Source organism: Nicotiana tabacum, chromosome 21 (assembly GCF_000715075.1).
Source record: "Nicotiana tabacum cultivar K326 chromosome 21, ASM71507v2, whole genome shotgun sequence".
Lineage (NCBI taxonomy): Eukaryota > Viridiplantae > Streptophyta > Magnoliopsida > Solanales > Solanaceae > Nicotiana > Nicotiana tabacum.
This window is the reverse complement of record NC_134100.1, coordinates 47,269,146-47,341,234: the sequence shown is the minus strand read 5'-3', so window position 1 is coordinate 47,341,234 and position 72,089 is coordinate 47,269,146. Positions and strand designations below refer to the sequence as shown.

At 37.4% G+C, this 72,089-nt stretch overlaps 1 protein-coding gene across 4 annotated transcripts; it reads left to right on the top strand.

Annotated features, from left to right (window-relative positions):
* Positions 1-16,897: 16,897 nt before the first annotated feature.
* On the top strand, positions 16,898-35,845 carry LOC107812538 (cell division cycle protein 27 homolog B-like). 4 transcript variants are annotated; one of them, XM_075241475.1, is made up of 16 exons: positions 16,898-17,199; positions 17,951-18,023; positions 18,163-18,266; positions 18,401-18,447; positions 19,436-19,533; positions 21,061-21,359; positions 24,636-24,791; positions 25,882-26,098; positions 30,724-30,938; positions 31,032-31,097; positions 32,218-32,337; positions 32,463-32,539; positions 33,270-33,389; positions 33,525-33,744; positions 33,829-34,110; positions 35,621-35,845. In XM_075241475.1, exons 1-16 carry the CDS (start codon positions 17,095-17,097, stop codon positions 35,675-35,677), a joined length of 2,256 nt encoding a protein of 751 aa, XP_075097576.1. In that variant the 5' UTR covers positions 16,898-17,094; the 3' UTR covers positions 35,678-35,845.
* Positions 35,846-72,089: the final 36,244 nt, after the last annotated feature.

Genomic DNA, 72,089 nt, shown 5'->3' with positions numbered 1-72,089 from the left:
ACCGTCCGAGGACAAAGATGATAGTGAAGAGTATTCCTTCTTGTCGAATGCTGCTGATGCTGATGATACCGATGATGATGAGGCCGAGAGCTCTACACGATAGTGATGAGCCTTTTCCCGCAGTCTGATGCAGACCTCAAGTAGACCCTCAAACCACTCTTATTTTATTCGGATACTATGCAGTGAGGACACTGCAGTGTTTTTAGTTGGGGTGGCTTTAGGGAGTATACTTTATTTATACATTGATGCTTAACTTGTGCCCTTTCCGGGCTTATGCTTTTGTATGGATATTGTGTGCTCTTGCCGAGCTTGCTTTACTATTGTTTATCATGTGCCTTTGCCGGGCGTAGTTTGTGATTGGTGATGTCTTTGCGGATTAGTCGCTTTTGTTATTCTATTTTATTTTTATTTATTTTCTTTAGTAGTTTTTAGTTTATGTTATTTTACTAGTTGCTTTTGTTATTTTATTTTCTTTAGTAGGTTTTAGTTTATATTATTTTTAGTAGTTTTTAGTTTATATTATTTTTATCTCTTTAGTAGTAATATACTTTTTAATAAATTTCCTTAGGTTTTCTTTATGCTACAGTTCTTTCCCGATGAATATTTTTGTGTTGAACCGGGTGACTTTTCCCTATGATGGATATCGTGACAACTTTCTTAAGGGAATTAGTCTTGTTTTATTATGTGGAGACTTTTGGATTGTTTGGTCTCTTGTATGTGAAGTGTGAATTAAGAATACCCCTCCGAATTTTGGTTATAAATTGAAAAGGTAAGTTACATGGGGAAGAATAATTTTTGTGATAATTTTTGGGTTCATTTTGTGACTCTTTGCCCACTAGTTGGCATGATATTGCTCTAATTGTTCTTATTATAAGTGAAATTGATCTGTCTTGATTAGTTCATGTGCCATGTGTGTTAGTTTTTGTTAAAAATAATTCTTGTGTTTACTTTTATCATCTACAACTTGCTCGGTTGGTCTTTTAATGCTAATGTTAATTATGTTTGGTTGGAATGATGACCTTAGGCATTCTTTGTGATCTTTGAAAAAAACCTATTTAGCCTGTCGAGCCTACCATTGCATAAATATTATCAGTAGTTAACCTTATTTGAGCCTTTAAACTTTCATTTGACTTCTACATGATAAACCTTTACCCTTTTGTGAAATAATTCCCTCTTTTGAACTCATCCCTCCTTGAGTGTTGAGAATGAGGCTAAAAGCCTAAGTTGGGTGTATTGGTGTCAATTGGAAAATGGTGAAGATGTACATTGTGTGTAGAAGCATATACCTCAAAGTTGTTTATATGAAAATACTCAAGCTCCAAAAGAAAAGCAAAAGAAAAATATATGTATAAAAAAATGGAGTCTTGAGAAAATTAGAGAGGTACTTTAAGGTGGTTTTATATTGGTAACTAGAGGTCAATAAGGGTTGTGTGGTTTAAAAAGAAGCAAAGTGCAAAAAGAAAGACAAATGTGAGTAGTGTTCAAGGAGGGTGTAGTCACTTGTATCCCAGATGCTTATCCTACTCTTCCCTAAGCCTATATTACAAGCTTAAAAAGTCCTTATGGGATCTCCAACCGAATGTTCTTAAATTGGCGGCGAATTAAAATAAGGGCAAGCTTATGGCATGATATTTGTAACACCTGAAATTCTTTGTTGAGAGTGAGTGTATTTGTGCATTTGTTCCTTGTGTTGTTATTATAAATATGGTAATTTTGGGACTTTCTTTCCTATGAGGTCACATGGATTATGATGGATTGGTGACATTGATAGATTCCAAATTTAGTAAATTGAGCATATGTAGTAGACTAGTGTTTTTGAGTCACTTCTTGAGGCTTGGTTATTGTCACTTGATTATTTTGAAACTCCATTGCATCCGTGAGATTGTTTTTAAATGGTTGAGTTATTTGGTTGAAGTTCACATGCTTGAGCCCAATTATTAGTACCAACCAAAGCCATAAGTGTGGTGCTTAATTGGAAAATATTATTTGGAAATGATAGCGATGCTAATTGTGCTTTAAATGGTAGAGCCTCATTAAAATTTTGGTTTTGATTTACTTGAGGACAAGCAAAAGCTTTAAGTTGGGGGTGTTGATGGGTGGTGATTTTACCATTTATTTTAGTATTTTTTCTTTAGTTTTTGTATCCGTTAATTATAATATGAGGTTGTTTATGGTGTGTATTGCTAGATTTTCCGGTAAATGATGTCATGAAAAGAGTTGAAGTCAATTGAAGTGGAATTGAGTAAAAAAAGGTTAAAGAAGTGCAAATTCCTTCAGTGATTCCGCATTTGCGGAACACTGTTCGCTTCTCCGAGCTCTCATCTGCGAGTAAGAGGCCGCATCTGAAGAAATGCCAATCTTCTGCTGGGATCGTATCTGCGGTGGGTTATCTGCATCTACGGAGGCGCTTCTACGCAAAAGGTTCGCATATGCGTATGAGCTTCTACGCCTCATGGTCCGTTTCTGCGGAATAGCTATCTTCCACCAAATGTCACTTCTGCGAGCAGGTATCCGCATCTGCGGAACCGCACCTGCGAGGATTCTTCTGCAGGTGCGGCCAACGGGCTTCAGACTTGGACAACTTAGGCATTTCACATTTTCTCCATTCAAAACTCACAAACACACGACCTAGCTTATTAGAAACACATCTTTGGCTTATTTTCAGTCTCTTTGACTAGAGAAGACAAGTTTGGGACTAGGGTTCTTGCACACACACTTGGGTCTTGAAGATTTGAAGCTTTTGATTGAGAATTTCTTACCCATTTATATTCATTTCTTCATTTCCTTGCTTTGTATTGAATATCTAAGTGTGTAGTATTTTTTCCAAAACTTGAATCTTGTTTATGGGAATATTCATATTTAAAGTGTGGATTAAATATCTTGTTGTGCTTATGTATTGAACGTTTTTTATTTATTATGAAGTGAGTTATTGTTTCTTTAATTATTTTTGTTCTTTAATATTTCCAAAGGGATTAGCTAACCCTAGGACTCGCCCATTAACTTCGAATTAATCTTGAAAAAGGTAATTTGGGGTTGAAAAAGATTAATTAACAAGAACTTGAGGCATTAATACTCACTTTATAGATTCTACCTATGGATAAGATTGAACTATTTGTAGCCATATTCGGGTGTACTTAATCTCTTAATTATTTTAGGGATAATTCAATTAGGAAGTCGTGTTAGTCTTCGAAATAAGCTAATATAGAATTATTATCCGAGGCTAATTAACATAAACTCGCTCGTATTTATAAATTCGTGAAATACATTGGATCGTTACTTGAGTGTAATTTTCCGTGTATCCATGCTTGTAGCCATTAATCATTTTACTCGCTTTCTAGGTTAGTTTATATTTTCGCAATTAGTTATAAATATTTTCTCAAAATCTTTTTAAGTGTTTGGCTTAGCATAATAAGCGATAATTCTCTTACGTTGCCTAATCGCCTACATATTGTTCTCTGTGGGATTCGACCTCGACTCATAGTTAGGTATATTATATTGCATGCGACCGTATGCTATTACTTTTTAATAGTGGATTTGGACGTCATCAAGCAACAAGACGAGCTTTATAATGCTCAAGTGACCCATCCGATTTTTGTTTAACTCGAAAAACCTAGCGACAACCAATAATATTGGGCATTATATGGTGGAGGCACTAAATCCCAAGTATGACTGGACATGAGAGCATTATAATCTTCAGACATCGCACGTCTCCAATGAGGACATTTAATAGCTTCTGTAAAATAAGATGGTTCACATGGAAGAGAAGAGATATGTGAGATTAAGGATGGGAGTATCAGTGGTTTAAGAGAACCAGTTTGCTTGCGAGTATCCATATGATGAATCTTAATAGTTGGAGTAGAGGTGATAAGTTGACACTACTAGAAATCCGGTAAAAACCGACCAAAATAATTGACCAACTTTGGTCGATAATGGCCAATAACCGTCCAAAACGCGACCATTTACGTGTGGACGGTATTTTAGAGGTCGGAAAGGAATACCGACCAAAGTTGATCGAAAATTACTGACCAACCTTGGTCGGTATGCTCTACACGACCATCTCACACTTTAATAGGATTACCCACCAAACTTGGTCGGAATATTATTTTATTAATTTAACTTAACCGACAAAGCTTGGCCGGTGTATTAAATTTATTAATTTTTTGTACCGACCAAAGTTAGTCGGTATTGAAATTTTTTAAAAAATAATTATTATAATTTAAAAAAACCGACCACCTTTGGTCAGTAAACTGGACTGGGTAGGCAGAAAACCGACCAAAGTTGGTCGGTAATGTTGAATTCTGGGAATTTGTGATGACCCAAAAGGTCATCTTATGCTTTAGAACTCGAATTTGCGCTCTTAAGCCTTACAAATCTCATTTTTACCCTTCTCGATTTGTGTGCACAGCCCGGGCAGGTTTCCGGAAAGCTTTTATGTTGAAAACTAATGAAAATAAAAAATTTTGCCTTAAAAGTTGATTTTAGTTGACTTTGGTCAACATTTTTGGTAAACTGGCCCGGATTCGTATATTGACGGTCTCGGTAGGTCCGTATCAAATTATGGGACCTGGGCGTATGCCCGGAATCGAATTTGGAGGTCCCTAGCTTGAGTTATGAATTTTTGATGAAAATTAAAAGTTTAAAAATTAATTGTTTTTAAGAATTGTTCGATGTTTGGCATTGTTAGTATCGAGTCCGTATTTTGGTTCCAGAGCCCGGTACAGTTACATTATGATATTTAAGACTTGTTTGTGAAATTTGGTGAGAAACGGAGTTGATTTGACGTGATTCGGACGTCCAGTTGAGAAGATATGAATTTTAAAGTGTTCTTGAGAATTTCATTTGATTTGGTGCTAAATTCGTATTTCTAGGTGTTATTTTGGCGATTTGATCACGCGTGCAAGTTCGTATGATGTTTTGAGACTTGTGTGCATGTTTGGTTTGGAGCCCCGAGGGTTCGGGTGAGTTTCGGATAGGCCACAGGATGTTTTGGACTTGGGAAAAATCTGGTTTCTGCAGATTCTGGTGTCTGGCATATCCTTCTTCGCATTCGCGAAGGTCCTCTCGCAAACGTGAAGAGCAAACTGGTGAGGCTGAGACTTCTTCTACGCGAACGCGAAGGCCTGGTCGCGAACGCGAAGTGATGGGGGATTTACCCTTCGCGAACGCAACCTGACCATCACGAACGCGAAGCACTTGGGGACCTGGGGTAGGGTTGGTCATGTTCTTCTACGCGAACGCGTCCACTGGGTCGCGAACATGAAGGCTAGGGGGGAGTTGCCTTACGCGAATGCGTAGGAAGACTCGCGAACGCAAAGGCCTTAGGTCGTTGTGCATCGCGATCGCGACAGGCCTCTCGCGAACGCGATGAAGGCCTGTCCAGTGGCTTAAAACAGACTCCAAACACGGGTTTGAGCCATTTCTTCAACATTTTCAAGAACCAAACGGGTAGAGGCGATTTCCAAGAGTCATTTTCTTCCCCAAAGTGTTGGTAAGTGATTCTAAACCATTTTCTTTCAATTACCCATTACATTTCTTGAATTTTTAACCAAAACTCTAGAGTTTTCATGGTAGAATTAGGGGTTAGGGTAGAAACTAGGGATTTCAGGAATTTGGGAATTTAGACCTCGATTTGAGGTCGGATTCCACAACCAATTATGTATTCGGGCTCGGGGTGAATGGGTGAATGAATTTTGGTCCGAACCTCGGGTTTTGACTAAGCGGGCCCAGGATCGATTTTCGACTTTTTGGGAAAAAATTTAGGAAATCTAGATTTATGCAATGTAATTGATTCCTTTAGCAATATTTGATACTATTGAGTCATTTTTGAATAGATACGAGTGGGTTGGAGGAGAATTCCAAATGAAAAACTGTGATTGAGAATTAAGTGGCCTTCGGAGCGAGGTAAGTGTTGTGTCTAACTTTGGCTTGAGGGAATAGGTATTGTGTGAGTATTTGCTACGTGTTTTGTTGTTGAATACGACGTATAGTTGAGGTGACGAGCATCTATACGTGTGGTCGAGTCATAGCATGCGAGTGAAATTTCATTTCTTGCAAATTTGTAGTCTTAAATCTTGCTATCCATGCTTATTGTCGTTGTTGAAATGTTGGAAGAATTGTATCCGGTTCCACAAGGTCGATAAAATTATGAATATTGATTCGAGGTTGAGATGTTAAATCGTGAAAGTAATCATTTATGAAATATTGATTTCTTGTGAAACTACTCTCTATCCGTTGTTATTGATTCTGTGAATTGTGAGGAAGAGAGTAAAAGCACGAAGGGTGATGCTGTGCATAATTTAATTATATTATGAGGAAGAGTGTAAAGCACGAAGGGTGATGCCGAGTGTAAAGCACGAAGGGTGATATCGTACATAATTTAATTATATTGTGAGGAAGAGTGTAACGCACGAAGGGTGATGCCGTGCATAATTTAATTATATTGTGAGGAAGAGTGTAAAGCATGAAGGGTGATGCCGTGCATAATTTATTTATATTGTGAGGAAGAGAGTAAAAGCATGAAGGGTGATGCCGTGCAGTCTTATTTGTTATTTGGTGAGGTTGAGAGTAAAAGCACGAAGGGTGATGCCGTGCAGTTTTCCTTGCTGTCTTGATTGCTCAATTCATTTAAGGATTTCCAATTTAATTATGTCCTTTCATTATTCTCACTCTTTATGTTGCATTCCCCCACTGTATGTTCCCCTCCCATTATTTCTGCATTATTGTTTTACTTATTGTTGTTGCCTCTAGCATGATTATACTGTTCAGGTTATATGTGAGTGTCTTGGCTTAGCCTCGTCACTACTTCACCGAGGTTAGGTACGACACTTACCAGTACATGGGGTCGGTTGTACTGATGCTGCACTCTACACTTTCTGTTCAGATTTTGATACCGGCTCAGGTTGATCGATATTTGCTACTGGTCCGCTGTCCGGAGACTCAAGGTAAATCTGTCGGCGTTCACATACCTTGAAGTCCCCGTTTATCCTTTATGTCTTACTATTTTCTTTCGTTCAGACAGTTGTGTCGGAGAAGATTATCCTTCCAATAAGGCAACTCCCAAAATATACTCTGTTTCGTCAAATTATGATTAACACCATATTCGGAGAATCAATAAGGTGGAGCCTCAATAACTTTACTGAAGTTCTGGACCCTCTCCCAAATTTCCTCACCTGAAAGTATCGGAGGTGGCGAATCATATTCCACTTTATTCTTTTTGAATGCATTTTTCATCCTTCTAAACTCATGATCATCAGGCAAGAACTGACGGTGACAATCAAACCATGATTGCTTTCGACCATGTTTCAAAGTGAATGCTTTACCATTTACCATGCAGTAAGGACAAGCTAGCTTCCCAGCAGTCATCCACCCAGACAACATTCCATACGTAGGAAATTGTTAATAGTCCACATTAAATTAGCATGCAATTTGAAACTCTGCTTGATCGATATGTCATATGTTTCAACACCATCATACCACAATTATTTTAGCTCATCAATCAAAGGTTGCAAATATACATCAATCAAACTTTTCGGATTACGTGGACCGGGGATAATGCAATTTAAAAATATATATGGACTAGTCATACACAACTCAGGTGGTAGATTATAAGATGTAAGAAAGATAGGCCAGCATGAATATGGTGTCGCAGTTATAGAAAAAGGCGTGAAGCTATCCGCACACAAACCTAACCGAATGTTCCTTGGTTCACTAGAATAATCTGGATATGTCCTATCAAAGTGCTTCCAAGCATCTCCATCTGAAGCATGACACATAACACCAGGTGGTCTTCTATTTTCAAAGTGCCATCTCATATGAGGAGTAGAAATCATCGACACATATAACCTCTTTAACCTAGGTATAAGAGGTAAATAATACATCGCCTTTACATCGACCATATTCCCGCTGGAAAGCCTCTTGAAACGAGGCTTTTCGCAAAATTTACAACTTTCTAAAGTTGCATCATCTTTATAATATAACATGCAACCATCTTCACAACAATCAATTCTCATTGACGAAAGTCCTAACTTAGAAACCAATCTCTTTGCCTTATAGAAATCACCAGGTAAGTTGATATTTGGGTCAACTAGTTCACTCATAAGGTCAATAAAAGAGCCCATGGCTGCTTGAGAAATATTCCAATCAGATTTGATACTTAGTAATCTAACTGCAACAGACAGCTCAGAGTGCGGACTTCCTTCACGTAGTGGACGACTAGCTTCCTCTAACTGTTCATAAAAACGTTTTACATCATCATTAGGAGTTTGTTCAATATTTTCATTGGGCTCACCCCCGAAGTGCATCCCAACAGCATCCGCAACCATATCCTGAATTCTAGAATCATGATTTGTATTCTCTACCGACCTACTACTTTCACCAACAACCATGTTATGAAATATTCCACGGCTACCATTGATCTCTCCATGATTAGTCCACACAAAGTAATTCACTATAAACCCCTTCCTATAAAGATGAAGCTTAACTTGCTCTGGTTTCTTAAACTTCATACAATCGCACAAGACACAAGGGCGCCTAATTACTCCTTCACTTTAGTATGGTGAAAGTGGCATTGCATGTCTAATAAAGTCATCAATCCCTTCTATAAAATCCTCCCGCAATCCCCGCCGATTAGGATAATTCCTATTGTACATCCGAGTACGATGTTTCGTCTATACAAATAAAACAAGAACAAATTAATTTATTCTACAATTATAAATTAATTAATTCTTTTTTAGTTAATTCAAGATAAAAAAAAATTCCTAATTACACCAAAAATTAAATTATAGTAAATATAATTAATTATAAACTATAAGTTCAATTCATATCCTAAGAATTTAAACATAAACTAAAAGTTCAATTCATATCCTAAGAGTTTAAACATAAACTAAAAGTTCAATTTATATCCTAAAAGTTCAATTCATATCCAAAAGGTTCAATTTATATCCTAAAAGTTTAATTCATATTCAAAAGGTTCAATTTATATCATAAAAGTTCAATTCATATCCAAAAGGTTCAATTTATATCCTAAAAGTTCAATTCATATCCAAAAAAGTTCAATTCGTATCCTAAAAGTTCAACCCATACCCTAAAAGCTCAATTCATAAGAACAAATCCTAAAAACTCAATTCAATTCATATCCTAAGAGTTTAAACATAAACTAAAAGTTCAATTCATATCCTAAGAGTTTAAACATAAACTAAAAATTCAATTCATATCCTAAGAGTTTAAACATAAACTAAAAGTTCAATTTATATCCTAAAAGTTCAATTCACAAGAACAAATCATAAAAACTCAATTCAATTCATATCCTAAGAGTTTAAACATAAACTAAAAGTTTAATTTATATCCTAAAAGTTCAATTCATATCCTAAAAGTTCAACCCATACCCTAAAGGTTCGATTCACAAGAACAAATCCTAAAAACTAAATTCAATTCAAAGTTAATAATTCAATTCTAATTAAACTATTCAAAACAATACAAACTTAAACATTCAATTTATACCACATGTAATCAATTCAATTAAAACAAGACCTAAACCCTAGATTTCAATAAAATGCAAAGTTAAATAATCAATTAAAACACTAATTAACTAATTCATAACTAATTAACAAAACATTCAATTTACACACAAAATAAATAAGTTGTAATTCAAACCTAGAATTTTTAGGAGGTGGAGAAGGAGGGGCAGCAGCTGGGCAGTGGTAGCAGCGGCAGCGGCGACAGCTGGGCAGTGGCAACGCGGGGTGGGGAATATGATTTGTGTGAGGGAAATAGAGAAGGAGAGGGAAAGGTATTGAGTGAGGAGTATGAAAAATTTGGAGAAGAGAGGTAAGAGAAATGGAGGGAATCACGTATATTTCAGATCTAATTTTAGAATTACCGACCAAAGTTGGTCCGTAATTTTGGTCGGTATATTAAATGTTGACCGTTTGACTATAAACCGACCAACTTTGGTCAGTTATTTTTTATAAATAAAAAAAAAAATTGTGTTTTTATTTCTTAAAATATTATAAACTATAAAAACAATTATTATAAACTATAAGCATTTATTTTATTTAACTATACAATTATTATAAATAATTATAAACTATAAGCATAATCTTTATAAATAATTATATTAACTAATTACTTTTAATAAATTATAATAGCATCTATCTAAGTAAATTTTCTAAGTTATAATTAAGTATATGAGTAATTTTACAGACACAAACACACACACACACACACATACACTATATTGTAATTGATGAGCAATCGCATACATTACTACGTACGAAAAATTTATCAATTGATAAACCAATATTATTCTATTTTAAATATGTTTAGTCGTTACTTTGACCTATTAACTCGTTTACTTAATGCTAATAACTTCTTTCATTTCTTTTATTTGTGATCCATATATATATACATGTCAAAGATGTATAGTATTAATTCTTCTATTTTTCATTCGTTCATCACTAATAATGCATGACATAGATTAATCGATATAGGTCGAGACGTTTTGTTTTTAATATTAATCGATATGGGTCAAAAACGTTTTGTTTTTAATATTCATCGATGCATCTAAGTAAGTTATAAGTCGATGAATCAATTTACAAATAGATATATTTGATGATGATAAATTATATATACTAATTAGATTATTGCTTCTTCACAAGTCTATCCCCAAAAGAACCCGAACCCGTGGTCCTAGCGCTTCGTGTTCTTATATATATACTTCTTTTGTTTCTTTAATTTGTGATCCATATATATATATATACATGTCAAAGATGTTTAGTATTAATTCTTCTATTTTTCATTCATTCATCACTAATAATGCATGACATAGATTAATCGATATAGGTCGAAACGTTTTGTTTTTAATATTAATCGATATAGGTAAAAACATTTTATTTTAATATTCATCGATGCATCTAAGTAAGTTATAAGTTGATGAATCAATTTATAAATAGACATATTTGATGATGATCAATTATATATACTAATTAGATTATTGCTTCTTCACAAGTCTATCCCCAAAAGAACCCAACCATATGGTCCAAGCGCTTCGTGTTCTTATATATATACTGCTACACCTATATATATATACACACACACACACACACTTTATTGTACTACTTTAACTATATATAGCTTGTTATAGTATGTCAGTGTATTCATTATTTGTATTACAAAATAAAGTGTTAACGGATTACATTTATATTATTTAGATAGTAAATATTAAAGTGATTCAAATTAAAAGTTTGACCATGTTTGACCTATTAACTCGTTTACTTAATGCTAATAACTTCTTTTGTTTCTTTAATTTGTGATCCATATATATATATATACATGTCAAAGATGTTTAGTATTAATTCTTCTATTTTTCATTCATTCATCACTAATAATGCATGACATAGATTAATCGATATAGGTCGAGACGTTTTGTTTTTACTATTAGTCGATATAGGTCAAACGTTTTATTTTTAATATTCATCGATGCATCTAAGTAAGTTATAAGTCGATGAATCAATTTACAAATAGATATATTTGATGATAAATTATATATACTAATTAGGATCTTCACAAGTCTATCCCTAAAAGAACCCGACCCTATGGTCCTAGCGCTTCGTATTCTTATATATATGCTGCTACACCTATATATATATACACACACACACACACACTTTATTGTACTACTTTAACTATATATAGCTTGTTATAGTATGTCAGTGTATTCATTATTTGTATTACAAAATAAAGTGTTAACGGATTACATTTATATTATTTAGATAGTAAATATTAAAGTGATTCAAAAGTTTGACCAATGTTGACCTAATAACCGACCAACTTTGGTCGGTTATTTTCCAGAAAAAAAAAATATACCGACCAAAGTTGGCGGTAAATGCTTCTTTGGTCGGTTATTTTAACTTTGGTCAGTAAACTTAAATATAAATTTTATAAAATATTTTAAATAATAATATAATTATTAAAATTTAAAAATTTGGGTCCACATTACCGATCAAAATTTGTCGGTAATCAAAAGGTTGCTTTGACTAAGCAAGTTTGACCAGCTCGGTCAAATTTTTGACCAATTTACCGACCAACTTTGATCGGTATGTAATTTTAAAAAAATATAAAATATTTTTTTTATAGTTTCTGTCCATGTTGGACGGTTTTTTGGTCGCTTTTTTTGACCGACCAACGTTGGTCATTATGACTTGGTCGGTTTTAGCGGATTTCTAGTAGTGTGAGTTGAAGTACTGGGAGAATGTTGCGGGCTTGGAGGTGCAGGTTGTTGGATAGGAGCGGGTAGTAAATTTTCAGAAATTCTAAGTGTAGTATGGATAGGAGGAATCAATGAAGTTGGTAGAAGAGCTGGGATTTGAGTAAAATTAGGATTGTATGGTTGGTTGGCTAAGGATAAAGATTCTGTAGATGCACTAGTTTGAATTTGACTTGTAGAAGGAAGATGCTGGTTACTAGGAGATTGAGTAAATGATTGAGAAGAATCTGCAATGGGGGTGTAGTTAGGGGTCATATGATTTGAATTGAGATTAGAAGATAAGGATAATAAAGAATATAGTTGAGAAATATTAGGCACTAATGTGGAATACAATGTAAAAGCTAAAAACTTTGTAGGCAAAGAAAGATCAATTTTATTTATTTGAAGGGAGATACGGAGGATGAACTAGAAAGTTTTGAAGTTAGATATGGATAAGGAAAACAATCTTCATCAAATCGTACATGCCGTGAAATAAAAACTTTATTACTTGAAGGATCAAAACACCAAAAACCTTTGTAATTAGATGGATAAACAAGAAAAACACAATGTTTGGAACGAGGACTTAATTTATTTTGATAATAGTCATCTAAATTAGAATAACAAGAACAACCAAAAATACATAAATGATCATACGTAGGTGACTTACCAAATAGAAGTTCAAATGGAGTTTTATAATTAATTACAGAAGAAGGTAGAATATTGAGGAGATGAACAGTAGTGTGGAGTGCTTCTACCCAAAATTGAGAGGGAAGGGATGCTTGGAAAAGAAGAGAGCGTATCATATTAAGAATAGTGTGATGCATACGCTCAGCCTTGCCATTTTGTTGGTGCTTATGTGGGCAAGAAATTCGGAGAGAAATACCATTGACATTAAGAAAAGAGAAAAAATCACCAAGTTTAACATATTCTGCAGCCCCATCACATTGTAGTATTTTAATCTTAGAAGAAAATTGAGTTAGAACATAGGCATAAATTTTTCTGAACATTGTGAAAGCTTCACTTTTGCGTTTAATAGGAAAAACCCAAGAGAACTTAGTGAAATCATCATGAAAGAGTATGTAATAGCGAAAACCAGTAAATGGGGGATAGGAAAAGTCCAAATATCACTATGTATCAATTCAAATGGAAAAAAAGTAAAAGAACTTGAATTCATGAAAGGTAATTTATGGTGCTTGCCAAGTTGACAAGCATTACATAAGAAATTTAAACGCTTCAATGAAGAAGTACAAGGTAATTTATTTTCTCGAACTAAACTTGCTAAAATTAAAGTGCTTGGATGTCCTAAACGGTGATGCCAAAGAGTTGGAGAAGCACAAATTGCAGCAAAAGCAGTAGAAGTAGCACCATCACCAAAGGAAGACGATAGAGAGTAGAGAGGTCCAGTATTATTGCACCTCAGAAGTGTTTTTTTCGTCTTGAAGTCCTTGATAAAAAAAAACCGAAATCATCAAATTCAATAGAACAATTATTGTTCTTAACAAATTTTCGAACACTAAGTAGATTAGTATATAGATTTGGAACAATTAAGACATCTTTTAGAGAAAAATTTGAAGAGGGAGTTGAAAGATTACCATGACCTGTGTATGAGATTGGAAGTTGGACGCCATTACCTACGATTACACAATCATTACCATTATACGGATCAACTAAAGATAGATTGGTAGCACTGGGTGTCATATATGACGAGCACCGGTATCAACAGACCAATGACCATCATTTGATGAAGAGTATGATGCAGCTGCAGGATGAGGTTGAGTGATTGAAAAAAGAGCTCTTTGGTTAAGAGAAGGACACTCACAGACAGAGTGATTTGGTTGGAAACAAAGTTGACTTTGAATGGAAGTGTAGTCAGGGAATGACGAAAATTGTTGCGGTGGTGGGCCTAAAATAGAGGAAGGACGAGGTCGAGGGTTGAATTGATGAGGCATGGCAACAAAAGGCTTTGAGTATCCATGATCATGACGGCCTCTAACTCGTCCGCCATTAGAGTTACGACCTCCATTGTAATTTTTACCACGACCTCGACCATGAGAAGTAGAAAATTATTGTTTTGCAACAAAGGCTATGGTTGATTGGTATGAAGGAGGAGTAGAGATACTCGCCCTTTTTAAGGCATCTGCAAATAGATTTGAGGCGATGGACATATTCCTTAATGGAGAGATCGCCCTTTTTAAGATTATGAAACTGAACTTTAAGTTGGAGAGTACGAGAGGAAACTTGATTGTATGGTTGGTTGGCTAAGGATAAAGATTCTGTAGATGCACTAGTTTGAATTTGACTTGTAGAAGGAAGATGCTGGTTACTAGGAGATTGAGTAAAGGATTGAGAAGAATCTGCAATGGGGGTGTGGTTAGGGGTCATAGGATTTGAATTGAGATTAGAAGATAAGGATAATGAAGAATATGGTTGAGAAATATTAGGCACTAATGTGGAATACAATGTAAAAGCTGAAAACTTTGTAGGCAAAGAAAGATCAATTTTGTTTATTCGAAGGGAGATACGGAGGATGAACTAGAAAGTTTTGAAGTTAGATATGGATAAGGAAAACAATCTTTATCAAATTGTACATGCCGTGAAATAAAAACTTTATTACTTGAAGGATCAAAACACCAAAAACCTTTGTAATTAGATGGATAAACAAGAAAAACACAATGTTTGGAACGAGGACTTAATTTATTTTGACAATAGTCATCTAAATTAGAATAACAAGAACAACCAAAATTACGTAAATGATCATACGTAGGTGATTTACCAAATAGAAGTTCAAATGGAGTTTTATAATTAATTACAGAAGAAGGTAGAATATTGAGGAGATGAACAATAGTGTGGAGTGCTTCTACCCAAAATTGAGAGGGAAGGGATGCTTGGAAAAGAAGAGAGCGTATCATATTAAGAATAGTGTGATGCATACGCTCAGCCTTGCCATTTTGTTGGTGCCTATGTGGGCAAGAAATTCGGAGAGAAATACCATTGTCATTAAGAAAAGAGCAAAAATCACCAAGTTTAACATATTCTGCAGCCCCATCACAATGTAGTATTTTAATCTTAGAAGAAAATTGAGTTAGAACATAGGCATAAAATTTTCTGAACATTGTGAAAGCTTCACTTTTGCGTTTAATAGGAAAAACCCAAGAGAACTTAGTGAAATCATCATGAAAGAGTATGTAATAGCGAAAACCAGTAAATGGGGAATAGGAGAAGTCCGAATATCACTATGTATCAATTCAAATGGAAAAGAAGTAAAAGAACTTGAATTCATGAAAGGTAATTTATGGTGCTTGCCAAGTTGACAAGCATTACATAAGAAATTTAAATACTTCAATGAAGAAGTACAAGGTAATTTATTTTCTCGAACTAAACTTGCTAAAATTAAAGTGCTTGGATGTCCTAAACGGTGATGCCAAAGAGTTGGAGAAGCACAAATTGCAGCAAAAGCAGTAGAAGTAGCACCATCACCAAAGGAAGACAATAGAGAGTAGAGAGGTCCAGTATTATTGCACCTCAGAAGTGTTTTTTTCGTCTTGAAGTCCTTGATAAAAAAAAACCGAAATCATCAAATTCAATAGAACAATTATTGTCCTTGACAAATTTCCGAATGATAAAACTGTAAACTCCATAACCTTTGAATACGGGTAAAAAGAGTTCTCTCCATAGCATGTAGTTGGTGCAATCAAGAATAGTGGGAACACGATTTTTGATGTTAGAGAGAGATATTGCAGATTGGGATGAAACTAGAAGAGAGGAAGAGGCAGCCATAACACTAGAGATTGAAGAACTGGATTGAGATGAATATGATGACATGAAGCTGGAAAAGAGAAGAACGTACAGAAGGAACCTAATCAATCTGATACCATGTAACAAAATGAGATTCTCATTAATCATATAAAAGTTTACATGAGTTATATATAGATTATACATGGGTATGTAAAGTCTATTCTATCCTTACAAGAGATTGGTACAAATTAATAAACTTATCAAAAAATACATAACAAAAAAGTTATTCGATTACTATATAAATCCCTTTAATTTAATAGAGATTTTATTCATTAAAATCTAGACAATATCCCAATGTGATGATGCCAAGTGTAACAACAAAAATTAACAAGTATCAAATTTAATAATGTAATAATACTAAACATTGAATAATATAATTAAAAAAATATAGAACAAAAAGTTATTCAATGACTATATAAGTCCCATTAATTTAATAGAGATTTTATTATTGGGTATATCCTTTTGACAAATAAGATGACAATTAAAATTTATTAAATTAATACGATCTAATATGTTCAAACAAGTCCAGTCATAATTTAATTTAATTAATATTTTTATACGACTACTAGTTTGTCCCTAATAATTAGAACTCCCTAGTTTACTTGCATTCAAACGAAGTCGTTTATGTGTGTCAGGGGTTAAGAGTCCGTTTGGATGAGCTTATTTTAAGTGACTTTTAAGCCAAAATAGCTTTTAAGCCATAAGTTAGGAATTCTAGCTTTTGGCTTTTGCCATTTTAGCTTAAAAATAAGTACTTAAAATCACTTTTTTAATCTATCCAAATACTTCAAAATGGATTAAAAGTTATTTTGACTTAAAACCCTTAAAATAAGCCAATAGAAACAGGCTCAAAATCTTGTCAATGTTCAAAAGGTGCTCAAGTTTTCGATCGCTTGTATGCAACATTTGTGCCTCCCACCTGTTTGAAAAATTGAATCTCACACACAAACACACACTGCAGTGTAGCAACACATACTCTCTCTCTCAAAATAAATGTATACAAAAACCTGAGCTTTAGGAATCGCTGTCTCCTTCTGAATTGGAACCCAAAATTATCAATGGAAAGCATACTAATAGAGTGTGTGCAGAACAGCCTGCGGCATTTTATGCACCGCAACGCCATTTTCATGTGCGAACGCCTCTGTGCCGAGTTCCCCTCTGAGGTAGGTATCTCCACTCTTTTTCACCCACCCGCTCTCTTTTCTCTTCAGTTCATCGGGTCGGAGAAATCTCTTACTCCACTATTTTGAGGTTTTGAATGAGTTTAGGTTGGTTTCTAGAAATGCCGTGATTAGGTTTTGGGACTTTTTTCCTTATTTCCTTGTTGCTCTACTGTAATTAGCGCGCGTGTGTTTCTCTCTCTCTCTTTTTTTTTCCTTAAATTTATTTGGGTTCTATTTGAAGTGTTTGGGGAAAAGGGTTTAGTAACGTAGTAGAGTAGTGGATGACACAATATCCAAACTTTCTTTTTCTTTCTTACCGATTGATATCAAACAATTAGCTTCTTGAATATTTAAGCAGGGGTGAGAATATTATGCTTAGAATTACTGAAAAGCTACAGGCACTATGCTTACCACTCTTTGTATATAGCAAAGATACTTATGGTTTTTGGAGTTTCAATCAAAATGAAAAAATTCTCTTCTCATTTTAGAGGTTCATCAATGTCTTGTTTTGTGAAATAAAATGGAGTGGTAAGCTTCTCTAATAGTTTGCTGGTTTGGAACTAGACTAGTATTATCCCAGTTCCAAGCCTTTTCAATGTTCTCCGCACTGATGATTTTAATTACTACTGGTCCCTAAATAGACACATTATTCACATTTGGGATGTCCTTCTGTTGAAATCTCTTAATGTTGTCTATGAAAGCTGTTCATAATACTTCGCTTGTTTAATATAATATGCTATGTTGAGTGCAGACAAATATGCAGCTTTTAGCTGGGTGCTACCTGCAGAACCAACAGGCTTATGCTGCATACCATGTTTTAAAAGGTATATGTGGTATTTTTTTATTTTTACATAATTCAATGAACATGCCTCTGTGTTACTTGTTAGTTGAGTATTATCTTTGGATTTCTGACTTTGTCCTTGGGATTATGCTCATAATCATCATTATTATATGAAGGGACAGGTATGGCTCAATCCCGCTACTTGTTTGCACTATCATGCTTTCAGATGGGTCTTCTCAATGAAGCCGAGACAGCACTTTGCCCCCCTAATGAACCAGCTGCAGAGGTAGAGTTATAAAAACCATTGTTCCAAATATCTATCCACTTTGCAGATTTTATAGTGTTGTAGCCTCCAGTTAATTTATTCTTGTTAGCCATTGACATGCTTCTTCAATTTATAGCTAAATGATTGTTGTGCAGGTTCCAAATGGTGCAGCTGGGCATTACCTTCTTGGGCTTATTTACAGGTTCACATTTTTAATTTGTCTTTTTTAAGAGGATTAACTTCTAGCCTTGCTTCTTCATTCTGAAACTGCATTGATGTATCTGGAAAGTATGAAGTTAATACTTCTCACTGCAACAATGGATTTTGGTAGTGTTCCACTTGTCATCATCATGTTTAGTACACATGAAAGCTTCTTCATGCTGATAAAATTCATTGATCCTGTATTTTCCTTTTGCTGTAAAGAAATGAATGGTATAGAAACTGCATAATCAAATATTTTAACTATGCCAAACTTCATTAACTTCAAAATTTTTGATCCTTCTGTGCTACTGTGATAATTAACATTGTATTCAAGTGTACTATGATGGAGAAGGATGGTATGGCATAAGAACAGCATCTTTTCCTTTTACTAGTAAAGACTGGTACAGAAACTGCATCCTTAAATATGTGAACTACGCCAAACTTTATTAACGCTAAGAATGTTGATTCTTCTATTCTAATGTGAAAATTAGCACTTTATTGAAGTGCAGAAAGGGTTATACATATCAATACAATCCTTCCGTCCCTGTTTCTTCAATTTCTTTTTTTTTTTCCTATTAGATTCAGTGTTTGGAACTTGGTCATTATACTTGTGGAGGAATTTTTTCACCACAATGCATTCAAGTTTCTTCAAAAACCAAACTGAAGATTGATATTCTTATAAATGACCTTGGACTTTGCTGAATACTGCCTCATAACCACCTATTTTGTAGATGATAACACTTTCTTCATTTTCTTAATTTAATAAACTTGTTCTCAAATTTTGGTGTGTTGTCGTAAATGATGTCTCTTGAGTTATTTCTTAAGGTTGTTGAACATATTTCTCTGTTTCTTTTTTTCCCTTAACTTTTTGTTAATTAACAATTGATGGAGAATAAGACGAGTTATGATAGCGGTGATCTGTTGTTGTGCATAGCCGCATATGGATTGCACTCCTCCAAGGTACTCTCTTAACTGGGTAATTATTTCAGGTATACAGATAGAAGAAATAGTTCCATCCAGCATTTCAATCAGGCTTTGTTGTTGGATCCATTGCTATGGGCTGCATATGAAGAGTTGTGTATATTAGGTTTGTGCTAGAATAATTTGAACAAATATTTAAGTTCTATTTGGAATATTTGGCTGTGTTTTAATATTTGTTTTGGAACAACTTTAACAATCAATGCTGCCTCCAGAATAAAAGTAATACAGTGCTGGATGTGCGGTGGCGCACGTGATGGGTTCAAATCCTGACTTGTGCACTTGGTCTGGTATTTAAGTGGAGAAGAGTAGATGATTGGACCACCCACCCACAGAGTTTTAAAGCTGGAAAAGTTAATTTCTCGGTTATACAAATAACAACTTTAATGATCAATTCTGAGTGATTTAATTTTGTGACTACCTGTAGACCTCGTTCTATCAATTTCTTAAGCTAGAATTTCGGATACAGTTTGTGATTGAACGAACAGTCTTAAAACCTTTTTGGTTGTTGAACTATGTTTGTTTTAACCATGAACAGGCAATGAGAATATGTGACCATAAAGAATAAGTAAAATTCCCTTATACTTGTAGTAAGTATAAGTACTGTTAGAGACTTGGAGTTGAGTCTTCATTGTTCGAACAGCTAAATTCGTAGTTTGACATTGTCAAACATTGGACAAATATCATGTGTCTTGGTTTGCCGCTTATATTTAGGTGTAACCATTGGATAGGTCATAAATTGGATAATATCTTTTTTATGTAATTGGCGAAAAAACCCTGACAAGTTCTTTCAAGAATGATCATGAATAGATAACGTCCTAGGGATTGACTTAAAAAAGCTTTGAATTACTTTTACAGTGTTAGTAATAATGACTCTTTTAACGAAAATTTTCATATTAGATATGCATGTCATTTTAAATTTAAGGTTCAAACTAGCCTAGCATATTTTGGACCAACTACGCAAGTTAGAAAAATGCAAATACTATTTTTGGTCTTAGAAGGGCTGAAAGAGGAATTGTAGGGATTACAGTTTACCTCCACAAAAATTATTAGATATTCCAACTAGATGAAACTTAACCTACGTCCTGTTAGCCCTAGCATTACCTTATAATTTTACTGTAATTGACACATGACACATTTGACACATTTTTTCAATCAGAAAAAGAATTATTAACTGATAGTGATTGGGAATATGTAGATAACATTGTTTTGTTTTAGAGTGATTTTACAATTTGATACAATCATATGAAGTCACCAGAGATTTTGTTTTGAAAGTCGGAAACATTTCCATCATCTTTTAAAGTAATTGGAAACAAATGAAGTGTTTTCAGCTAATTGTTATAGTTTCTAACATTTTCTGCAGAATTTTGGGATATTTCTCTTGTTTGCCGTCATTGTGAACTTGCGTGGTTGGAAAACTTACCTATAAAGAAAATGAACTAGACCGGTGTATTGTTTTTGAAAACTTTTGCATAAATTTCCATTGACTTAAGAATGATTGAACATGCGATTTATTTGTTTTTCAAATAAATGCTCAGTAAGGCTTCATATTTCGGACTATTTTCTACTTGAGGAAAGTTGTCGTTGATTACCATTCTAATTATATTTTGCGTCCTTATGTTGCATGATATACCAGGTGCTGCTGAAGAAGCAGCTGCAGTTTTCGGGGAAGCATCTTCTCTCTGCATTCAGAAGCAACACTTGTACCAAGGAACCCAGTCCCAAACATTTGAAGCAGCTACTGATGATCAGAATGTAGTTTTTGCAAGGAATATTGTCTCGGACGACATCAGTCCTAGGCAATCAAGACATACCCACAGCAATAATCTTCGAGAAATTTCTGGAAATTATACTGGAGCAGCTGCTACCCAGAATATAGGTGGGGGTTCTACTAACATGTCATTCTACAGCACTCCCTCACCGATGGCTACACAGGTAATTCGATATGCTGACCTATGCTGCTCGGACTCTCCAAAAAAGTGCTGCCACACTCGTGTCGGATCCTCCAAATATGCACTAAATTTGGAGGATCCGGCATACACCCACCAACATTTTTGAAGAGTCCGAGCAACATAGATGCTGACTCTTTAATTGTATTTATGTTAATTGAAAGGTAGAACACAATTTTAAACGGTGCCAATTGTTTTCATTTGGGGGTTATTGTAATAGAGCTTAAAATTGGTTTCACCTAAATCAGAAGTGGCACTTTTTGATAAAACAATTTGGGGAGATGTTATCATACTCAAGTCCTTTTATACGTGAAGATAGCTTAGAGTGCCACAGAAATAGGATAACAGCTTATCCGTTTGTTAATCTTAGGGATAGCTTCTATTTACTCCACAAAAGCAGGTGACTGTCTTACTTTTTAAGATTATGCTGCTGCTGGCATGGGTTGCATTCTGTCTGCAATCATAAAGCTATTTTATGGTTATCCAGTTCTGTATTTGTTCCAGATAACTATTCCACACTGTTTATGAAAATGCGGTTGTCAGTGCTTTACCACCATTATTGTTAGTTTGGCTGTTCAGTGACAAATTTTCTTTTGCTTCTTTTCTACATGGGCAATCAGGAACTGGTTTCTTCTGGCGCTAACTTAAGAAAAGGGTCATTTGTTTTTGCCAGCTATGGCTCTGTGTTTGCAGTGGAGATGCTTAATTTTTGTATGTTTCTTTAAAGATAAAATAACTTTTTTTCCCTTAAACTAAAATGATTCCAGTCTACAACCAGACATTGACTGATTCTGTATGTAATTTTTGAAGAAAAAAGAAAAGTTAAAAGTATTACTTTTTGTGATTCATTAACTGAGATGATGATAGAAAATATAATATGCTTATCTTAGTTATTTGATTGACTACATAAAGAGGTAAACATTAGAAAATCAACTAATACAGTTGAAAGAGAATGATTCAACAGTATTTATTCATTTGCTTTAATAAAATGAGGAAGTAAAACTATTTTGTCCAAGGGCATTTATTCATTTGATTTAATAAAATGAGGAACTAAAACTATTTTAAGCTTCTGACCTTTTGGAATCAACAATTCGGGATTTTGTCGTAAGCTTTCTCTAGGTCAATAAACACCATGTGAAAGTCCCTCTTCTTTTCCTTATACTGCTCCATTAGTATCCTAATAAGGTGAATGGCTTCCGTAGTCAATCGCCCCGGCATGAATCCGAACTGATTCTCGAAAATAGACACACTTCTTCTCACCCTTACTTCCACCACCCTCTCCCAAACTTTCATAGTGGCTTAGCAGCTGATATCCCTATAGTTGTTGTAATTTTGGATATCACCCTTATTCTTGTACATTAGAATTATCGTACTCCACCTCCATTCTCCAGGCATCTTTGTCGTCTTAAAAATGACATTAAACAACCTAGTAAGCTACTCCAAGCCTGCTCTGTCCGCGCTCTTCCAAAATTCCACAGGAATCGCGTCTGGCTCGGTCGCTCTATCCCTGCTCATCTTACACATAGCCCCCACAATCTCTTCAACATTGATACTCCTGCAATACCCAAAATCTCAATGATTCTCGGAGTGCTCCAAGTCCCCCAGCACAATGTTCCTATCCCCTCTTCGTTCAAAAGTCCATGAAAGTACGTCTGCCATCTTCGTATAATATGTGCGTCATCCTCCAATACATTGCCATCCTCGTCTTTGATGCACCTCACTTGGTCTTGGTCACGGTCCTTTCTCTCCCTTACCTTCGTTGGCGTACAACCTCTTGTCCCCCGCCTTTGGCCCCAAGTTCTTCATACAAACGTTCAAACGCTGCAGTCTTAGCCTTCGCAACGACTAACTTTTTCTCCTTCTTAGCCTTCTTATATCCTTCCCTATTTGTACTCCTTTCCTCCTTGTCTTTGCTCTCCATTAGCTTCAAATACACCGCTTTCTTGACTTTCACTTTTCCTTGAACTTGTCCATTCCACCACCAATCTCCTTTGTGTCTACTAGGGTAACCCTTCGAGACTCGTAGCACCTCTCTAGCAGCTTTCCGAATACAATTCGCTGTCGAGGTCCACATATTACTCGCGTCCCCATTACTCCTCCAGGCCCCCATTTCCTGCAACTTCTCTCCCAACTGTTGGGCTACATCCTTAGTCAAGGCTCCCCACTTGATATTTGGTTGACCATACACTGCCCTTGTCGTCATCCTCTTAATCTCCAAATGTATAACCAACAGCCTATGTTGGGTCGCGATGTTCTCGCTTGGAATAACCTTGCAATCCGAGCATAGACCTCTATCACACCTTCTGAAGATGAGGTAATCAATCTGGGTCTTGGCCACTATACTTTGGAAGGTGAACAAATGCTCCTCTCTTTTATGAAAACACGAGTTAGTTATAATCAAATCAAAAGCTTTACCAAAGTCCAACATCGAAGTTCCTCCTTCGTTTGACTTCAAAACCGAAGCCGCCATGCACTTCGTCATATCCCCTAGAAGCCCTAATATGCCCATTGAAATCTCCACCTATGAATAGCTTGTCGTTAAGAGGAACATCTCGCACAACCTCGTCCAAATCCTTCTTGAAGTGCCTTTTGATCTCCTCGTCCAAGCCCCCTTGAGGTGCGTAAGCACTAATAACGTGAACAGTACGTCCTCCAACAACTAACTTAATAGCCATCAGCCTGTCGTTCACCCGCCTAACATCTACCTCTAGCTCCCTGAGTTCCCTATCAACTAATATTCCTACCCCGTTCTTGTCCCTCACGCCTTCTGAGTACCAAAGTTTAAACCCCTCTACATCCCGAATCTTAGTACCCACCCATCTAGTCTCCTGGACACAAGCTATATTGATCTTCCTCCTCTGGAGAATCTTCACTAACTCATTAGATTTCCCCGTCAATGACCCTACGTTCCAGGACCCTACTCTCAACCTAGAGGCACCATTACCACCCTTGTCTTCCATCCCCTGTCCCACCCGAGGACATAACCTTACTCTACCATTGTTCACCACTGCCACTATAGGAATATTAAGCAAGCACTACCACAGTACAAGCAAAGAGTCAGAAAGAAAAGAATAATGACTAGAGCTTAGTCAAGATAAAAGAATACAGAGACAATTAATGTTCTTTACTAGAGCAACTAGTTCGACTAACGCTAAAGAAAGCGGCAGGGAACAATTGGACATTCTTATATACTCTTTGGAAACACCGGCATTTCTGTTCAGTATGATTTTTAGAAAGATTGTTAAATACAGCTTCTTTGCAGTTGTCAGGAGTGGTTCCACCTCCAGTTTGTAGAAATTTTCAGCAAAACGGGAATAATGCATCTGTGGCTGGTGCTGATAGTTCTCCACGATCAACTGTCAATTCAACCATTCAGGCCCCTCGGAGAAAGTTTGTTGACGAGGGGAAGTTAAGAAAGGTCTGCAAATACATAGGTTTCAGTCATCTAGACTATTTTAATATTACTTTTTTTCTCTGTATAGTTGCTACAAGATATAGTTAGCTTTTTGATTATTCCGTTGAAGTAATGTCATACTTCCTCATATGCCATAGCATGATTTCCAGCATGTCTGTCAATCAAGAGGCCTATATATGACTCTTCACAAAACAATTATATTCTACTATATAAGAAGAGCCGTAGGAACAGGTGAAGCAAGGAGGTCTTTGTTGACATCCCTGCTTTCACAAGGGACATTTTGGTCATTTCCATGGTTGGATAAAGGATTTCTTGGTAATTTCGTGGCTATTCTCCTGGGCGGTCGCCGCTTTCAATTTTGCTTTATCCTTTAGCTGCTGTTCTCTTTTTCACCTGGATTAGTTTAGCTTTTTCTCTGTGAATTTCGGACGTGTCCACTGGTTTGAAAGATCTTTTGGTATTTTGCTTGGTTTTCCTGTCGGGTTTATCCGAAGAACACAACGTTTGCTAATCAGGGGTTATAGCGATTGCTGCTTTCAGAATTTCAAGGTAATTATTATATGTCGATGGTGTTTGTTGTTACCAAATCGATAAAAAGATACAGTGAATTCTCATGTAAGAATAAAAGTTTTACAAAGTAAAAGCTTTTATTTTTTTGGTAATAACCATATAAGTATTACTATTTTTCTCTTCTGTCGTAATTTGGAAGCAAACTTTCAGTCTGTGAAGCTTTTGGTGCAAGCTGCTGTCTTTCCTTTTCCAATTTTCCACCTGTAGAAGTCAGTTGTTAGATGCTAGGGGTTTTTGGTATGGCTTAAGGCTCCTTCCTCTTATTTTGTTTTATTTACTTATTTTTGTTTAAAAAGAGGGAAAAAATTAATTATAATTTAAGTACAATGTTGATTATATTCATCTTTGTAGCGTTCATCTCCTTTATTTCAGTTTTAAGCACTAACACATTTTACAGTTCTGGTGTTTTGTTTGGTGGATCCATCTGAGCTGGAGGATTGTGCACCTTGAATACGCAACTTATCTCCTTTGATTTCCATTCCCCATTTTTTGGATCTGAGTTCGCTATCTCTTATATTTCCAGATATCTGGGAGGTTATTTTCTGATTCTGTCCCTCGACGAAATTCAAGGCTTTCTGGGGAATCTACTGGAAACACAAATTCAAATGTATCAGCTGCTTCTGGAAATGGCACCAATAACACTTCCAAATATTATGGTAGTTCGAAGCTTAGCTCAATGACTTTACGTTCCATGACAAGTCGAAAGGCACAATCTTGGGCTACCGAAGCCTATGGCGAAGGTGATTGATATTTTTGCCTGCTCTTTTGGCAATTCTGTTCATTGTATTTTCAGTCTAGGGATTGTACACCTTGTTGGTGGACACTTATCATAAATATTTCAGATGAATCTTAAGATTTGATATGTATAATTGCTTGAAGTTGAAGTATTATTACAAAACTTTTGACTGTAACCAGTGAACACCAATGCATGGAGTAAAACAGATTGTTGGGGAATGTTTTCCTTTCTTTCTTATTTATTCTCCAATTGCAGAAGTTATTATTGGACTTGAACAGCAGTTGGCTGGTCATCTGCTGACATCCAAGCCTGAATGGAGCTAAATTGTAGCTTAGTCAAGTAGACTTTGGTTTTTGCTGGAAACTTTTTATCATCTTATAAAGACATATCATCTCTTCAACAACAACAACAATCCTAGTGTATTAGCGGTCACGACGGCTAAGAATGAAGCGTTTGGGCGCCTGTATGAGGAGCTGGGGAGTAAAGGTGGTGACAAGAGAATGTACAGGTTAGCTAAGGTTAGAGAAAGGAAGGCTCGAAACCTGGATCAAGTGAGGTGCATTAAAGACGAGGATGGTAAAGTATTGGTGGATGAGGCGTCTATTAGGCTTAGGTGGCAAACATATTTCCATAAACTCTTGAACGAGGATAGTGACAGGAACATCGTACTTGGTGAGTTGGAGAACTCAGAGAGCCAACGAGATTATGGTTTTTGTAGGCGCTTTAAGGTGGAGGAGGTTGAGCGGGTGATGCAGAAGATGAGTAAGGGTAAAGCGACTGGGCCGGACAAGATTCCGGTAGAATTTTGGAAGGACGCGGGCCGGGCAGGCTTGGAGTGGCTTACTGGATTGTTTAATGTCATTTTTAGGACGCAGAAGATGCCCGATGAATGGAGGTGAATCTTGATGGTCCCGGTGTACAAGAATAAAGGGGATGTTCAGAATTGCAACAACTATAGGGGTATCACGCTTTTGAGTCACACTATGAAAGTTTGGGAGCGGGTGGTGGAGAGGAGGGCGAGGAGAAGTGTGTATTTCTGAGAACCAGTTCAGATTCATCCCGGGACGGTCGACCACAGAAGCCATTCATCTTGTGAGGAGACTAGTGGAGTAGTATAGAGAGAGGAAGAAAGACTTGCATATGGTGTTCATTGACCTAGAGAAAGCCTACGACAAAGTCCTGAGGGAGGTCTTATGGAGATGTTTGGAGGTTAGTGGCATCCCAGTAGCATACACTAGGGTGATTAGAGATATGTACGATGGTGCTAAAACTCGGGTGAGGACTGTGGGAGGAGACTCGGAATACTTCCTAGTGTTGATGGGGTTACATCAGGGATCGACTCTTAGTCCATTTTTATTTGCTCTGGCGATGGATGTGTTGACGCGACAAATCCAAGGGGAGGTGCCATGGTGTATGTTATTTGCAGATGATATAGTGCTGATTGACGAGACGCGCTGTGGGGTTAACGCTAGGTTGGAGGTTTAGAGACATACCCTGGAGTCTAAAGGTTTCAAGTTGAGTAGGACGAAAACATAATACTTGGAGTACAAGTTCAGTGAGGGGACGCATGAGGCAGAAGTGGCCATGAAGCTTGATACACAAGTCATTCCTAAGAGAGATAGTTTCAAGTACCTTGGGTCTGTTATCCAAGGTAACAGAGAGATTGATGAGGATATTACACATCGTATTGGAGTGGGGTGGATGAAATGGAGGCTCGCATCTGGTATTTTGTGTGATAAGAATGTGTCATCAAGACTTAAGGGCAAGTTCTACAGAACGGTAGTTAGACCGACTATGTTGTATGGTGCTGAGTGTTGGCCAGTAAAGAAATTCCATGTCCAGAAGATGAGAGTAGCCGAAATGAGAATGTTGAGGTGGGTGTGTGGGCATACCAGGAAAGATAAGATTAGGAATGAAGTTATTAGGGATAAGGTGGGAGTGGCCCCTGTGGAAGACAAATTGCGGGAATCGAGGCTGAGATGGTTCGGGCACGTGATGAGAAGAGACATCGATGCCCCGGTTAGGAGGTGTGAGAGGTTGACCATGGCGGGTCTGAGGAAGGGTAGAGGTAGGCCAAAGAAGTATTGGGGAGATGTGATTAGGCAGAACATGTCATTGCTTCAGCTTACCAAGGACATGACCCTCGATAGGAAGGTATGGAGGTCGAAAATTAGGATTGTAGGTTGATAGGTAGTCGAGAGTTTCTCCTAATCGTACCAGTAGTATTAGTATTATTCTTACATTTTTGTGTTCCTTGACCTTTGTTATTCCATATTGTGTCATTCTTACCAGTATTGTTAGTAGTATTCTTGTATTTCTTGTTTTTAGAATCTTTGGTACACAGTGTCTTTGTTTTTTTCCTTGTGTTGTTAATGTTGGTCGCTTCTTGTTTAGTGTTTCTTTAGCCGAGGGTCTATCGGAAACATACTCTCTACCTTCACAAAGGTAGGGGTAAGGTCTGCGTACACACTACCCTCCTCAGACCCCACTTGTGAGATTATATTGGTTTTTTTTTTTTTTTTGTTGTTGTTGGGACTGGGAGGGTAGTGTGTACGCAGACCTTACCCCTACCTTGAGAAGGTAGAGAGGCTATTTCCGATAGACCCTTGGCTCAAGGAAAGATGAAAAAAGAAGCAGTAGCAAGTAGCAACAAGCAGTAACGTCAGCAAGATAGCAAGAAAACCGAAGCGAAAGAAACAACAGGTAGTAATAGGAATCTAAAAATAAGAAAATACAAAACTAACACTAATACTACTGGTATGGACAAGTAAAACGCACGGCTACCCACTAACTTTTTATCCTAATTCTCGACCTCTACGCCCTCCTATCACTAGACTTTGGTTTTTGCTTGAAACTTTTTATCATCTTATAAAGACATATAATTTCTTAACATATTTTTTCGGCCAAATAGGTGTACGACCCCTTAAACTTGGCTCCAGTTTCCATTTTGACACGTTAACTAAGCCCATTACCTATTGAACACTTCAACCTAAATCAATGTATGCCTATTAAACACAAAGCTGGCATGGCAAGAGAGCTGTATTTCACCCCCTCTTACGCGCGTGAATTTAATGGGTTTGAGATAATGTTTTTCCTTTTTTTTTTTGTTTAAATCAAAATTGACTTTTTTAAAAGTAGAAGAAGAACGACAATAAATTTTATTACCGGAATTAATGGAGATCGCCGGAATTAATAAATTTTATTGCCGGAATAAATTTTATTAAGGTTTTAACATTTACACACCAATCACGAAATCAGTAATAGACAGAACACGAACGAATCTCCGATACTACAACGATGGAAGACCAGAACAGATGGATTGCACATTTCAGATGAAGCTGCCAAGGACATTCAATCCTATATCATCGAAGGGTATGGACAGAATTTTGCATCAAAGAATGCGTGTAAATACTTCAAGAAGGTAAAGAATGCTCAAGAGGCCCATGAAGCATAGATCTACTTGGCCTTTTAGTACACACCTTATGTGGATTCAACTTCCGATGCAACATCCAACGATGAATCCAATTAAACTTCTTCATCAAGTATACATAATTTCAGCAACTAATCTCCCTAATACTGCCTAAGAATTACTGATTTCAGCTGCGGGACAGAAAGGTTTGAACACAGTTGAGTCCATTATAATATTGCCGTCCCTCTGGTCAAAATAACCTATTTCAGGTAGGCAGTGAATGTCAGATGACACCTCATTTTTAACAGATCTAAGCTTCACTGAAGTAGTAAATAATCAAAAGCTCAAGAGGCCCATGAAGCTGATATCCGAAACCAACCCCCAACGCTTGCTGGGGTGCTGGACGATGATGCACTTAGGCTGGTGGGATTCCATGGAATGAAAAAAGAAAGGGGGTGGTTGGGAAAAAGATGACGGTGGGAGGGGGTGTTTAGAATAAATCTTTTTTGTTTTCAAAACTTCTTTTTGACTATTTGGGCCCAAATGCCACGTGTCTCCCTCTTATTTGTCATTTTTGCTAAGTCATTCATGTGTGAATTACACGCACCTTATTTTTTTTATTGGTTATGAGTAAAGTGTTCAATAGATCACTTTATATAATATTAAAGTGTTCAATAGGAAAAACGCTAAGTTAAAGTATCAAAATGGAAACTGGAGCCAAGTTTAAGGGGCCGTACACCTATTTGGCCTATTTTTTAAAACTTAAGGGATGCAGCAAACCCCACCTTGTCTCCATCTGTGCTCCGAATGGATTGCTTTTGAATAAACTTGTGCATGCTCGTATAATCTACTGGTTCATTCACAAACTTTAGGAGATTGGGTTCCTTCCTCTATTTCTTTTGACCATTTTTTCTCCTCTTTTGTATTTTGTTGAAACGAAACTCTAGTTCAGTAATTCCCCGTTCTAGTTATTTGCAATTTGGCTGTTGGAGTAGATGATTGATGCATTAATCATTTTGAAAGAATTCAAGAGTACATATGAATTGTTATTTCATCTGACATAACTGCTATCAACCCAAAGAAAAACAAGAAAACTAGAAATCCATAGCTAAATTTCTGTGGAACTTCTTTCTAGTGTTTGTGCACTGTGCTACCTAAGCACAAGGACATCTACCTTTGGGATGTGTTTTATTCTCAACTGTGTTACGTCTGCATCTCAGGGGCTCGGTATGACATTTCTGATGATTCTCGGCTAAATATGACTTCATCATACCCATCTGGAGATGCTAGACCTCTTGAACAAGAAGGGCCCACAACTTCTGCCTCTGGGGTTAATGTGAGTAGCACATCTATCCTCTCAGGTGCTGCAGAAATATTGGCCCTTTTCAGGATCCTTGGGGAAGGTTACAGACTTTCGTGTTTATATAGATGCCAGGTATTGCATTTTGATTTTGAAAGGATGAATCCATTGTTCATTTCGTGATACTGCATTGATTTGATTGAAATCTGATGCTTTTTGGTGGAACAGGATGCACTAGATGTTTATAACAAACTACCACACAAGCATTATCAAACTGGATGGGTGCTTTCCCAGGTAAAGGTTCTGTTTGTTTTCATTACTTTTTCCCAATATTCTTGGAGGTAATGGCTGTATTTTTATATTTCCGATCGTTTAAAGTCCTGTTGATTTAAGTTTTCCCTTTGTGTTAGTTCAAGGAATAGGAGATATCCACTTGTCTTGTCCTTTTCTGTTTATTTGTTTGTTGTCTAATTGACATTGCTTACAAATTCCTTTCCTACCTAGCTGGACATGCTCCTTTCTTTATTGGCTTGATTTTGTGAATCTTTCTTGGTCCTTCATGATGTAAGTCCAACATTTAGATTTGTTACATAGATATATAGAAGAAATATTGTTTAGACTAGCTTTGTTTGAGTACACAGCAAGAATATCTGGTGGCCTGGACTAGATATGCTTGTCTTCTGCGGATTTCTTCGATTAGCAGGGAGCACTATTTTCCAACAGTGGTTGTTATCTAGGATATTGATACTGCCGTGTGAGTTTCTGAACGAAATCCTTTGGATGGGACATGAAACTGTCATTTACAGAGTCTAGATTATTGGGAAAGAGGCTAAATGGTGCACTTGGTTGAATGTAGAGTTATCTACCTAGAGGAGCAGGGATCAATTCCCACTTAGTACTTTCCTTGAGCCGAGGGTCTATCGGAAATAGCCTCTCTACCCTCATAAGGTAGGGTAAGGTATGCGTACACATTACCCTCCCCAGATCCCACTTGTGGGATTACACTGGGTTTGTTGTTGTTGTTGTTGTAGATTATTGGGTAAGAATTAAAAGGACATCCTATGTTTCTGGGAGGATTTGACAGGTCCATTAAATGTGAACACTCAACACAGTCACCCTAAGTGCATTTCTTCTTGTGATTTTGTCAAATTGCTTGTCAACGACCATGGTTGTAGGCACTGCTTTGCATGGTCTGGAGAACGTATACCTTGCTGTTTTATCTTCAGGACCATTTTATTCTGTTTTTAGGATCTTTAGCCTTTTCTACAGTGGTATAGGAGTTCTTCCTTTTTTTTACTTATCTCTCAGCTTAACTTGCTCTCAAGTTGTCTTGGTATCTGTTACTTATAAAATAAAAAAAGTTCTCTTGGTATCGTTCTATTTATGGAATCTCATGTGCAAATTTGAATGCCAGATTGGAAGAGCATACTTTGAAATGGTTGATTATCTAGAAGCAGATAATGCATTTGGCCTTGCTCGTCTGGCCTCGCCTTATAGTTTAGAAGGAATGGACATGTACTCGACAGTGTTGTATGTGAGTCTTCTTTGCTCTTTCAGTGTTTCAATTAGAACTTCTATGCTTTGTTGTGTTATGCAGATTTTACTTCATGTCCTCTCTTCCTTTTTCTTTCCTGACAAACTATTTGATTTTTATTTTAGCATCTCAAGGAGGACATGAAGTTGAGTTATCTGGCTCAGGAGCTGGTATCGACTGATAGATTAGCTTCTCAATCTTGGTAATTCCTGTAAAATCCGAAGATATTACTCTGTTATGCAGATTTTACTAGAGCTGTTTATTCCTTCTGTACAGAGATATGTGGTTATATGGGGTTCTTTATAGCAGTATTAGTTTATTTTACTCATGGATTGTACCATTGATCACCAGGCCATCGCCATGTTTGCTTTTGATCATTGATCAAGTTGTTGACGATGTAACTTACTTATATTTTGGTTTTCTTTCCTGCTGTGTTACGTTTTTACTGCTTCACCAGTTGGAATTATATCCTTCTGTGTGAAAATATTGTCTTCTCTGTTTTCACTCAAGGGTGTGGATAAATAATCAAGAAGTTTACCGAAATGGTTGACTTAGTCAAAATTGATATTCTTTTTGAAGCTGCTTATACTAGAAGAGAAAATGCCTCACTAAAGTGGATTGTTAGGAGGGGCCTTTTTCATTCTTGCCTGGAATATAACCTGTAAAGTGCACGTTGAAACATAATGTTGATATGTAATCAAGAGACTGCATCTGCTACAGGTTATCATGCATCCATACATTTGAAGTTGGTTATAAGTTTGCTGTTGTGGAGTTCTTGGGCCAAGTAAAGCTTTGATCTGTCACGGTGCCAAATGATGTTTCTAAAATGACTGTAGCAAGTATAGTTGGAGCTAAACAGAAAAACTAATATCATCTATTCTCTTAATGATATGAAGCATAGTTGGTAATGTTCTTTATCCATGGTGTGGCAGGTGTGCTATGGGTAATTGCTATAGCTTACAGAAAGATCATGAAACTGCTCTTAAAAATTTTCAGCGAGCTGTACAACTAAATCCCAGATTTGCATATGGGCACACGCTTTGTGGTCACGAGTATGGCCATTCCTCCACTTTCTTCATCATTCCCTTCTTATTGGCTAAATGTGGATTGGAAACTTCTTTCTTTTCGATTTATGAGGTGCATCATTAATTTTTTTTGTTGTAAGCTCCTGCTGTCTATATTTTCAGATATGTTGCTTTAGAAGATTTTGAAAATGGTATTAAGAGCTATCAGAGTGCGCTTCGTGTGGATGCCCGGCATTACAATGCCTGGTATGGGCTTGGGATGATATATCTCCGACAGGAGAAGTTTGAATTTTCAGAACATCACTTTCGAATGGCTTTGCGTATAAATCCACATTCTTCTGTTATCATGTCATATCTTGGCACTGCATTACACGCTCTGAAGGTGTGGTAGTTTCCTGTTCTGATTTTTCATGCTGAAACAGGATATCGACCTTAAAACTCTAATCTGCATCTTATGGATGGACAGAAAAATGAGGAGGCATTGGAAGTGATGGAGTTGGCTATCATAGCGGACAAGAAGAATCCTCTTCCCATGTATCAGAAGGCTAACATCCTTGTGAGCATGGAAAGTTTTAATGCAGCTTTAGGAGTCCTAGAGGAACTTAAAGAGCATGCTCCTCGTGAGAGCAGTGTCTATGCTTTGATGGGCAGGATTTACAAGAGGCGTAATATGTACGACAAAGCCATGCTTCATTTTGGAGTAGCATTGGATTTAAAACCATCTGCAACTGATGTTGCAACCATTAAGGTGATTGGCTACAGTATATATGTACATACCTACACATGTATACATATGTATGTTATCAAATGTGCGCCTGGTAAAGTTTTTTACCACTGAATGTGAAGTCGGTTTTAACATGTCAGAGCATGATGGTTTCTGGTTGTCCCTCTTCCTTTTACTCTATTGTATTTCTACTTCTGACTTGGTACCAGAAAGAATAAAGATTCAGACATCTACTGAAATCACCTTCTACGTTACTCTGGTGCTGGAAAAATTTGTATTATGTTGCCATCTTTTTCCCTGGTCCTGTTCACCTTTACCCCTTCTATTGATTCCCCCCCTCTCCACCCCCCCCCCCCCCAAACACAAACAAACTCCCAGCGCTTCCTGAATTGTGGTATTTCCACTTCTCACTGGATGCCTCTTGACAGTGTCGGTTCCTCTCTGAATAGTTCTGATGATTTTGTCCCGCAGTCTTTCATATTTTTTTAGGATACATGTTTTATTCTCAAACTGTTTTGACAAGTTGAAGCTGATATCAGTTCTGTTCATTGTTCCCCCTCATTTTCTATCAGGCTGCCATTGAAAAGTTGCATGTACCAGATGAGATGGAAGATGAGCTATAATCTATCTGAATGAACTGGAAAAAGAGAAGATGAGGCTGTAAATTATCCAGCTCGAAATAGATCAAAACTGGTCCTCCTACTTATGTTGATGCCTCTGTTGGTGTTTTTACCCTTAGGAAGTCTGAATAAGGCTGTCAGTATAGTTGCTTAGTATAGTGAGGTCTCAACCATGTGTATGTTTATCTCTAATTGTTCTGAAGGTCGTTAAAATGACTGTTGAGGTACTATAAACCTAGTCAAGGATCCCTAAAATGTTGAATCCTCAGTATAACTAATGAGATTAATGTGCATGTCTTCCCTATCACTTGGATCACTTAACTTAGCATTTCTGAACTGGAATTGGTTTGCTGATAAATCCCATTACTACTCTTGTTTTTACATCTGTGTGATAGTCTCCTTAAGTGTTCTGATGCATGAATGATCATTGATATCACTTCCAGTAGCTTGCCTCCTTGTATTTGGATTGTGATCCTAAAGTAATGGTGTAATTCTGATTTATTCACATCTCTCTACTCTGATGATGATGTCCTATTTAGAAATTCTGTGTCTGAACCTTTATGTCCACTGCTGCTCTCCTGTAAATTGCTGAAGTGAACACCTTATTTGTGTATGTTGTGAATGGTTAAGGGTATTTGGAGTGGAACTTGGTTTGTGGTTAAGGTGTCCTTCCCTGACACAAGCACTGCTCGGGGTCCATGAGACCCTTGTGAACTCTAAAGTGCCAGGGATCCAAAGGGTATTTTGCCCATGAATAAGGTTTTGCTCTAAGCCTCTAATTATTGACTCATATTTAATACAAATGAAATTAGTTACACTGTGTCTTTAAATCATGTTATGATTTTATTTTTGTTGGGCCTCATATTGATTTCACTAATTGTCTTTTATTTCTTTTGTGTGCATGTTTGAATTAGGCCTGCCAAGTTCATTGGAACTCAGGCCCAAACTCCAGTCTAGGACGTCTTTGTTGAATGAAGTCTGCCGCTGCTTGTAGATCTGCTAGGCCTGGTCCACTGGCCCAACATCAAGAGTCCAACCTTTTCCCTTTCTCTCATTTTAAATAATAGCTAATGTTATGTCTTTATTATGTGAATATGTCTTGTTTGAAACTAACATTGTTATTACATTTTATTTGGATACTTTTGATAGTGTTAGGAACACATAGGCAAATCAAGGCCCATAGGTAAATAAAAGAGAATCCAAGTTTAAAACCATATCCACTATAACACTTCGATGCTTTGATCACTTACTTTCTTAATAAAATAAAAGACTTCGTTTTATTATTGCTAACCAGTTTTTCTTTTAAAACTCTTGAGTTTGAACATATTTGAAAAATGAAACGACCTCTCTTTGGAAAAATGAGAATCGAAAGGATGTTTACTAGGCTGATTTTCAAGAAACAAAACCAACACGGATGGTAATTGTGAACTAATAAACTTCTATGAGATTCAAAAGCATAACTTCGATTGAAACTAATTTGACAAAAGGTATACCCATGACATATTTTCTAGTGATCTTTTATCTCACAAAGTTACATGAACAACCACCCTTTTAAGAGATAAAACATTTAAAACTTCTTTTAAAAACATAGTACTTCATAAGTTTTTCTCAACTTTCATGTGAACATTTCAAAAGATCTTTCATAAGTTATAACCTTATAAAACCTATATAATTCTTTTTTTCAAAATACATATACAACTTTCTTTCAAAATAGTAGACTTTAAACAAGACTTAGAATATGCCATAGACTTTAAGCATTTAATTAAGTAGAATATAGACCTTTACTTCCCTCAACCTAGCCTAAGTTTAAAGGAGCTACCTCAGGTAGATTTTAAGGAATGCCTAATACTTTCTCCTTAGAATAACTAGAACCCTTACCCAAATCTCACCGGTTAATAGACCATTAGGATAATAATCTATTGAACACATAAGTAACTTAATATACCTCAAATATTAGGTGGCAACTCTCTTTTATCAACATCAGAAGAACCACTAGTTGAATATTATTTTGACATGTGCAAAATAGTGTGCAACACGCATCACCTCAAAAATCAGTATCAAATCAGCTCTATGGCCCAAGATCAGTCATCAACCTGCTCAAATCTCCATGTGCCAACATCACAAAGAAACATAATTCGGTATACCACACGAAATAAACCGATGTACTACAATTCAGCTTAAACTCGTGTCATGCATTAGGTATACTAACAACATGTGAGACAACATATAAAAAATGCACAGAGATAGAGATATAAGATGCGGATATAATATCATGAGTGAATAGTATGACTATGACTAAGGCAAATAGCTCAAAATAGCAAAGATAGCTCTATCATGTCTCAAACACATAAGCAAATAGCCTAGACATGATACGTAGCATGAATAATAACCCACGTAGTCATGCAAATGGAGAAACATGATATCAAAGAAGCATGATAGCAAAACAAGACATATAATAACCTAAGATCTACCGGATCATGAATAAATATGATGCACGCATATACGCTAGTCACTTCGCATATACGTCACCCCCAACATATAACAAATATCATAGACAACGGGGAAATTAACCTCAAACTAAGCTTAGGCAAGATACTTACCTCATCCGGGCTAGTCTTCAACTTCCAATCGCATCAAAACCTCGATCTAGCCCATCAGTTGCACAAATCCAAGCCAAACATCATCCAAAGAAGTCAATAATGACATAGGAAGTGATCCCAATCCATAAAGCTTCGATCTTTGAAGAAATTGTCAAAAGTCAACCCCCGCACGCATGCCCAAAATATGGAACCAATACTAAAAGCTGCTGACCCATAACCTGCCGATTCCAAATATATAATTAGTTCCCAAAATCGAGTCAAATCGGTACTCAAATCCCCAAAATACGCTATCTTAAAGTGTAGGCAAAACCCCCAAAATTTTCTTCAAAATTTCATATTCTTAGTGTATAAATCCATGGGGAAACAATATATATAAAAGAAAATCCAAGTAGAAATTACTTACCCATTCTTCAAGAAGAGAAAAATGTCGCAAAAATCGCCCATATCCGAGCTCTAGAACTCCAAATATTTTGAAAATACCAAATGGACGAAGTTTGAAATTTTTGTAGCCGTGATTTTCGCTTCTGCAGCCCAAAATCTGCTTCTTTGGGGTCCTAAGGGCCTAGGAGTCGCTTCTGCGGTTCAAAATCCGCTTTTGTGGTACCGCTTCAGCGGTACACCAACACTAACAATCTTTTCCAATACTAAAATCAGCATGACTCTCTCTACGACATCAGAAGTCAATAAAAGTCAACCCCCGCACGCATGCCCAAAACATGGAACCAATACTAAAAGCCGTTGACCCATAACCTGCCGATTCCAAATATATAATTAGTTTCCAAAATCGAGTCCAAATTGGTGCTCAAATCTTCAAAATATGCTCTCTTAAAGTGTAGGCAAAACCCCCAAAATTTTCTTCAAAATTTCATATTCTTAGTGTATAAATCCATGGGGAAACAATATATATAAAAGAAAATCCAAGTAGAAATTACTTACCCATTCTTCAAGAAGAGAAAAATGTCGCAAAAATCGCCCATATACGAGCTCTAGAACTCCAAATATTTTGAAAATACCAAATAGACGAAGTTTGGAATTTTTGTAGCAGTGATTTTCGCTTCTGCAACCCAAAATCCGCTTCTGCGGGGTCCTAAGGGCCTAGGAGTCATTTCTGCGGCCCAGAATCCGCTTTTGTGTTACCGCTTGAGCGGTGCACCAGCACTAGCAATCTTCCCCAACACTAAAATCGGCATGACTCTCTCATACAACACAAAAAGTCGATGATTCTTATTGATATGGTTCCGAAATCACGATACAAATCTAATAGTTCAATCAAAACATAATTTAGAGCTCATTTGTTTAATGTGGTACCATTTATGTTTGAAGAAATGACATCGAAACATCCAATACGAGTGCAACACAACCCAAACCCATCCGAAACTTATCAGAATCTAACCAAAACTTGCGGATAAGTCCAAAATTATCATACAAACCTGTTGAAACTTTCAAATCATGAATCCGTTCTCGTTAAGTCCACTATTTGACCGCGGTCAACTCAAATTCTTAAACTTAGCTAGTATGCAACTCAAGTGTCCGAATCAATCTTAAATATTCCAGATCACAACTAAAGTTTACACACAAGTTCCAATCAACTAAATGAACCTATACAAGATCTCAAAACCCCAAATAGGAGTCCGATAACACCAAAGTCAACAGCTGGTTAAACCTATGAACTCTTTAATTCTTCAAATTTCCAACTTTTATAAATAAGGCCAATACCTTCTAGGAATATCCAAATTCAAATCCGAATATACGCCCAAGTCCAAAATCACAATACGAACCTATTGAAACCATCAAATCCTGATTCCAATGTTGTTTACTCAAAAGTCAAACCTTGGTAAACTCTTCCAACGTAAAGTTTCCGAATTGAGAATTATTCTTCCAAATCAACTCCGAACCTCTAGAAAATCAAAACCAACTATACACAAAAGTCATAATGTATAATGTGAATCTATTCAAGGTATCAAACCCCCAAACAAAGTGCTGAAACTCTAAACACCGATCGATTCGTTACATTCTCCCCCACTTAAATATATGTTCGTCCTTGAACGTGCCAAGAATCATGCACAAGTTGCCAAAATCACTGTATAACTCATCATAAAGATGCCTATGGGTGATCTTACATCACCTCATACCAGATAAGGCCATTACACAATCAGGACTGAAATTTCTTCCTTCAACCTTAGATTTCAATCCTTAGAACCAAATTCTATCTTCCGGAGCTCCCTCTAAGATCCAATTCTTATATATATATATATATATATATATATATATATATATATATATATATATATATATATATATATATAGACACACACACACACACACACACACACACACACACCTGTAACAAATCATAAATGTATTTTCAAGGCATAACCACATGATGTACCGCATAACTCATATACCCACAGTAATATCTTTCGGCCATAATAACTGCTAATAACCAAACCCGGTACTGGTAATATACCTCATGACACATGAACCTTATTCCAACCTTTGAAATACTGCAAATGATGAAAGAACCATGTAAGAATTCATAACCACCCGTCAAATCAATAAGTCATGGAGTTCTCTCGCTCGACAAGAACCACTACTAAATTCTGAGCTGATTAGTGACATTCTTCCTCCAAACATACATTATACAAATCCGATTGCACTGATTCCACGTCCAATAACCTCGTCTTACCCAGTATAAACTGCTCGACCAATAGGACATATCAAAAACCATGAAGAACCTCAGATAACGCGATCCGTGCACCAACATGCAACTACTCGAATATGATCAATAATGGGAAAGAGAACCAAAAAGGGAACTATCCCACAAGTTTAATAGATATAACGATAAGAGCATAATGCTATGAGCCCATCCCGCATAGGAGAAATAGAACACACAAAACGAGCACAAGGAATCATATGCAACATAACCCTGTCGTGGCGTGCAACCCGATCCACACATAATACCGTTGCAATGTGAAACTCGGTCCATATATGCCAACCCACATGGGAATACGCCACCGAGCCATAATACTCATACTCACTAAATGCATGTGCAACAACAGCAAATACGTAAAGTGCATAAACATAACCATAAGAAGATGGATAGCATAATGCGCAATAAAAAAGGCCAAGCACGGCTAAGGTGCAATAAGTAGATCAACATCTCAAGAGCCATCTCACTCAAACATTGCCACAAGGCCTAGACAGAACCACAACATATGAGTGAATAATCAAGTCATCTCATAACCCATCATAGCATAAGGAACTACTACATAAAACAGATCAAGGCATGAATAACATCCATTCTGCCCGATGACACATCCATAGAAAATGCTGCACTGAATGCACGAATCTAATCCAGTGTAGAATACACATTCTCATTAGGCCTACTAATGAGACTCCCAACCGATTCGAAAAATTCCAAAATAGGTCAATATCCTACCAAAAATCCACATTGACCCCATCCACGACACATACAATCAACTATCAAAACTGAACATACTTCCATAGTCCGTAACTAGAGGGGTAATCCACCTCTCTAAGATAAGATCCCCAAACTGCGGGAGTACCAAAATCTCCACCCCTGACCTATAACTCTTCCACTCAAGTGACTGACACATCACGTAGACACAATCATCCCATGGGAGATACTCCCATAACCTCCTGCACCAAGAAGCAAAACCTGAACATCACCGACTACCAACCATGCAATCTTTGTAGTACTAGTCAAGCATCCACAATCAATACACAATGCACCTTCCACAAAACACATCCTTCCCAAGCGATACCGAATACAATGCTAGCATTCTCTTAGCATCCGATATTTTCCATGCTGTCTAGAACTCATAATACTCATTTCAAAACTGAACCACAACCTTGCTCATGCAAATCCCAATTACACACAGCTCACCTCATCAATCATATTAATATGAAAAAATACGAGAATCCCATCATAAACTCTGAATCACGGATAGGACTCCATCAACAAAAAACCTTACATTAAGCTCGATTCAGGAGAAATTCACCACGAAACTGAATTCCCATGCTTGTAGAAGACACCAACCGTAAGTGGTGGTCCAAAACCATTGCAAACTCTTTGAAACCACATGTACATAACCACGCTAGTTGAATTGCATCCCTCTAAATCATCCAAACCACACAAACTACCAAACCCGATTGTATTACCATAAAACACCTGGAAAGCCCTATAATATGAAAGGAACCGATCATCTCTATTACCATGCTGACCCAAGCCACTACTAAATGTGCCCAACTTATTCCGATTACTCATGACCCGCCTTCACGGCAACACTACTCCTTCCCAGTACACTATGGACCTCAATCGAAACTCATCCCAAGTGATCATAACATGAAATCTCGCTGTCCTAAGACTCATGAGCCACTTATTCCCTTTTATACATCTGGTAATACCTCCAACCTAAGTACTTGTTCTGAAGAAGCCTTCTATGAATATGAAGTTGTTCCTTCCATCTTTCAAATATTGCATGCAGAACCGATAATGATTCAGAAATGCCCGAAGTCTTTTCCACAATCTAACAAAAATCTCGAATCTCTATACACAAATCCAAAAATCCTTAGATACCACATATTGAATCTTGAATCCATTAGAGCCTTCTCAAGAGTCACACACTCTGTCCTAGTTCTGAATACGTAACCAATCATGCCGAACGATTAGTGCTCCGTTAACACATGTATACACCAAAACAAAATAAATTGAGCGAATCTTTCCCTTGCACACTACCTCCATAGAAAAATATCAAACCTGAGTCCTTCCACAATCTCTATATATTACTAAGGTGAAATACAACACGCACTGTAAGGCCCCGTAAAAGTTTACCTAAAACCCGGGGTTTCGTCGTGCTGAAGTAGGCTTATGTGTTGCCTTGGGGCGCACCGGTCCTCTTTGTAAGAAAGAAAGATGGGTCATTAAGGATGTGTATTGATTATCGGCAGCTCAACAAGGTCACGATCAAGAATAAGTACCCACTGCCAAGGATAAATGATTTGTTTGACCAATTGCAGGGTGCTAAGTATTTCTCCAAGATTGATTTAAGATCCAGGTATCACCAATTGAAGATTAGGGAGCAGGATATTTCGAGAATAGCTTTCAGGACCTGGTATGGACACTTTGAATTTCTGGTAATGTCTTTTGGGCTAACAAATGCCCCGGCAGCTTTCATGGACCTTATGAATAGAGTCTTCAAGCCTTTTCTTGACTCATTTGTGATAGTGTTCATTGACGATATTCTGGTATATTCACAAATTCGAGAGGAACATGCCGATCACCTCAGGGCAGTTCTACAGACTCTATATCAATACAAGTTGTATGCGAAGTTTTCAAAATGTGAATTGTGGCTTGAATCTGTCACGTTCTTGGGTCATGTCATCTTCAGAGAAGGAATTGAGGTTGATCCTCAGAAGATTGCAACTTTGAAGAATTGGCCTAGGCCTACTACCCCAATAGAGATTCGCAGTTTCTTAGGCTTAGCTGGATATTACAGGAAGTTTGTGGAGGGGTTCTCTACTCTTGCCTCTCTGTTGACTAAATTGATGCAGAAGGTGGTTAAGTTCCAATGATCAGATGCTTGTGAAAGGAGCATCCAAGAATTGAAATCAAAATTAACTACGACACCGGTGTTGACCCTACTAGAGGGTACATATGGGTTTGTGGTATATTGTGATGCTTCAAGAATTGGACTTGGGTGTGTATTAATGCAACATGGCAAGGTGATAGCTTATGCTTCTAGGCAACTCAAGAATCATGAAAAGAACTATCCAACACATGACTTAGAGCTTGCGGTGGTGGTATTTGCATTGAAAATTTGGTGTCATTATCTGTATGGGGTCCATGTGGATATATTCAGGGACCATAAGAGCCTTCAATACATTTTCAAATAGAAGGAATTGAATCTGAGGCAGAGAAGATGGCTTGAGTTACTCAAGGATTATGACATCGATATTCTGTATCATCCGGGGAAGGCTAATGTTGTGGCGGATGCTCTTAGCCAGAAATCTATGGGTAGTTTGGCTCACTTGGAGGCATATCAAAGGCCGTTGGCCAAGGAGGTTCATCGGGTGGCTAGTTTGGGAGTTCGTCGTGCAGACTCTAGTGAAGGAGGGGTGATTGTGCAAAATAGGGCTGAATCATCGCTTGTGATGGAAGTCAAGGAGAAGCAATACAACGATCCATTGTTGGTACAATTGAAGGAGGGGATTCATAAGCATAAGACCATGGCCTTTTCTCTTGGCATGGATGATGGTACACTAAGGTACCAAGGGCGACTATGTGTTCCAAATGTAGATGGTCTCCGGGAAAGAATCATGACCGAGGCTCACACTTCTAGGTATTCCGTGCACTCGGACTCTACAAAGATGTACCATGATCTTAAGGAAGTCTACTGGTGGAATGATATGAAGAGGAATGTAGCAGACTTTGTGGCAAGATGTCCAAATTGTCAACAATTGAAGGCCGAACACCAAAGGCCGGGTGGGTTGGCACATAACATAGAAATCCCAATGTGGAAGTGGGAGATGATCAATATGGACTTTGTGGTGGGATTACCTCGCACGCCTCGCAAGTTTGACTCAATTTGGGTAATTGTGGACCGACTCTCGAAATCAGCACACTTCTTACTTGTTAAGGCTACCGACACACCAAAACAATATGCTCAATTGTATATCAAGGAAATAGTCTGGTTTCATGGCACTCCAGTTTCTATTATCTCAGATCGGGGGGCACAGTTCACAGCTAACTTTTGGAAGAAATTTCAGCAAGGGTTGGGTAATCAGGTAAATCTTAGTACAACTTTCCATCCACAGACCGAAGGGCAAGCAGAGCGGACTATTCAGACGCTCGAGGATATGTTGCGAGCTTGTGTTCTTGACTTTAGGGATAGCTGGGACGATCATTTGCCTACTACAACAATTATCATGCTAGTATCCAGATGGCACCATTCGAGGCTTTATATGGTAGGAGATGTAGATATCCCATTGGGTGGTTCGAGATTGGGGAAGCATAATTGATAGGACCGAACCTCGTGCAGCAGGCTATGGAGAAGGTTAAGATCATTAAAGAACGGTTGAAAACTGCTCAGAGCCGTCAAAAGTCCTATTCTGATGTACGTCGTAGAGATTTGGAGTTCAAAGAAGATGATTGGGTATTCTTGAAGGTTTCCCCTATAAAGGTTGTAATGCGATTTGGTAAGAAAGGAAAATTGAGTCCGAGGTATGCCGGATCATACAGAATCATTCAGAGGATTGGTCAGGTGGCTTACAGGCTAGAACTACCTCCAGATATGTCTTTAGTGCACCCGGTGTTTCATATATCCACGTTGAAGAAGGTGGTTGGAGATCCATCGCTTATTGTTCCGGTTGAGACTATAGAGGTTAATGAAGAATTGACTTATGAATAAATTCCAGTTGCCATTCTTGACAGGCAAGTTCGAAAGTTGAGGAACAAAGAGATTGCCTCCGTGAAAGTACTATGGCAGAACCAGTAGGTTGAAGAGGCCACCCGAGAGGCCAAGGAAGAAATGAAGAAGAAATACCCTTATTTGTTTGAATAACCATGTATTTATAAAGTTGTGTTCTATAAAAATGTTAAGAGTTTACCTTCTATGAATTATGTATCATTCGTACAGTTGATGTTAAGGGTGTTCCCTTTTGGTGATATACTGCTCGTAAGGCCACAGTTGTCGTTGTTTTTATGTTATGTTACGTAATTGGTTCATGTATATGTTATTAGGGTTGGTTTCTAGGATTCTCTAACAGGTGGATAGGCCCAGTTAAAGGGAAAACTCTGGAGAAAATTTTGGAAATTTAGGGAGTTAGTCTAAAGTTTGGAACTGTTGGTGTGTGTTATAGTAGCTGAGTCACATTGGTTTCTAATGGCGGATTTTGGCCCTCATTCGAGGACGAATGATCTTAAGCGGGGTAGGATGTAAGGACCAGTAAATTTTTACCTAAAACCCGGGGTTTCATGGTGCCGAAGTAGGCTTATGTGTTGACGATTGTAGGGATCCGTTCAGAGTTTTTGGGTTGAACAGTGCGTTGGGGAGTTGAAGAAGATTTTTGGAAGTGCAGGGCATTTCTGCGGTCCATTATGCGATCACAGAACTGATCTGTGGACCGCATATCTGCCGCAAACTGAAGCAGAAATTTGGGCAAAATTTTTGGACCATTATGCGGCAGCATAATCATTTTGCGGGCCGCATAACCCCTCGTAGATCCAACATAAAATATTCCGGAGGAAAGTTCTGGGCACATTATGCGACCGCAGAATAGGTCTACAGACCGCAAACCGGTCGTAGAGTAAGGCAGGGGTGCCCGGTTCTGGAGGGCCATTATGCGGTCCATTTTGCGAACCGCAAAAGCGTTGTGCGGTCGCATATGCGACTGCAGATCTGTGTCGGGGCTTCATTTTTCTAACTTTTTTTACCCGACCCTATTTTGATTAAAAGCCCTTGGGGCTCGTTTTAAAGGCAAAAACCTATCATTTTAGAGAGAAGAGGGGAGTGTTCTATAGAGAGAGAAGTAAGCCCCAAGTGCTTTGTTCATCAACGTCTTGTCCAAGCTTTGAAATTCAACAAGAAATCTCACAAGATTTTCATCCAAGTGGTAAGGTCCTAACCCTAGTCTTCAATTTAGAGTTTAGGTAGAAGATGGGTAATTGGGAGTATGATTCTTGGGTATGAGAGTTGTTATTTGTGCATGCATGTAGCTATGAGGACGGTGGGGAGGTAATTTAACTAGTATGAGCAAACCCTTGGTATTGAATTAGTTGTGGAGTGAAGGAAATCTTATGGAAGAACCTTGCAATCAAATTCGCATGCCTAGTGTTTGATAAAATGCTCAAATGAGCTGAAATCATGAATATCTTCCTAATTTGTGTTCAATTTTGCTATGTCTCTAAATATATCAAAGTTGCTAGGATTTTCGGAACTGTGTAGTGAATTAAGGAAAGCTCAAAGCGAGGTATGAAGGCTAAACTCTTCTTCTAGTATCGGAATTTCCGAATCCTGGTAAAGTTCTATCCTGTGTAGTCGAACTTGAAGTGCTATTGATGTGGGGTGTTCAAACTAGTAAAATTGATTCCCAATAGGCATAAAGTCTTAGAACCCTCGTGTATTAATGATTTTCTATTTTTGACTTAATTATGTTATACCCCTTTTGGGAAGAAGATCTTGTATGAAATCAATGTGATTACACACTTATTTCTCACAAGATGAAACCTTATGAACTTACACTCTCTAAGGCCAAAGGTGCCAAACGGTTGATTTAAAAGGGAACTCTTTTGTCCAAACTATTATTGTTTTGGAAATCCGAAATATGGCATTGTAAATACACCTCCACCCGCATACATTGCGTTGAGGCGGCGAGGCAGCTTTGTGTATAGTTGTGGTATTGTGAATACACCTCCACCCGCATACATCGGGGTGAGGGGTGCCCAGTTCTGGAGGGCCATTATGCGGACCGTAGAAGTGTTGTGCGGTCGCATATGCGACTGCAGATCTGTGTCGGGGCTTCATTTTTCTAACTTTTTTTACCCGACCCTATTTTGATTAAAAGCCCTTGGGGCTCGTTTTAAAGGCAAAAACCTATCATTTTAGAGAGAAGAGGGGAGTGTTCTATAGAGAGAGAAGTAAGCCCCAAGTGCTTTGTTCATCAACGTCTTGTCCAAGCTTTGAAATTCAACAAGAAATCTCACAAGATTTTCATCCAAGTGGTAAGGTCCTAACCCTAGTCTTTAATTTAGAGTTTAGGTAGAAGATGGGTAATTGGGAGTATGATTCTTGGGTATGAGAGTTGTTATTTGTGCATGCATGTAGCTATGAGGACGGTGGGGAGGTAATTTAACTAGTATGAGTAAACCCTTGGTATTGAATTAGTTGTGGAGTGAAGAAAATCTTGTGGAAGAACCTTGTAATCAAATTCGCACACCTAGTATTTGATAAAATGCTCAAATGAGCTGAAACCATGAATATCTTCCTAATTTATGTTCAATTTTGCTATGTCTCTAAATAGATCAAAGTTGCTAGGATTTTCGGAACTGTGTAGTGAATTAAGGAAAGCTCAAAGCGAGGTATGAAGGCTAAACTCTTCTTCTAGTATCGAAATTCCCGAATCCTTGTAAAGTTCTATCATGTGTATTCGAACTTGAAATGCTATTGATGTGGGGTATTCAAACTAGTAAAATTGATTCCCAATTGGCATAAAGTGTTAGAACCCTCGTGTGTTAATGATTCTCTATTTTTGACTTAATTATGTTATACCCCTTTTGGGAAGAAGATCTTGTATGAAATCAATGTGATTACACACTTATTTCTCACATGATGAAACCTTATGAACTTACACTTGCTAAGGCCAAGGTGCCAAATGGTTGATTTAAAAGGGAACACTTTTGTCCAAACTATTATTGTTTTGGGAATCCGAAATATGGCATTGTAAATACACCTCCACCCGCATACATTGCGTTGAGGTGGCGAGGCAGCTTTGTGTAGAGTTGTGGTATTATGAATACGCCTCCACCCGCATACATCTGGGTGAGGCGTGTAAGGCCCCGTAAAATTCTGCAAAGGAAAAAAAATATTTCATGGTGCCGGACTAGGCTTACGTGTGTGAGGATTGTAAAAATTCTTCATGGTGTCAGACGTTTTGGGTTGAACAATGCACTAGAAAGTAAAGGAAAATTTTTGGCAGCGAAATGCGTTTCTGCGGTCCATTATGCAACCGCAGAATCACTCTGCGGGCCGCATAATGACTGCAGAAGTGAGGCAGGAGAGGGTCAGTTTGGATGCAATTCTACAGTCGACTATGCGACCGCATAACTGTTCTGCGGTTCATTATGCGACCGCAAAACAGGTTCGCGGACTGCATAGTGACCGTAGACACAGACAGATTTTTGACCGGTTTTGGTCAGCAATTATGCGACCGATATGTGGTCCGCATATAGATTATGCGATCACAGACCTTGTCCCGGAGCTCCATTTTTGATTTTTTAAAATCCAACCCTACTACGTTAAATACATGCTTTGGGCCATTTTTGAGCAAAACTCTGACATTTTAGAGTGAGAGAGAGTGCCCTAGAGTGAGAAGGTGTTCTTCAATAATATCTCAAATTTTGGAAGATTAAGAAGGGAAACACACTAGGTCTTCATCCTAGAGGTAAGATTCTACACCCTAACCCCTAATTTCAAAATTATCTGAAAATGGGTAATTAGCAATATAATATTTGGGCATGAGAGTTGTTTATTTTACATGCATGTGATATCAAGGGGTGTAGGAAGATTGTTGAACTAAGCATGGTAAAGATTGGGTTGTGGGATGATGGAATTCTTCATAAAAGGACCTTGAAACCTTATGCACACCTAGTGTTTGATAAAATGCTCAAATGAGCTAGAACCATGATCATCTTCCTAATTTTGGTTCAATTTATTATATTTCTAAAATAGATTGAAGTTGCTAAGAATTCTGAAATATTTAGAGTGTAAGGAATCTTAAGTGAGGTATGTTGGCTAAACTTTTCTTTAAGAATTGGAATCCCTATTATCCTTGTAAATTCCAAGATGTTGATTACAAATCGAGTATTCCGATAAGTTTTGTGATAAAGATATATGTTCAATTCTTGTTTCAAATGCTCTTATCATATTGTAATATAAATTGAGGAGGTGTTCCAAACTATGTATTGTGTATCTACATGTTATAATTTCAAGTCGTGATTTATGTGGAAATTATTCTGCAAAGTTGTGGAAAGATTGTGATTGTGATACACCTCCACCCGTATATTTTGGGGTGAGGCGGCATGACCACTTTGTTTAGGGATTATGGTATTGTTGGGATTACACCTCCACCCGCATATATTGGGGTGAGGCGGTATGACCGCTTTGTGTATAGTTTTGGTATTATTGTTACACCCTCCCCCCCCCACACATACATACACACACACACACACACACACACACACACATATATATATATATATATATATATATATATATATATATATATATATATATATATATATATATATATATATAATAGCCGCTTTGCGTAGGTATTGGTATCGTTGATGCATTTTCACCCACATACATTGGGGTGAGGCGACATAGCCGCTTTGTGTAGGTTCTTGGTATTGTGGTTATACCTCCACCCGCATACATTGGGGTGAGGCGGCAGGGCCGCTTGAGTAGAGTTGTGGTATTGTGCTTACACCTCCACCTGCATACATTGGGTGAGGCGGCGAGGCCGCTTTGTGTAAAGATGGTTATAGAGGATCTCATCTTAAATCCTCTAAATGTTATTGATAGCTCTTAATAAGCTTGCTCTGGTTTAAACGGTTATCTATATTATTCTATTGCCGCCCTGATTCATCATATTCATATTGTATTTTCGAATTCTTAAATTGGTGTTTGGTTTTCATACTAGTACTATTCGACGGTACTAACGTCCCTTTTGCCGGGGCCACTGCGTCTTTAAATGGATGTAGGTGGTTCCACAGTAGGAGATATTGATCAGTGATAGCAGTACACCTTCTTCCCCCTTTTGCCGGGGGCGCTGCATCTTTAAATGGATGCAGGTGGTTCCATAGCAGGAGATATTTATCAGTGATAGCAGTACACCTTCTTCTCAACTAACTTGGTGAGCCCTACTTCATCCCGGGGTCATGTATCTTTTGTTCTTTGTGTATTCTGTTTGAGGTATAGCCGAGGCCTTGTTGTCAGCATTATCATTGTACTCTTCATTATCTATAGAGGATTTGTAAACATAGTGTAGGTTGTGTATTGGTGCTGGGAAAGATAAACTATGTTATGTTGTGGTTGTATTACTTGTCCCATTTGAGACTTTAAAAATGATGAAAACTATTGGTAATGAATTGATATTGTAGACATGATCGCGTTTTTGTCTGATTAATAAAAATACGTATTATCTTCATTCGTGGATGAGTTTGGGTAGAAGGAAATCTAACAGGCTTGCTCGGTCGGGTTCACTCGGTTGAGCGCCGGTCGCACTCCTCGGTTTTGGGGCGTGATAAGGCAGCAAGGCCGCTTTGTGTAGAGTTTGTGGCATTGTGAATACACCTCCACCCGCATACATTGGGGTGAGGCGGCAGGGCCACTTTGTGTATAATTTCTGATATTGTGATTGCACCTCTACCCGTATATGTTAGGGTGAGGCGGCAGAGCCGCTTTGTGTATAGGTAGTTGTAGAAGATCCCCGACTTATGAATTTATAAATGTTATTGAAAGCTCTTAATAAATTTTCTATGGCTTTAATGGCTAACTAAGCCTTTTATGGTTACCATGATTCATCACATTCATGTTGTATTTCCAAGTCCTTGCATAGGTGTTTGGTTTTCGTACTAGTACTATTCGACATGTACTAACATCCCTTTTGCCGGGGGCGCTGCATCTTTAATGGATGCAGGTGGTTCCATTGCAGGTGGTATTGATTAGTGATAGCATCACACCCTCTCCTCAGCTGACTTGGTGAGCCCCACTTCATTCCGGGGTCCTGTATCTCTTGTTCTATGTACACAGTGTTTTGAGATATAGCCGGGGCCTTGTTGCCGGCACTGTCGTAGCACTCTTTGTTTCTGTTAGAGGCTCCGTAGACACAGTGTGGGTTGTATATGGGTGTTGGGAAAGTCAAACTAGCCTTGTTGTATTTGAATCACTTGTTGCACTTTAACTATGATTTTGTATGTATTTTGAGACTATAAAATGAAGTGACTAATGGTAATGGAATTCACATTGTTCATGGAATCCACTCAATGTTTAATTAATGATATAAATGTATCTTATCTTTATTCATGGGCGAGTTGGGTAGAAGGTAATCTAGCAAGCTTGCTCGGCCAGGTTATCTCGGTTGAGCACCGATCGCGCTCCTCGAGGTCGGAGCATGACACGCACCCAAAATAATCCTTACTCAAATTATCCAAAAAGTCACCCACCTAATATCATATCCAATCCCCAGGCGTCCATAAGTCAATAATATATAACAACACATGACTAGGTGACCCAATCGTCGATAGTAGACTCCCCCACTTGGCTTTAAGACATAATCACATAACCCAAGAACTCGTAATGACCACTCCTTTATAACTACCATGATCCCACACTGTTACCCAACTAAATTTCCCATAAGCTCATGCTGCACCAACCATAACACATCCTAATTCATTAGCTCAAAAGAACACTCAACCTCGTGACAATCGTGCCATCTTTCTCAAGCGATCCTAACCCACATCATAGCACACACTCTCCACTGGATAGAAGGTAATACTCTTCATAGGAACCTCATAAAAAATCATGCAACCCCTAACTTCCTCAAAAATATAGCCCACCTATGTGACCTTATATCAACATCTTTCTATGACATGCCATGGTACAACTCTATATAATCAATGACTCCTCCCGAGTTCACACTCGCCCACAAGCTACAAAAATCTATTTTATTCCATCAATGAATAACTAGAAGACCTTCAAATACATCCCAACTCAAGACACAATGCACACCAAGCTGATAATCAAGCATTCACAATCACTCAGTAGCTCAAGTAAACCCTTCTCGTCAATTTCGAACTCTCAAAATGTAAGAAACCTCCACCAATATGAAATGACCTTATTGGCCTATAATGACCTCATAGCATCAAACATCCTCAAAATCCATGGCAATTCTAGCACAAAATCCACAATGATACTCTCTCACTTCCACATCAGTGTAGCCATCTTTCAAAGTAAACCACTAGGTCTCTACTGCTCATTCTTGACCTATTGACAAGCAAACACCATGAGACAAGCCCAATAATTGCCCTTCTTTATCCTTTATCTCAGAAATGCTGCCTCAAATTATGATATATCTATGTATCACCGGTACAAATAGAATACCACACTACGAGCCTCCTCAAGGATCACCGCCCTCGAACTATCGATACGGGAAATGCGAATCCGACCCCAAAGTCACAACACACCCTCCATACTAAGAATCACCTTTTTAGCACTACCTTGTTCACCGTGTTCCTGAGGACAAGCAAACGAAGCCCATCATATTGATAATCCTTATTGTGCTCAAACAAGGATGATTGTGCAACAACAAAATCAAGAGCTCTACTCAACCAAGAAATCCCTATCTTGTAAATCTATTGACCATGTCCTGACCATCCATATCCCAAATGCCTCGCCTCCGATGGAACAAATGCCAAACTCCAAATCGTCAACCCAGTAATCTTTCTCATTGTTGCTTCAACCGGAGCTTAAGTAATCACCTTACTAGTCTTCCCCCCACTGCGTCAAGACCAATGCGTGAATCATCACTAGACACTATAGAAGGCCTAGAACCAGTGGCAAAACCAACACTAGGGCTACAATAGATGGCAAATCATCCGCACAACAACAATAGTAGTCTAACCTCACACATAAGGGGAAAATATCCCGCACCGTGTCTGTATAATCATCAAAGCTCGTCGGTTCCCATCTGATATCGAGTACTCAACATCGCATACAAAATGAGTAGGAAAGAATTGGAGAAATAGGCTCAAAGCCGAGATAAAGTCACACGATAAGAAATCAAGAAAGGAAAGTTTCCTAAAACCCTACAACCTCTCGAAGATAAGTACCGATGTCTCCGTACAGATCTGCAAGACTATACTAGACCTGCTCATAACTCATGAGACCTATACAACATAGGTCTTTGATACTAACTTGTCAGGACCCAAAATTCCCACCGGAGCTGTGACGGCTAACATCGCTTGCTAGGCAAGTCATCAATCAATAAGCAAAAACAAACTTAAATAGCAGTATTAAATAGTCTCAACAATTGAATAATGATAATTAACTGAAGTCAATAGTTACAATACAACTAAAACCATCCCACGACCTGGTGTCACTAATAACATGATGCTACATAATTTAAATACCGAGTCTGATCTCAAAATACAATATTGTCTGAGAGATAGAACATCAATAGCATAAACTAAGAGAAGGGACTTCAAGGATTGCGAACAGACAACAACGCAACCTCAAAATCTCGAAATCTCCCAGCTAATCCGGATCCAGCTCACAAGCAACTACCATGATCAGCGACACCTGGATATGCACACTAAGTGTAGAGTGTAGTATCAGTACAATTGACTCCATATACTCAATAAGTTAAAAGCCTAACCTCGGGTTGAAAGCAATGATGAGTTGGGGAAGGTCCAACGCTCACTTTCCACAACCAACAATAGCAATAACAACAGAGTAATCGCATATGAAGGAAAACAACTCAAAAAAATAATAGGCTCATCTTAACATAATAGAAGGATAAATAGACATGCTTTTCAGATATAACAGTCAAGGCATCAACTTCCACAGAATCAACTTAGACAGGTATTTAACAAGATAAAACTATAATATCAAGCTCTAAACATCATGTATAGTCACAATTACCAATTAGCATGAGCAATAATACAAACTATGCCTGCATGTCAATTATACATGCCAAATCAATAATGAATCACAGTTTAAATATCAAGTGTGCATAATCTCAACACATTCATAGTGCCCGACACAATGCCCCAGAATCATACTCTAAGCACACTCATGTGCCTAGCCCCAGAATCATACTCTAAGCACACTCATGTGCCTGGCTCAAAGCCCATGGACCCTCTCACACACATATATATACTCTCAGCATTATACGGGTGCCTAATATAAGTCCCTCGCCAAGCACATATATGTGACCCTGTTCTTGCGCCCACAATTAATACCTGACTCCGGAGGGATGAGTCCTTTCCCAAGCGCTAATCAGATCAAAGTCAACTATCAATATCATCTACCCCAATATGGGGCCTGGCGCATGCGTCACCTCACTATGCATACCACTTAGCCCAATATGGGGCCTGGCGCATGCGTCACCTCACTATGCATACCACTTAGCCCAATATGGGGCCTGGCGTATGCGTCACCACAAAAATCAATATCAAATTGGCTCTATAGCCCAAGATCAGTCATCAATCCACTCAAGTCTCCATATGCCAACATCTCACAGAAACATAATTCAGTATACCACACGGAATAAACCAACATCCTACAATTCAGCTCAAACTCGTGTCAAGATTTAGGACACCAACAACATGTGAGATAACATATAAAAAATTCACAGAGATAGAGATATAACACGCATATATAATATCATGAGTGAACAGTATGACTACGACTAAGGCAAATAGCTTAACGTAGCAAAAATAACCCTATCATCTCTCAAACACAGAAGCAAAGCCTAAACATGATACTTAGCATGAATAATAACTCACGCAGTCATGCAAATGGAGAAAGCACGATAGCAAAACAAGCATATAATAGCCTAAGATCTATGCGGATCATGAATAACCATGCTGCACACATATACGTTCGTCACCTCACATATACATCACTCTAACACATAGAAAATATCATACACAATGAGGAAACTATCCTCAAACCACGCTTAGGCAAGATACTTACCTCATCCGGACTAGTCTTCAACCTTGAATCGTATAAAACCTCGATCTAGCCCTCCAATTGCGCAAATCCAACCCAAACATCATCCAATCAAGTCAACAATTCCATAGGAAGCGATCCCAATCCATAAAGATTCGATATTTGAAGAAATTCCCAAAAGTCAACCCAGGCCCGCATGCCCAAAATACAGAATCATTACCAAAAGCTGATGACCCATAACCTGCCGGGTCCAAATATATAATTAGTTCCCAAAATCGAGCTCAAATCGATACTCAAATCCCCAAAATACACTCTCTTAAAGTGTAGGCAACGCCCCCAAATCTTTCTTCAAAATTCCATATTCTTAGTGTATAAATCCATGGGAAAACTCTCTCTCTCTCTCTCTCTCGCTATATATATATATATATATATATATATATATATATATATATATATATATATATATGAATTTTTGTAGCAGTGATTTTTGCTTCTGCAGTCCAAAAGGTCCTTCTGCATGTCTAAGGGCCTAGGATTCGCTTCCGTGGCCCAAAATCCATTTATGTGGTCCTTTTTCCGCTATTGCGGTGCACCAGCACCGACAATCTTGCCCAACACTAAAATGGGCATAACTCTCTCATACGACATCAGAATTCGATAATTCTTGTTGCTACGATTCCGAAATGATGATATGGATCTAACATTTCAATGAAACAAAATTTAGAGATAATTAGTTTAATGTAGTACTATTTATGCTTGAAGAAACGACGTCAAAACATCAAATACGAGTCCAACACAACCCAAACCCATTCGAAACTTATCGAAATCTAATCAAAACTTGTGGATAAGTCTAAAATCATCATACAAACCTGTTGAAACTTTCAAACCATGGATCCGAGCTTGTTAAGTCCACTATTTGACCATGGCCACCTCAAATTATTAAATGTAGCTAGTATGCAACTCAAGTGTCCGAATCACTCTTAAATATTACGGATCACAATCAAACTTTGTACATAAGTTCCAATAAACTAAATGAGCCTATAATAGGTCTCAAAACCCCAATAAGAGTTTTATAACACCGAAGTCAACTCCCGGTCAAACCTATGAACTCTCCAATTTTTCAAATAGCCAACTTTCGATAAAACAAGCCAAAAAACTTCTAGGAATATCCAAATTCAAATCCGAACATACACCCATGTCTAAAATCACTATACAAATCTATTGAAACCATCAAATCTTTATTCCAAAGTCGTTTACTAAAAAATTAAAATTTGGTCAACTCTTCCAGCTTTTCCGAATTGAGAATTATTCTTCCAAATGAATTTCGAACCTCTCAAAAATCAAAACCAACTATACAAATAAGTCATAATGAATAATGTGAAGATAATGAAGGTCTCAAACACCCCAAAACCGTGTTGAAACTCAAAATAACCGATCGGGCTGTTACAGAAAAAGGAGGAAGAGAAGGCGGGAGGATGACGACAAATCATTGGTTTAATCTAGGGTTCAGCAGTTGAAGTGTGAGAGAAGATAGAGTGAGAGAGAATAGGGAAATCCTATGAGAGGGGAATGCGGGATTAGGGTTTTGATCAATAGCTAGGATTTGGGGAAAAATAAAATGGTAAAGGGGATATTTCGAGGACTGTTGGATTAATGATGATCGTATGGTTATGATAAATGAGTAGAAAATAAAGAAAAATGAATAAAAGGGAAAAGCGTGGATGTTTGATGAGGAGGAGATCAATGACCGGTATCGTTTGTGCTTCTTTTGTGAGTGGAATAGGTGGGTGACGTGGTAAGTGATGATTCGTGCATTAACAACGACACAGATTGCTGAGATGGATAATGGGGCTGGGGTAGGAGATTTTCGGACCGGGTTAGGGGCAATTGGGACAATTATTTGGGCCATTTAAGGGGTGTGGGGCTTAATAAATAGGATTATATATTGTCTCTTTAATTTAAATGTGAAAATTGCAAGCATAGCCTATTATGTTATTAACCCCTCTTTTATTACAATTAATTTAATTAACACTTTCTTAATCCTAATAATTCAAAATAAAATACATTATTAATGACCCACTATATGCATACATTTTATAAGATAATTTTATATTTTAAATTATTAATAAATTGTATATATATGTTTAGAAATTATGTAAATAGTCGATTAATTAATTTTGAAACAAAGGTGATTTATTAACATATTTTCTAAAATTGGTATTACCACTATAATTACAATTAATATTAGTAGCTATTTTTATTATTATGTAAAAATATGTAGGTCTATATAAAATAAAATAATATATAAATAGCTGAAATATCTTTTATAATGTTACTATTGATATGTAAACATGTTAAATTAATAATAAAAAGGGAGGGCAAAAATTGATCAACAACAACTGTCTTTCTTTGACCGGAGCTGATAAACGAGTTTGTGGGCAAAGATAATGACTTAATGGCCAATTTTGGCCCGGCTTTAGGCATATATTGAAAAGAAGGAAAATGGAGTTATGAAGTTACGACTGAATTCTGGTTTTCAATTGCTCACACACCTCGGGTTTAACGAGGATCAGGTCGTATGTAGTTCTGAAAGGAGAACTATTGCTTTGCCCCAGTGTGGATTTTATGATGACACCGGGCATGTGATCCATTTATTATAGCACAAATAGAGTGGACACAACCATGCTCAGCTATGAACTACCTATATATCCCGCATAAAGTGGGAATCAAACCGGTTGCAGTTCGAGAGTAAGGACTAGAGGAAGGCTACGCTTGCAGAGATTGACCCAATGTCATGTTATGGAGACATTTCAAGATGGAAAGATCACGATTGCTTGAAATTGTAGTTTGAAAAATTTGGAAAGACCTTGACAAATTTAAAATTTTGTTGGCTGAGCTGAGTTGGAGGTCGAATCATTGACCTGCTTATGAGTTTGATTTCCCTCATTAGCAATGTGCCCCGATTTACTGCTTAGAGATAGTTCCATGTTGTAATGTTTGACCTACGAAAGTGAAAACGCAAATATACCCAATATATTGTGAAATAAATGTGTTAGGGCATAATGCAAAAATAAAGTATGTGAAAAGAGAATGACTGGATGCCGACAAGCCTTTATTTAGGGTTGGAATATGTCACGCCCCAGACCTGGGGAGGCGTGGCTGGCACACGGTGCCATACTTGGCCCAAGCGTACCACTCTGTACCTGTGAACTTTGGAGGGGTAGCCCTTAACTTAGGCCGATAAGGCCTACCTACAAGCTGACAATACCAATCAAAGCCAATGAAGCCATATCTGAATCATATGAAAATAACGCCTATCTCATCCGTGGGGTAGACATACCCAAAATATCATATACTTAATTATGCATGCTGACGAGGCTGCCATGAATATTTACAACCAGCAATACCAAACTGAACAAGCACACTTGTTCATAGGGCTGGCAAGGCCACAATACTAACATACAAAATATACAAGACTCGTCTACAAGCCTCCAAGTATAACAAAACTATATCAAGGTCAGGACAGGGTTTCGACCTACCCATTAAGTTTGTATATACAAAATGGACTCCAAAGTCTAGACCTGGTAACTCAAAGGGAGTGAAGCTTACTAATCAAGCTGATGTCTTGATTTGTCTACTAGGAAGGTCTATTCGGCTGTTTATCAGGACATGCAGGCATGAAATGTAATGTCCCCGGCAAAAGGGACGTTGGTACGAAATAATGTACCGAGTATGTAAGGCAATAGAATAACTGAAAGCTGAAATTGAACTAATAATATAATAACTGAGAGTCAAAGATAATCTGAATAGGGGAAGCGTCTGAGAGGGGAATGAGGGATTAGGGTTTTGATCAGTGGCTAGGATTTGGGGGAAAATAAAATGGTAAAGGGGATATTTCGAGGATTGTTGGATTAATGATGATCGTATGGTTAGGATAAATGAGTAGAAAATAAAGAAAAATGAACAAAAGGGAAAAGTGTGGATGTTTGATGAGGAGGAGATCAATGATCGGGATCGTTCTTGCTTCTTCTATGAGTGGAATAAGCGGGTGACGTGGCAAGTGATGATTCGTGCATTGACAGCGACACAGATTGTTGAGATGGAAAATGAGGCTGGGCTAGGAGATTTTCAGACCGGGTTAGGGGCAATTTGGACAATTATTTGGGCCATTTAAGGGGTGTGAGGCTTAATAAATAGGATTATATATTTTCCCTTTAATTTAAATGTGAAAATTTCAAGCATAGCCTATTATGTTATTAACCCCTCTTTTATTACAATTAATTTAATTAACACTTTCTTAATCCTAATAATTCAAAATAAAATACATTATTAATGACCCACTATATGCGTACATTTTATAAGATAATTTTATATTTTAAATTATTAATAAATTGTACATATATGTTTAGAAATTATGTAAATAGCCGATTAATTAATTTTGAAACAAAAGTGATTTATTAACATATTTTCTAAAATTGGTATTACCACTATAATTACAAATTAATATTAATAGCTATGTTTATTATTGTGTCAAAATATGGTAGGTCTATATAAAATAAAATAATATATAAATAGTTGGAATATCTTTTATAATGTTACTATTGATATGTAAGCATGTTAAATTAATAATAAAAAGGGAGGGCCAAAATTGATCAACAACAGCCGTCCTTCTTTGACCGGAGATGATAAACGAGTTAGTGGGAAAAGATAATGAGTTAATGGCCAATTTTGGCCCGACTTTAGGCATATATTGCAAAGAAGGAAAATGGAGTTATGAAGTTACGACTGAATTCTGGTTTTCAACTGCTCACATAACTCGGGTTTAACGAGGATCAGGCCGTATGTAGTTCTGAAAGGAGAACTATTATTTTTCCCCAGTATAGAGTTTATGATGACACCGGGCATGTGATCCATTTATTATGGCACGAATAGAGTGGACACAACCATGCTCGGGTATGAACTACCTACATATCCCACATAAAGTTGGAATCAAACTAGTTGCAGTTCGAGAATAAGGACTAGAGGAAGGCTACGCTTGAAGAGATTGACCCAATGTCATGTTATGGAGACATTGCAAGATGGAAAGATCACGATTGCTTGAAATTGTAGTTTGAAAAATTTGGAAAAACCTTGACAAATTTAAAATTTTGTTGGCTGAGCTAGTTGGAGGTCGAATCATTGACCTGCTTATGAGTTTGATTTCCCTCATTAGCAATGTGCCCCGGTTTACTGCTTAGAGATAGTTCCATGTTGTAATGTTTTACCTACGAAAGTGAAAACGCAAATACATCCATATTGTGAAATAAATGTGTTAGGGTATAATGCAAAAATAAAGTATGTTAAAAGAGAATGCTTGGATGCCGACAAGCCTTTATTTAGGGTTGGAATTTGTCACGCCCCAGATCTGGGGAGGCGTGGCTGGCACACGGTGCCATACTTGGCCCAAGTGTACCACTTTGTAACTGTGAAATTTAGAGGGGTAGCCCTCAACTTAGGCCGATGAGGCCTACCTACAAGCTGACAATACCAATCAAAGCCAATGAAGCCATATCTGAATCATATGAAAATAACGCTTATCTCATCCTTGGGGTAGACATACCTAAAATATCATATACTTAATTATGCATGCTGACGAGGCTGCCATGAACATTTACAACCAGCAATACTAAACTGAACAAGCACACTTGTTCACAGGGCTGGCAAGGCCACAATACTAACATACAAAATATACAAGACTCGTCTACAAGCCTCCAAGGATAAAAAAAACTATATCAAGGTCAGGACATGGTTTCTACCTACCCATTAAGTATGTATATACAAAATGGACTCCAAAGTCTAGACCTTGTAACTCAAAGGGAGTGGAGCTTACTAATCAAGCTGATGTATGGATCTGTCTACTAGGAAGGTCTATTCGGCTGTTTATCAGGACCTGCAGGCATGAAATGCAATGTCCCCGGCAAAAGGGACGTTGGTATGAAATAATGTACCGAGTATGTAAGGCAACATAATAACTGAAAGCTGAAATTGAACTGATAATATAATAACTGAGAGTCAAAGATGATCTAAATATGGGAAGCGTCTGAGGGGGGAATGAGGGATTAGGGTTTTGATCAATGTCTAGGATTTGGGAAAACATAAAATGGTAAAGGGGATATTTCGAGGATCGTTGGACTAATGATGATCGTATGGTTAGGATAAATGAGTAGAAAATAAAGAAAAATGAATAAAAGGGAAAAGTGTGGATGTTTGATGAGGAGGAGATCAATGACCGGGATCGTTTGTGCTTATTCTGTGAGTGGAATAGGCGGGTGATGTGTCAAGTGATGATTCATGCATTAATAGCGACACAGATTGCTGAAATGCAAAATGGGGCTGGGGTAGGAGATTTTCGGACCGGATTAGGGGCAATTGGGACAATTATTTGGGCCATTTAAGGGGTGTGAGGCTTAATAAATAGGATTATATATTGCCCCTTTAATTTAAATGTGAAAATTGCAAGCATAGCCTATTATGTTATTAACCCCTCTTTTATTACAATTAATTTAATTAACACTTTCTTAATCCTAATAATTCAAAATAAAATACATTATTAATGACCCACTATATGCGTACATTTTATAAGATAATTTTATATTTTAAATTATTAATAAATTGTATATATATGTTTAGAAATTATGTAAATAGCCGATTAATTAATTTTGAAACAAAAGTGATTTATTAACATATTTTCTAAAATTGGTATTACCACTATAATTACAATTAATATTAATAGCTATGTTTATTATTGTGTCAAAATATGGTAGGTCTATATAAAATAAAATAATATATAAATAGTTGGAATATCTTTTATAATGTTACTATTGATATGTAAGCATGTTAAATTAATAATAAAAAGGGAGGGCTAAAATTGATCAACAACGGCCGTCCTTCTTTGACCGGAGATGATAAACGAGTTTGTGGGAAAAGATAATGAGTTAATGGCCAATTTTGGCCCGACTTTAGGCATATATTGCAAAGAAGGAAAATGGAGTTATGAAGTTACGACTGAATTCTGGTTTTCAACTGCTCACATAACTCGGGTTTAACGAGGATCAGGCCGTATGTAGTTCTGAAAGGAGAACTATTATTTTTCCCCAGTATAGAGTTTATGATGACACCGGGCATGTGATCCATTTATTATGGCACGAATAGAGTGGACACAACCATGCTCGGGTATGAACTACCTACATATCCCACATAAAGTTGGAATCAAACCAGTTGCAGTTCGAGAATAAGGACTAGAGGAAGGCTACGCTTGAAGAGATTGACCCAATGTCATGTTATGGAGACATTGCAAGATGGAAAGATCACGATTGCTTGAAATTATAGTTTGAAAAATTTGGAAAAACCTTGACAAATTTAAAATTTTGTTGGCTGAGCATAGTTGGAGGTCGAATCATTGACCTGCTTATGAGTTTGATTTCCCTCATTAGCAATGTGCCCCGGTTTACTGCTTAGAGATAGTTCCATGTTGTAATATTTGACCTACGAAAGTGAAAACGCAAATATACTCAATATTTATGAAATAAATGTGTTAGGGCATAATGTAAAAATAAAGTATGTGAAAAGAGAATGCTTGGATGCCGACAATCCTTTATTTAGGGTTGGAATTTGTCACGCCCCAGACCTGGGGAGGCGTGGCTGGCACACGGTGCCATACTTGGCCCAAGCGTACCACTCTGTAACTGTGAACTTTGGAGGGGTAGCCCTCAACTTAGGCCGATGAAGCCTACCTACAAGCTGACAATACCAATCAAAGCCAATGAAGCCATATCTGAATCATATGAAAATAACGCCTATCTCATCCTTGGGGTAGACATACCCAAAATATCATATACTTAAATTATGCATGCTGACGAGGCTGCCATGAACATTTATAACCAGCAATACAAAACTGAACAAGCACACTTGTTCACAGGGCTGGCAAGGCCACAATACTAACATACAAAATATACAAGACTCGTCTATAAGCCTCCAAGGATAAAACAACTATATCAAGGTCAGGACAGGGTTTCGACCTACCCATTAAGTATGTATATACAAAATGGACTCCAAAGTCTAGACCTGGTAGCTCAAAGAGAGTAGAGCTTACTAATCAAGCTGATTTCTGGATCTGTCTACTAGGAAGGTCTATTCGGCTATTTATCAAGACCTGCAGGCATGGAATGCAATGTCCCCGGCAAAAGAGACGTTGGTACGAAATAATGTACCGAGTATGTAAGGTAACAGAATAACTGAAAGCTGAAATTGAACTGATAATATAATAACTGAGAGTCAAAGATGATCTGAAGATATGCTTAGCTACTAATACTTACTCAACTCTCTCAATATAGTAAGTAAAATAGTTGTCCGGCCCTATAAGGCTCAGTACGTGTAACTACTCGGCCGTAGTAGACTCGCTCATATGTGCTCGGCCATACTAGGCTCAGTATCTCGGCCATAGTAGGCTTGGTATATAACTTATCATCTGATCAGAGGTTGCCCAATAGGGGCCTACCCACCGATTATAGCTCGATGGTGGTGAAAATACTGTAATACTGTATATATATAGACCCTCTACTCACTTGACTAAATAAAATATATATATATATATTTCTGCTCTCTTGGCTGAAAGAAGACAATACTTAACTGAATATAAAGTCCGGATAATGGAGAATACTATAACTTATGAGACTAGAATAATGTACATGAATTCAGGAGTATGAACTTCTCTTTATGTCTCGTTATCAAACGTATGTAGTCACGGGATCATACCAAAATGAAGAAAAGATTTAGCCTTAACATACTTTAACCCCGTTGAGTCCTTAATCCATTCCCATCAACTCTTCAAACAACTCACCTCAATCTATCATAACATAAGGAGATAAAAAATCAGAGCAAAGTTTAGGATAAGTTCGTAAGTTAAGCTAGTAGCTCATTTAAGTTCCAATAGGGGCCTACCCACCGATTATAGCTCTGTGTGTGTGTGTGTGTGTGTGTGTGTGTATATATATATATATATATATATATATATATATATATATATATATATATATATATATATATATATATTACAGATTCTCTGCTCTCTTGACTGAAAGAAGACAATACTTAACTGAATATAAAGTCCGGATAATGGAGAATACTATAACTTATGAGACTAGAATAATGTACATGAATTCAGGAGTATGAACTTCTCTTTATGTCTCGTTATCAAACGTATGTAGTCACGGGATCATGCCAAAATGAAGAAAAGGTTTAGCCTTAATATACTCTAACCCCGTTGAGTCCTTAATACCTTCCAATCAACTCTTCAAACAACTCAACTCAATCTATCATAACATAAGGAGATAAAAAATCAGAGCAAAGTATAGGATAAGTTCGTAAGTTAAGCTAGTAGCTCATTTAAGTAAATTCGGGCAGCATCACCCCCTGTAACAAGGGCCTCCTCCAATACCATATACCAACAACAACAACAACCAGAGAAATCCAGCAACATATAAGTATCAATAACAACAAGTCACAAATACTTCATGACGAGCACCAAGCTCGGATTGGAATCCGTATACCCCATATCACCCCTTATAGACTTCTTGCCTTAACTTAATAATATCCTTAACATGATAATGAATTCATTCATCAATGATTCCATCCTTATACCTTTATAACAAATAAAATAGACCACAACTCAAACTATCCTCAATTAGAAATATTATTCACTGGTTTATGTTTAGTCCATCCATTTAACTTAATCGACATCAAGATAACCTTAAGCACATGCAAGAACACAATATACTTACCTCCTACAGTAGCTTCAAGTCGAAATCCAAGCTATAATTAGCTTACAACATACCTCAATGGCAATACAACACCATAGAAGTGCTAAATAATACTCAAGCTAATCTTCACTTCCAATCTCAAGTTTTATATGTTTCATTCATCAATTCACTTGATAAACATATAGATATTCATAACAACAGAAACTATAAAATAATCAAGTTATTTTACACAATTTACAGCCATAAAAACATATATAGATAGCCTTAAAAAAATCCAACAAAAGATGACAACATCTCTTCCCCTGTCAAGTGCTATCTTGTAATCTTCCACTCCAACATCATAATTAACATGTAATTAACCTTAAAAAAACCAAAAGGATATTAAACATATATTAGGAAGTAGATAAAATTTGAACCCTAAGCTTAACTTAGCTCACCATCATCCTTATTCACATCACAACGCCATAGAAGGGTTATTCTTCACGTTTGGCTAAATTTGATGTTGGGTTATGGTGTATTTCTTTTGGAATTTGTTTGGAGCCTTAGGGGAACTATTTGGAGGGTTTGGAGAGTAGGAGGATGGAAGGAGGTCGAATAATGAGAAAATCACATCCTAAAAATGAGATAAAATTAGGTGAAGGTCGGCCTCTGATCAAGTGGGTCCCATAGGAGCTTCCTGCGCAGTCTCGCGAAAATATGAACATCACTCTACACCGATGTCATTTCGACAAAAGGTTTAATGCGTTGGAAAATTAATTCATATATATTCAGTTTGATGGGTAGATAACCCCGTAAATCCAAGTATATTGGGAGAAAAGCTCAGTGACATTAGCCCCCAAATTTCAGTAAAACTTATGAACGTAATTTGTGACGACTTTCATTGACTTTTGTTTCACAACTCGCTTGACTTTAAAATATAACACAAAAATATCATATGACTAAAATAACTCATAATATAATCTTATTATCATGTTAAGCACCCTAGTCTCACCCCAAAAGTACGGGTTATAACATTTCCAACTTGTTGACTTTTGACGAAACTTAGTTTCTTCAATTCGTTTAGCTTCTAATCCTTCCAACCCTCTTGGTACTTGTTTTTCACGATCTTAAATTTTTGTAACCTCCAAGGTAACATTATTTACTTACTTTGTATACTTACAAAGATGATATCATTTTCGAGCACACATCAGTTGACTTATGACGTACTTTTATGTACGAAAATATGGGGTATAACAGAATCCCCCCTCCCCCCGGAACATTCATCTTCGAATGTCATATCTTAGAGACTTGCAAAACTTTCAACAGAGTATCCTCTGTCCACTAGACTAAAATCAACCTGCACGTAGTCAGAAAACATACTATACATGCCACAAAGGGATGTCTATAAATAGCAACATTTGGCCTCATACGACCGTCAATCATAAGTACTACAAGTCAAAAATAAGAGCTCACTTCACGAAATACTGGTTTGAATATACCATCTCGAGCCGTATCTTCAGTTTGAAATAGGTGGGGGTATTTAGACTTCATTTCTTCCTCTGCTCCCCATGTCATCTCTTCCACGTCCTTGTTTCTCCAAAAAACCTTCACGGAGGCTACCCTTTTGGTCCTCAACCTAAAGATTTGTCGATCTACGATAGCCACTAGAATCTCCTCATAGGATAGATCCTCTGTAATCTGAATGTCATCTACTGGGTCGACTCGATAAAGGTCTCCAATGCACTTCTGTAGCATGTATAATGGACTGACTCTAATTCTGGAGGCAATTAAGCTCATAGGCTACTCCGCCTATCCGTTGAATGACTCTATAAGGCCCTATATATATCTGACTAAGGTTGCCCTTCTTACCAGATCTGATGACGCATTCTGTAGGCGACATATTTAGGAATACCCAGTTGTCTATGACTTTCCATGCATTCTTACTTTAGGAATTCTTATTCTACGACCTTGGACATCATATAATTTTTATTCTGATGCCCTTAGAACCTAATACAATCATCACCTTGGTTCTCATAGTTCTCACATTACTTTTCTTAAGCTTAGTTATCATCTTGGTACTGGTAACGTTGCTATTCAACCCTTCTGTCGCACCTTGTATAGAGATATACATATATTTATGCTCCGCTTGAGGAGTGAGTGATTTAGGATAGGCTTCAACTTCTCAGCCTCGTATTCTAGTCTCCTGATTTATCCCGGTCTCGTAAAAATTTATACTTGACTGGTCATCTTTTCTCACTCACATTGTTGATCTTTTAAATTGTGGTACTTCTTTAAAAGCTAGCACATTTCTATTTTTTACATAGCTTGTCCTACCAAACACTTTTGAACTGAATGATCGATCTGGAGAGTTTTTAATCTATGTTATACTTTATAGTCCGCGATTATCTTTGAAGTACCGACCATATGATGTCGCCCGTCTCCGATCATGTCTATTTATTTCTACAATATTCTATATTATGATATTGCAATCTTCCGTGTTCTTTACTTGAATTGTAAAAAATGATGCTCCCTTGCCATGGTAATGTCTCAAAGTCCAGCAACAGTGGTGGCACATATTCAGCTTGTCATCTCCACTCCATCTTTTGTTATCTCTATGGCTGGTACTCTTCTGACTGACTTTATCGTAGAGCTTTTATAGAATATGGCCTCTGTACTATCTCTCTTGTACTTCTGCTATTAAGAGTGATTAACGATTTACAATCATCTGTGTCCAATACTCGGACTCTTGATTTACTTAGCTGATGTAACTCTCGAGCTTCCTCTTTTCTCTTAGCCTTTAAGTAGAGGCTTAAGCTGTCTTCCAATCTGCGGCTCAGGGTATTAGTTATTACATTAACCTTTCATGGATGATGTGGAACATCCATGCTATAATCTTCTAACAATTCAAGCCTTTGTCTATGACGTGGACTCAATTCTTTCTTTTAACGATATATGTAAGTCTCCTGTAGCTGTAAGAATGTCAACATATATATGCTGCATGGACAATACTCCGAAATCTTAAGTGCGGTCATAACGTAACTAACTCTGGGTCATAGATCGAATAATTCCTTTCGTGCCTTCTCAATTATCTTTAAACGTAAGTAATTATTTTTCCTGGTTGTTCTGCCACTTGTTGCATGAATACTTAACTTATCTTAGAGCCCACACACATTAGAATTTTGTGCAACTCATATGATCTCTAATATTACATTTAATTTTACTTCCCGTTCATTAGTCATAATAGGTGCCACTTTTTTATGGAGTGCATACAATGTTGTAGTGAGACTGTTGTTACAAGACTATTTCTTCTTCAGGTTACTATGCTTAGGTTGAAGCCTTATTCCTTATTGCATAGCTAGTCTTTCATTGTAGTACTTAGGGGAGACCTTTTGACTCTTGTAGAGCTGCGAGCTTATTACATCGTATACCCGATGGAAGTTTTGATATTCTTACTTGCCTATAATTATCCTTAGTTACTTACCTTTGTGCCCTTGTGCTCGTAGGGTTACTTATGAATTGATATTTTGATTGTCTCCCTAGTGGAACTCTCTTTTATTTTCGTAACACTTATACATTACTTTTAACTACCCCAACTCCCATCTGAATATTTCTCAAGGATTACGATCTCGTATCTGTCAGACTGAATTCCCTATGCTGGAGTTCACTACGTTTATCTTGCACGATCTACTGATTTATCTATGACTTCTTGTCTAGCCATAACTAGGCTCTTCCTCAATCAAATACCAACTACTCGTTGGTCCATTCTCATATCTATATTTTGTGTAACCTCTCTTGGGTTATATCTTTTGTCTTAACTCACCTCTTGCACTGGGTCCTTATGTATCAAGTGTCTATTCGCACTTATTTTTTAATTAACATTTTGGCTGGGAACCCTTACTGCCTCTCCCCGACATTGTGCTCACATATTGTTCAGGAGTCATAACATATCTGTAGGATCTCAATAAATGCAATCTAATCCCTTTCGCACCATCTTCCCCCCTTTAGGGGAGTACTAATTTAATGCTATGAAGATTTACATATATATGTTTTATTCTCTTCCTCTGAGGCTTCTTTTCACATCTTGAATGACCTTACTCGCCTTGCGGTAACCCTTCAGTACCACGGATAACTAAATTTCTTTCGCACGAGGGTGACACCTAGTGTAACTAGCACACTTAGTCCCTTAAGCTTAACTCAGCTCACAATGCTTACTTTAGGGAAGCGTCTTCCTGAATGACCTTTAAAGGTTATTCTTCTGTTGTCCATTCTATTATTGCAGGAACGCGATCTCTGAAATTCTCACGATGTTGACTATTATAAAATCCTCCGGTCCCTAATTCATGTTCGATTTTATCTTGTTTAGTAGCCCATACTAATTTCTATTATTCCGGGGGGGTCTAACTTAGCCTTCTGGTAATTGAGTTAGAGTCACCAACTCATTTCTCAAAAATGAGGATATGACTTTATGGCTTATACTCTTTTATTGTCTCAAGGTCTGTCCCTCCTCTTGTCGTTTCCTTCACTTGACTATATACTCTGTCATCCTGTCATATTTTAATTTACCGTTATCACCCATTTATCATGTCTTATTCATAATACTTCATTTACTCTCTTCTTATTCTCCTGCTAATATTTCTGTCTATCACTTTAATCTAAAAACTTCAACAAAATATTCTTTCGCTTTTAGCTGCCCTTGCTGGATTTCACTAGCTCTTCGGGTTGCCTAACATTCTCTTTTTACTAGGGAAATGAGTCATACTAAGGTAAATATTTATCCCTTCTAGGATTCTAGTGCCTATCTTCTGAAATCTCTGAACATTCAGTATTCATATCTGATTGTACTATTTTAGAGTGCACCACCTGGTTGTCTCACAAGTAGAACTATTATCACGTTTGCTATTCCTTCGGAAATGTCAGCTAACGCTAACAATCCATCCACCATTTTGGGTTACTATAACCCCATCTGGATCCTGATATCTCATACTTCTCTTAAATTATATATGTTAGCTCCCATATGATATAATTGAGATGGGTGTGGCCAATTGTACATACCTCTATTACTGTTGAAGGTAACTTAGAATGCTTATATTTATCTGCCTGAATTGTAAATACTGATAATCTTTACTAATTGGGTACCTCATACTTCTTCACCTTGCTTCTGTTACCTATTTGCGGGGTGTGTTAGATAGTCCCATACTAGGGTCTTAAGCAGGAAATTTGCACATCTGGTATGCACAATCTGATAGGTCCTCAAATTGGGCCACATCCTCAAGAATTCTCCCTCTACTAGCGCCTTTACTTGCTGCTATATTAGCCGTCTGGCTAGCTGTAATCTTTCTAATTGCAAGAAACTCTGTATCATTAGCAAATATAAGTCCTGACTCAAACTCTTATGACTTAGCTCTATAGAACGATTTGGATTTGGAAGAAGGGTAACATACTTCTAAATGCCTTGTAGCTTCCTATATATATAATGTGGTGCACAACACATCTATAAATAAGACACTACTAAACACGACTTGTAGACTCCCTAGGACAAAACTGCTATAATACCAAGTTAGTCAAGCCCCAAACCTGGGGAAACATCGACCCGAGCGTACTACTCTGTACTTGTGAACTATGGAGGGGTAACCCTCAACTTTGGTCGATGAGGACTGACTGTAAGTTGACAATACCAATCAAGGTCGACGAGGCCATTTTCTGAATCATCTGAAAATAACGTCTATCTCATCAGAGGGGTAGACATACCCAACATCTCATATACATAACTATGTAGGTTGGCAAGGCCAAAATACTAACATACAAAATAAACACTACTCGTCTACAAGCCTCTAGGGATAACAAAACTATATTACGGTCAGGACAGGGTCCCGACCTACCCATCAAGTATGTATATACCAAATGGACTCCAAAGTCTAGACCCGGTAACTCCGAGGAAGTGGATCTTACCAATCAAGCTGATGTCTGGATTTATCTACTAGAAAGGTCTATCCGGCAGTTTATCAGGACCTGCAGGCCTGAAATACAGCGTCCCTGGCAAAAGGGACATCAATACGAAATAATGTACCGAGTATGTAAGGTAATAGAATAACTGAAAGCTGAAACTGAACTGATAATATAATAACTGAAAGTAACTGAGAGTAAAAAATGATCTAAAGATATGCTTACCTGCTGATACTGACTCAACTCTCTTAATACAGTAAGTAAAATAGCTGTCCGGCCCTATAAGGCTCGGTACGTGTAACTGCTCGGCCATAGTAGGCTCACTCATAGGTTCTCGACCATACTAGGCTCTGTATCTTGGCCATTTTGGGCTCGCTCATAGGCTCTCGGCCATAGTAGGTCGGTATATAATTTAGCATTTGATCAGAGGTTGCCCAATAGGGGTCTGCCCACCGATTATAGCTCGGTGGTGGTTAAAATACTGTAATACTGTATATATATAGACCCTCTGCTCTTATGACTGAAAGAAGATATTACTTAACTGAATATAAAGTTTCGATAATGGAGAATACTATAACTTATGAGACTAGGATAATGTACATGAATTCAGGAGTACGGATTTCTCTTTATGTCTCGTTATCAAACGTAGGTAGTCACGAGATTATGCAAAAATAAAGGAAAGGTTCATCCTTAATATACCTTAAACATGTTGAGTCCTTAATACCTTCCAAGCAACTCTTCAAAGCACTCAAATCAATCTACCATGGCATAACGAGATTCAAAATAAGTTCTAAGTAAAGGCTAAATCCGTAACTTAAGCTAGTAGCTCGTTTACGTAAATTTGGGCAGCATCTCCCCTCTAACCAGAGACTCCTCCAATACCATATACCAAAACCAACAATCAGAGCAATCCAACAACATATAAGTATCAATAATAAGACACCATATAACAACAAAAAGTCACAACTACTTCACGACGAACGGCAAGTTCGGATTGGAATTTGTATACCACAAATCACCCTTATAGACTTATTACTTTAACTTAACAGTATCCTTAACATGATAATGAAGTTATTCATCAATGATTCCATCCATATATAACCAAAAAAAAAATAGTCCACAACTCCAACTATCCTCAATTAGCAACTTTATTCACTGGTTCTTGTCTGGTCCATCCATTTAACTTAATCAACATCAAGATAACCTTAAGAACATGCAAGAACACAATATAATTAACTCCTAAATTAGCTTCAAGTCGAAATCAAAGCTATACTTTGCTTACAACAACCCTCAATGGAAATACAACACCATAGAAGTGCTAAATTTCACTCAAGCTATTCTACACTTTTAATCTCAAGTTTCATATGTTTCTTTTATCAATTCGCTTGATAAATAAATAGACATGCAGAACAACAGAAACTATATCATAATCAAGTTATTTTCCAAAATTTACAGTGATGCCTTAAAACAATCCAACAAAAGATAACAACATAACTTCCCCTTTCAAGTGCTATCATGTAATCTTTCACTACAACATCACAATCAACATGTAATTAACCTTAAAAAAATCAAAAGAATGTTAAACATACC

What these genes read in the sequence shown, in the direction of transcription:
- LOC107812538 (XM_075241475.1), top strand. Translation starts at nt 17,095, where the DNA reads ATGGAAAGCATACTAATAGAGTGTGTGCAGAACAGCCTGCGGCATTTT. An exon ending in GTGCCGAGTTCCCCTCTGAG is followed by an intron (nt 17,200 to 17,950) that starts GTAGGTATCTCC and finishes TGTTGAGTGCAG; the next exon opens with ACAAATATGCAGCTTTTAGC. An exon ending in AGATTAGCTTCTCAATCTTG is followed by an intron (nt 32,540 to 33,269) that starts GTAATTCCTGTA and finishes ATGGTGTGGCAG; the next exon opens with GTGTGCTATGGGTAATTGCT.